Source organism: Eptatretus burgeri, chromosome 2 (genome assembly GCF_056783735.1).
Source record: "Eptatretus burgeri isolate ZD-2024b chromosome 2, Ebu_testis_v1, whole genome shotgun sequence".
Taxonomy (NCBI): Eukaryota; Metazoa; Chordata; class Myxini; order Myxiniformes; family Myxinidae; genus Eptatretus; species Eptatretus burgeri.
This window is the reverse complement of record NC_140962.1, coordinates 88,887,081-88,959,169: the sequence shown is the minus strand read 5'-3', so window position 1 is coordinate 88,959,169 and position 72,089 is coordinate 88,887,081. Positions and strand designations below refer to the sequence as shown.

Sequence of the window (72,089 nt, the reverse complement as noted above, 5' to 3'; positions counted from 1 at the left end):
TCCAAAACATGAGAACTCGAGAACGGAAGAAGCTACCAATGTCAAATTACACCACGTGATTCAGGAGGGTGGTGGCTCGCGCTGGTTCGATTTTGGTCAAAATCGGTCAAAGGTCAAGGTCACAGTGAGGTCAAATATCTAAAACATTCGATTTTTGATGGTTTGGTACAGAATCATCGTAGAAACTTCTGGTTTTCCTCGCTACCTTCTCTAGAGACAGCTTTTATAAGACAAGGTCAGAGGTCAAGTTGACGATTTTGTAAGTACCAGTCTATGACTGCTTGTTTGTTTGTTTGTTACTTCCAAAATCAAAGATTTTTTTCAAGTATATTGGTCAGTCGATTTTGTTATTCTGTGTGTTTCTTTGACTGTGTTTGTTTGTCAATCACTGACTGGTCACAATTTTAAACCGATCTTCACGAAACTTCACAAAGGCTCAACTGAGAAGCCAACTTATTTTAAGGTCAAACGTCAATGGTCACCTTGAGTTCAACTTTCTAAAACCGTCATTTTTCATCCGATTGACTTGAAAATTAAAAAGCAATCACAGCGTGAATTCCTAAATTTGGAAACCAACTATTTTTGAGATCAAAAGGTCAAAGGTCAAACTTCTGAAATCATCAATTTTCTACTGAAAAATCGTCAATTTTCATCATATTAACTTGAAAGTTGAACAGGATTTGCATTGTCCATCACCAAATTGAGAAAACAACTATTTTTGAGGTCAAAAGGTCAAAGTTCAACTCATGGTCAAACCTCTGAAAACATCAATTTCAATCTGAAAAATAATCAATTTTCATCCATTTGACCTGAGCTTTCATTAAGATTGTCAATTCTAATCTTAATGAAATTGACAATTTGATGTATCCATGGCAACCTTTCGCGAGAGGTGGGTGGACTTTGCAACTATCTTGCTCTGCACGATGTCTTTTTCTTGTGATTAGCGAAATCAAAGATTTTTCAAGTATATTGATCAGTCGATTTTGTTATTCTGTCTGTCTGTTTGTCTGTTTATCTGTCTGTTTGTCAGTCTGTCTGTCTTTTTATTTTCTACAGGTCACAATTTTAATCCGATCTTCATGAAGCTTCATCACATGCTAGAGTTTCTCATAAGCAAGAAGCCTATCGTTTTTGAGGTCAAAAGGTCAACATAATCCAAAGATCAACAAATTTGTCTAGTTACTAAAATCCACAATTTCATCTGATTGACTGGAAATTGGATGAGGATTTATATTTCAGATCACTGTATTCAACCAGCCAATTATATTTGAGGTAAACAGAGACCAAATTGTTAACATAGGCCAAAGGTCAACACCTTAGGTGAAGTTTCTAAAATCCTCAATTTTAATCTGATTGACTTGAAATTTGAAGAGGATTTATATTTCAGGTCATTGAATTCAACAAGCCAATTTTTTTCAGGTCAACATAGATGAAAAGGTCAACATAGGCCCAAGGTCAACAACTGAGGTGGTATTTCTAAAATCCTCAATTTTTATCCAATTGACTTGAAATTTGAAGAGGATTTATAGTTCAGATCACTGAATTCAACCAGTGAATTATTTTTGAGGTCAACATGGACCAAATGGTCAACATAGGCCCAAGGTCAACAACTAATGTGTTATTTCTAAAATCCTCAATGTTCATCTGATTGCCTTGAAATTTGAAGAGGATTAGAAAATCAGGTCACTGAATTCAACCACCAATTATTTTTGAGGTTAACATAAACCAAAAGGTCAACATAAGCCGAATTTCTAAAATTGTCAATTTTCATCTGATTGACTTGAAATTTGAAGAGGGGTTGGATATTTGGTCATTGAATTCAACCACCAATTATTTTGGAGGTCAAATTTGTGTTTTGGATTTTGCAAGTATTGTGATTTGCATGACGTATTCTTATTATTTGCTGTTTGTGTGCAGGATATCTCAAAAAGTTCACAAGCTGGTCAAATACTTGAAATGTCTTTCAATCCTGACAAATCCCACATTCTCACTATCTGTCACTGAATAGAACCATCTGGCAAACCCTCTGATCTTCTTCCTTTCCAATCCCCTTGAGGAAGTTGAGTCATTTAAGCTCTTGGGTCTCACTTGTTTGTTTGTTTGTTTGTAGGCACGATAACTCGAGAACGGAAGAAGCTACGAATGTCAAATGACACCACGTGATTCAGGAGGCTGATGGCTAGTGCTGATTAGATTTTGGTCAAAATCGGTCAAAGGTCAAGGTCACGGTGAGGTCAAATATTCGATTTTTGATGGTTTGGTACAGATAATTCGAGAACGGAAGAAGCTACCAATGTCAAATTACACCACGTGATTCAGGAGGGTGATGGCTCGTGCTGATTAGTTTTTGGTCCAAATCAGTCAACGGTCAAGGTCACAGTGAGGTCAAACATTCGATTTTTGATGGTTTGGAACAGAATCATCGTAGAAACTTCTGGTTTGCGTCGCTACCTTCTCGAGAGACAGCTTTTATTAGACAAGGTCAGAGGTCAAGTAGACGATGTCGTAAGTACCATTCTATGACTGCTCGTTTGTTTGTTTGTAGGCACGATAACTCGAGAAGAGAAGAAGCTACCAATGTAAAATTACACCACGTGATTCAGGAGGCTGATGGCTCGTGCTGATTAGATTTTGGTCAAAATCGGTCAAAGGTCAAGGTCACGGTGAGGTCAAATATTCGATTTTTGATGGTTTGGTACAGAAAACTCGAGAACCGAAGAAGCTACCAATGTCAAATTACACCAAGTGATTCAGGTGGCTGATGGCTAGTGCTGATTAGATTTTGGTCAAAATCGGTAAAAGGTCAAGGTCACAGTGAGGTCAAACATCCAAAAAATGATAACTCGAGAACGGAAGAAGCTTCCAATGTCAAATTACACCACCTGATTCAGCAGTGTGGTGGCTTGCGTTGATTAAATTTTGGTCAAAATCGGTCAAAGGTCAATGTCACAGTGAGGTCAAACATCCAAAACATTTGATTTTTGATGGTTTGGTACAGAATCATCGTAGAAATTTCTGGTTTGTGTCGCTACCTTCTCGAGAGACAGCTTTTATTAGACAAGGTCAGCGGTCAAGTTGACGATTTCTAAGTACCAGTCTATGACTGCTTGTTTGTTTGTTTGTTTCTTTGTAGGCACGATAACTCGAGAAGAGAAGAAGCTACCAATGTCAAATTACACCATGTGATTCAGGAGGGTGATGGCTAGTGCTGATTAGATTTTGGTCAAAACCGGTCAAAGGTCAAGGTCACAGTGCGGTCATATATTCGATTTTTGATAGTTTAGTACAGATAACTCGAGAACGGAAGAAGCTACCAATGTAAAATTACACCACGTGATTCAGGAGGGTGATGGCTAGTGCTGATTAGATTTTGGTCAAAATCGTTCAAAGGTCAAGGTCACAGTGAGGTCAAATATTCGATTTTTGATGTTTAGGTAGAGATAACTTGAGAACGGAAGAAGCTACCAATGTCAAATTACACCACGTGATTCAGGAGGCTGGTGGCTCATGCTGTTTAGATGTTGGTCAAAATCGGTCAAAGGTCAAGGTCACAGTGAGGTCAAACATCCAAAACATGAGAACTCGAGAACGGAAGAAGCTACCAATGTCAAATTACACCACGTGATTCAGGAGGGTGGTGGCTCGCGCTGGTTCGATTTTGGTCAAAATCGGTCAAAGGTCAAGGTCACAGTGAGGTCAAATATCTAAAACATTCGATTTTTGATGGTTTGGTACAGAATCATCGTAGAAACTTCTGGTTTTCCTCGCTACCTTCTCTAGAGACAGCTTTTATAAGACAAGGTCAGAGGTCAAGTTGACGATTTCGTAAGTACCAGTCTATGACTGCTTGTTTGTTTGTTTGTTACTTCCAAAATCAAAGATTTTTTTCAAGTATATTGGTCAGTCGATTTTGTTATTCTGTGTGTTTCTTTGACTGTGTTTGTTTGTCAATCACTGACTGGTCACAATTTTAAACCGATCTTCACGAAACTTCACAAAGTCTCAACTGAGAAGCCAACTTATTTTAAGGTCAAACGTCAATGGTCACCTTGAGTTCAACTTTCTAAAACCGTCATTTTTCATCCGATTGACTTGAAAATTAAAAAGCAATCACAGCGTGAATTCCTGAATTTGGAAACCAACTATTTTTGAGATCAAAAGGTCAAAGGTCAAACTTCTGAAATCATCAATTTTCTACTGAAAAATCGTCAATTTACATCATATTAACTTGTAAGTTGAACAGGATTTGCATTGTCCATCACCAAATTGAGAAAACAACTATTTTTGAGGTCAAAAGGTCAAAGGTCAACTCATGGTAAAACCTCTGAAAACATCAATTTCAATCTGAAAAATAATCAATTTTCATCCGTTTGACCTGAGCTTTCATTAAGATTGTCAATTCTAATCTTAATGAAATTGACAATTTGATGTATCCATGGCAACCTTTGGAGAGAGGTGGGTGGACTTTGCAACTATCTTGCTCTGCACGATGTCTTTTTCTTGTGATTAGCGAAATCAAAGATTTTTCAAGTATATTGATCAGTCGATTTTGTTATTCTGTCTGTCTGTTTGTCTGTTTATCTGTCTGTTTGTCAGTCTGTCTGTCTTTTTATTTTCTACAGGTCACAATTTTAATCCGATCTTCATGAAGCTTCATCACATGCTAGAGTTTCTCATAAGCAAGAAGCCTATCGTTTTTGAGGTCAAAAGGTCAACATAATCCAAAGATCAACAAATTTGTCTAGTTACTAAAATCCACAATTTCATCCGATTGACTGGAAATTGGACGAGGATTTATATTTCAGATCACTGTATTCAACCAGCCAATTATATTTGAGGTCAACAGAGACCAAATTGTTAACATAGGCCAAAGGTCAACACCTTAGGTGAAGTTTCTAAAATCCTCAATTTTAATCTGATTGACTTGAAATTTGAAGAGGATTTATATTTCAGGTCATTGAATTCAACAAGCCAATTTTTTCAGGTCAACGTAGATGAAAAGGTCAACATAGGCCCAAGGTCAACAACTGAGGTGGTATTTCTAAAATCCTCAATTTTTATCCAATTGACTTGAAATTTGAAGAGGATTTATAGTTCAGATCACTGAATTCAACCAGTGAATTATTTTTGAGGTCAACATGGATCAAATGGTCAACATAGGCCCAAGGTCAACAACTAATGTGGTATTTCTAAAATCCTCAATGTTCATCTGATTGCCTTGAAATTTGAAGAGGATTAGAAAATCAGGTCACTGAATTCAACCACCAATTATTTTTGAGGTTAACATAAACCAAAAGGTCAACATAAGCCGAATTTCTAAAATTGTCAATTTTCATCTGATTGACTTGAAATTTGAAGAGGAGTTGGATATTTGGTCATTGAATTCAACCACCAATTATTTTGGAGGTCAAATTTGTCTTTTGGATTTTGCAAGTATTGTGATTTGCATGACGTATTCTTATTATTTGCTGTTTGTGTGCAGGATATCTCAAAAAGTTCACAAGCTGGTCAAATACTTGAAATGTCTTTCAATCCTGACAAATCCCACATTCTCACTATCTGTCACTGAATAGAACCATCTGGCAAACCCTCTGATCTTCTTCCTTTCCAATCCCCTTGAGGAAGTTGAGTCATTTAAGCTCTTGGGTCTCACTTGCAGCCATAATATTTCTTGGGCAAACCACATTTCAAAGTTGCTGCCAAAGCCAGTTGCAGACTGAGCATCCTCCATTGTACAATGTCCTTCTCTGGCACACCTAAACACCTTCAAGGCTTTTGTCCGTAACTTGATGGAGTACTGCCCTCCTCTCTGGGCTGGCTCCCCTGCCTCACACCCTGCTCAGCTTGATGCTGTGGAAACCCCGACCCCACCGCAATCCCTCCTCCTTCCAAATTTCCATTTTTCCCTCTTGAGAGTTTCCTTCTGTTTCCATATTGTCCACTCATGCATCCTATTCTGCCCCCATTCCTCCACATACCCATTGTTTGTCTGCCTCCCTTTGTCTTGGCCTTCTGCTCTGCTCTTGGTGCTTTCACCCTCTCTCCCTGCTGTTCCTTTTGTTATGTTTCATCCTGTTCCATTCAGTGTACTCATACTAGCTCAACGCCCCTTGAAACCTATAGGACCTTTAATACTCCTGAGACCATAAAGACATTTGAGACTCTTAAGACCCTGTAGAACCCTAAGAACGTTAGATGCCAAAGACCTTTGGACCCCTTAGACCTTTAAGACTCTTTTGCTCCACTGAGACCCTTTAGAAATCCCGACACTCCTTTCTACCCTATAGACCCTCACACCTTTTAATACCATCTAGATCCCTTTCACATTTGGACCCTTTTCGATGTTTAAGACCCTTTAAACCCCTTCAGACAATTCCAACCCTTTGAATCTTAAATTACACCTTTTGGACTCCTTCGACCTTTTAAGATCCTTTTGACACTTTAGAACATTTTGAGCCTTTAGTTAGACCTTTTCAGACCTTTTACCTTTACACATTTACTACGAGACCATTTCGACTTTTCATTTACAATCAAGGGCTTCCGGTTCCGGTTTTAGAGCAGCGAGAGGTCTCCTTTGGGGCTCCCTGCTGACGTTCTCAAAGCTAAGTTTCCGGTCGTTATTTGTCCCGTTTTAACTGTTTAATTTTCTCACCTACATGTTACTGTGTGTTGCTAGTTCGGTTTTGTTTCAAAAATCGTGCTATTTTGTGAGTATTTTTGTCGACGTTCTTACCTGTGCTTGAGGCCTAGGCCTAGGCTTGAGGCCTACCAGTTCCACTCGGTGTTCGATCGTTTTTTTTGTTTGTTTGTTTGTTTTTTCTCCCCATTACCTTCAATTTCTATCCTCCCCATTACCTTCAATTTTGATCCTCCCCACTTTCCAAACATCCCCCATTCTCCCAACTAATCTCTTTCTTATCTCAAAAAATAAAAATAAAAAAATAAAAATAAAAAAATACCCTACAACAACAACAACACGCTCACCTTCTCCCGATTCTGCTTCTTCTTCTTCCTCTTAACTTCCTCCTCGTCTTCTTCCTCGATTTTTTTTTTTTTTTACACTTCCATGACCTAATCTGTTGAACTCTCTCATATATTAATAGTAACAACAACAACAACAAAATATATATATATATATATATATATATATATATATATATATATATATATATACACCCAACAACAACAACAACACGCTCACCTTCTCCCGATTCTGCTTCTTCTTCTTCCTCTTAACCTCCTCCTCGTCTTCTTCCTCGATTTTTTTTTTTTTTTACACTTCCATGACCTAATCTGTTGAACTCTCTCATACATTATTTTTAACTACAAAAACGATCTTATAATGCTTCATCTTCCTCTCTCACACATGTGGTACTCTTTACTGTTTCACAATGCACTACTCTTCTGCTATTTTAACAGACTGCTCTCATTTCGACCTCTCCTTCATTCCTTGCCTAAAAAATCCAACTATTACAGCGCTTCTTCTCTCCATGCTCTGAATTCGCCTTCATTGCATCCATCAAGAATTGTGTTAAATCGCATCTCTGACCTAAAACTTTTAAAAACCACAGTTTGCCATGGATGCTCGCTTTCCATCAACCATTCTTTTTTTCCAACTTCAGTGCCAACTCACCCCTCTCACCCCTCACTCTCACTCTCAAAGCAACCAACCCACTCTTCTCCCTCCAAGCCTCCCTCTCACCTCTCTCAAAAATTCCCCCTCACCTTTCTCCCACCTTTCATCCCCCTCACTATTCCTTCTCAAAGTTGCCCCCTCTCTCATCCACCAACCTGCCTCCCTCCACTGCCCTCTCACCTCCATCTCTTCACTTCACCTCCTCAAATCCTCAACTGCCTTCTTCCTTGTCTCTTGTCCCCCCTCTCCCCCAGCACCACAGAGCCTTTTCACCTGCTCATTCGGCCCCTCCCCTCGTTATTCTACAATACCCCACACTCCTTCAGCAACCCTCCTTACCTGCCCCCTCGTCCCTTGTCCTACCCTCCCCCTCCCCTCCACCTCCTGCACCCAAAGCCTCCTCCCCTTCCTCTTCATTAAAAGTGTGGACCTCAAATATCCGGGGCCTTCGCTCAAACCTTTCAGATCTTTCCATACAGGTTGCCACTGACAAACCAGACATTATCTGCCTAACAGAAACTTTCCTCTCCCAAGACGTGTCTGACTCCCAAGTATCTCTCCTTGGCTACTCCCTCTTACGGTATGACAGACCTGAGCCTCGTCCTGGTGGAGGTGTTGCTCTCTTCATCAAAGACTCTATTCCTCACTCTCCATGCACTGCTCTCACTCCCCCACACCCCCAGGAATACCTCTGGCTTCGGCTTCCCCTCCACTCCCACCTCATGTTTATATGTGTACTGTACAGTCCACCGAACAGTGATGACTCCATCTACACCTCACTATCCGAAAAGATGGACCAACTTCTATCTTCTCATCCAAACTCTCTCTTCCTCATATGTGGTGACTGCAATTATCATCATGCCAGTTGGCTAGGTGTGGGTACCTCTCTCACCTGCCATGGCACCTCAGCAAAAGCTTTCTGCGACTCATTGGGACTGACTCAATCGGTCAACTTCCCGACCCGGATCTCAACCAATGGTACTCCATCTCTTCTGGATCTGATTTTGACAAATTTCCCTGACAATATCTGCTGCTCTTCCTTCGCTCCAATTGGTTCTTCTGACCACATCCTTGTGAAAGTGGACATCTCTCTGGCCGTTATCAGAGAACCACCTCACCGCCGTCGAGTCTGGCATTTCACTCAAGCCGACTGGCAGGGTCTCCGAGCAGCCAGCAAACTGACAGACTGGTCTCCTATCACTACTTTCTCAAACATCAACTCATCCTGGGAATTCTTTCAAAGAAACTTGCTCTCCCTCATGCACAGATTTATCCCCTCTCGTGTTCAGTTGTCTTACCCTTCCTCCCGCCCTTGATTTATTGAAGCTTGTGGCGAGGCAGTTGTCCTGAAACAACTTGCCTTTGACTCATGGAAAGCAAACCCAACTGAGGGCAATCTCAGTTCTTTCCACAAAGCTCGGAACAAGTGTGTATCTACCCTCAGGAGAGCCAGAAAACAACATCTTTCTCATCTCAAGTCTGAACTCTCAAACCTCTCTCCCTCCTCAAAATCCTGGTGGCGTTTAATCAAATCTGTTTCTGGTGTATGTTCCCCCTCCATCCCCTACCTTACCTCAAATGGCCGCACTGCTGATTCCACACGTGATAAAGCTGAATGTCTAAACTCGGTGTTTGCAGCTAAATCTTGTGTCCTAAACCCATCACTATCTCTACCCACTTTACCCAGTCGCACCCAACTGTCCCTGGACTCTGTATCCTTTTCTCCTGACAAGGTGGAGAGCTTGCTTTCAATCCTCGAGTCAGATTCTGCAACCGGTCCAGACGGCATCAGCCCACATGTCCTCAAAGCCTGCTCTTCTGCTCTTGCTCACCCTCTCTCTGTTCTATTCACCCTCTCATTTGCCCAAGGTCATCTGCCATCTGCTTGGAAATCTGCTAACATCACTGCCCTGCATAAAAAAGGTGCAAAAACAGATCCCTATAACTACAGACCAATCAGCCTTCTCCCAATCATCAGCAAGGTGATGGAATCCATCATCGCCTCAGATATGAAATCCTTCCTCTTCTCCAATGGCTTGATTTCCAATCATCAATTTGGTTTCAGACCAGGTCACTCTACCCTGGATATGCTGCTTCTGCTCTCCCATCAATGGATGGAGGTCCTCAATGCCAGACAGGAAATCCGAGCCGTATCCCTGGACATATCACGTGCTTTTGACACAGTCTGGCACCCTGCCCTACTCACCAAACTCTCTTCCCATGGTATTCAAGGCCATCTCCACTCATGGCTCGCAGACTTCCTCTCCTGTCGCAGTCAACGTGTGGCCCTAAATGGAGTTCTTTCATCCCCTCTTCCTGTGCAGGCTGGAGTTCCTCAAGGTAGTGTTCTGGGCCCTGTTCTTTTTCTGGTTTTCATCAATGATCTCTCGGACTCTCTGGAAAATCCTCTATTTCTCTTTGCCGATGACTCCACCCTCTGCCGTACCATCTGTCATCCCTCAGACCGGCAAGCAGCAGCTTCTTCACTCACTGCAGATCTGGATAAAATCACAAACTGGTCCAACACGTGGAACATGTCTTTCAATCCAGACAAATCTCACACTCTCACTATGTCTCTTCGAAAGGACCATTTACAAAACCCCCCCCATCCACTTTCTCAACAATCCTCTGGAAGAAGTCTTTTCTTTCAAGCTTCTAGGTCTCACTATCTGCCATGACCTTTCCTGGGAAAGTCACATTTCCAACCTCGCCTCAAAAGCCAGTTGCCGACTGGGAATCCTCCGTCGTGCTAAGTCCTTCCTCGGCCCTCTTGAGCTCCTGACCACTTACAAAGCTTTTGTCCGTAGCCTGATGGAGTACTGCTCTCCCCTCTGGGCTGGTGCTCCTGCCTCCCACCTTTCTCGGCTTCACGCTGTCGAAACCAGGGCATTTAAGATCATCGGCATCTCCCGCAATGAAGCTGAGTCTTTGGGCCTCTCACTCAATCACCGCAGGTTGGTCGGTGGTCTTTCTGTCTTCTACCAACTCCTCTCCAGCCTTGCCCCCCCTGCTCTCTCTGCGATTTGTCGCCACCACATTTCCACAGGGCGCTCAAGGTCCGCCAACAACCCCCTTCTGGTAAAACTACCAAAATCACGAATCACTGCTCATCTTCACTCTTTCATTCCTCTTTTTTCCCGCCTTTGGAATAAACTTCCTCACTCTATTCTTTCCCATTCTTCCCTCCAGGCTTTCAAAACAGCTGTTCACCACCACCTCTTATCTTCCCCCATCCAAATCCTCGATCTTTTCTACCCCCGATAATCCACCCAAGCCCTCTTCCTTCATTTCTCCTGCTTTCCTTCCTGAAAGTCCCTGAAATGTCCATCTTCTCTTCGCCATGTTCCCCGTCCCATCCCCATCCCTCTCCCTTCCACAGTTCACCTAATGTGTCTGTTCCCCACTGTTTTGTCCCTTCCACTCCCGCCCCTCTTGTCTCATGCCTCCTTGCTGTGAGTTGTGTGTTAGCTCTCATACGAGCCTCGACCAAGGTATACAAAAAAAAAAAAAAATACCATCTAGATCCCTTTCACATTTGGACCCTTTTCGATGTTTAAGACCCTTTAAACCCCTTCAGACAATTCCAACCCTTTGAATCTTAAATTACACCTTTTGGACTCCTTCGACCTTTTAAGATCCTTTTGACACTTTAGAACATTTTGAGCCTTTAGTTAGACCTTTTCAGACCTTTTACCTTTACACATTTACTACGAGACCATTTCGACTTTTCATTTACAATCAAGGGCTTCCGGTTCCGGTTTTAGAGCAGCGAGAGGTCTCCTTTGGGGCTCCCTGCTGACGTTCTCAAAGCTAAGTTTCTGGTCGTTATTTGTCCCGTTTTAACTGTTTAATTTTCTCACCTACATGTTACTGTGTGTTGCTAGTTCGGTTTTGTTTCAAAAATCGTGCTATTTTGTGAGTATTTTTGTCGACGTTCTTACCTGTGCTTGAGGCCTAGGCCTAGGCTTGAGGCCTACCGGTTCCACTCGGTGTTCGATCGTTTTTTTTTGTTTGTTTGTTTGTTTTTTCTCCCCATTACCTTCAATTTCTATCCTCCCCATTACCTTCAATTTTGATCCTCCCCACTTTCCAAACATCCCCCATTCTCCCAACTAATCTCTTTCTTATCTCAAAAAATAAAAATAAAAAAATAAAAATAAAAAAAATACCCTACAACAACAACAACAACACGCTCACCTTCTCCCGATTCTGCTTCTTCTTCTTCCTCTTAACTTCCTCCTCGTCTTCTTCCTCGATTTTTTTTTTTTTTTACACTTCCATGACCTAATCTGTTGAACTCTCTCATATATTAATAGTAACAACAACAACAACAAAATATATATATATATATATATATATATATATATATACACCCAACAACAACAACAACACGCTCACCTTCTCCCGATTCTGCTTCTTCTTCTTCCTCTTAACCTCCTCCTCGTCTTCTTCCTCGATTTTTTTTTTTTTACACTTCCATGACCTAATCTGTTGAACTCTCTCATACATTATTTTTAACTACAAAAACGATCTTATAATGCTTCATCTTCCTCTCTCACACATGTGGTACTCTTTACTGTTTCACAATGCACTACTCTTCTGCTATTTTAACAGACTGCTCTCATTTCGACCTCTCCTTCATTCCTTGCCTAAAAAATCCAACTATTACAGCGCTTCTTCTCTCCATGCTCTGAATTCGCCTTCATTGCATCCATCAAGAATTGTGTTAAATCGCATCTCTGACCTAAAACTTTTAAAAACCACAGTTTGCCATGGATGCTCGCTTTCCATCAACCATTCTTTTTTTCCAACTTCAGTGCCAAATCACCCCCTCACCCCTCACTCTCACTCTCAAAGCAACCATCCCACTCTTCTCCCTCCAAGCCTCCCTCTCACCTCTCTCAAAAATTCCCCCTCACCTTTCTCCCACCTTTCATCCCCCTCACTATTCCTTCTCAAAGTTGCCCCCTCTCTCATCCACCAACCTGCCTCCCTCCACTGCCCTCTCACCTCCATCTCTTCACTTCACCTCCTCAAATCCTCAACTGCCTTCTTCCTTGTCTCTTGTCCCCCCTCTCCCCCAGCCCCACAGAACCTTTTCTCCTCCTCCTTCGGCCCCTCCCCTCGTTACTCTTCAATTCCCCACACCCCTTCAGCAACCCTCCTTACCTGCCCCCTCGTCCCTTGTCCTACCCCCCCTCCCCCTCCACCTCCTGCACCCAAAGCCTCCTCCCCTTCCTCTTCATTAAAAGTGTGGACCTCAAATATCCGGGGCCTTCGCTCAAACCTTTCAGATCTTTCCATACAGGTTGCCACTGACAAACCAGACATTATCTGCCTAACAGAAACTTTCCTCTCCCAAGACGTGTCTGACTCCCAAGTATCTCTCCTTGGCTACTCCCTCTTACGGTATGACAGACCTGAGCCTCGTCCTGGTGGAGGTGTTGCTCTCTTCATCAAAGACTCTATTCCTCACTCTCCCTGCACTGCTCTCACTCCCCCACACCCCCAGGAATACCTCTGGCTTCGGCTTCCCCTCCACTCCCACCTCATGTTTATATGTGTACTGTACAGTCCACCGAACAGTGATGACTCCATCTACACCTCACTATCCGAAAAGATGGACCAACTTCTATCTTCTCATCCAAACTCTCTCTTCCTCATATGTGGTGACTGCAATTATCATCATGCCAGTTGGCTAGGTGTGGGTACCTCTCTCACCTGCCATGGCACCTCAGCAAAAGCTTTCTGCGACTCATTGGGACTGACTCAATCGGTCAACTTCCCGACCCGGATCTCAACCAATGGTACTCCATCTCTTCTGGATCTGATTTTGACAAATTTCCCTGACAATATCTGCTGCTCTTCCTTCGCTCCAATTGGTTCTTCTGACCACATCCTTGTGAAAGTGGACATCTCTCTGGCCGTTATCAGAGAACCACCTCACCGCCGTCGAGTCTGGCATTTCACTCAAGCCGACTGGCAGGGTCTCCGAGCAGCCAGCAAACTGACAGACTGGTCTCCTATCACTACTTTCTCAAACATCAACTCATCCTGGGAATTCTTTCAAAGAAACTTGCTCTCCCTCATGCACAGATTTATCCCCTCTCGTGTTCAGTTGTCTTACCCTTCCTCCCGCCCTTGATTTACTGAAGCTTGTGGCGAGGCAGTTGTCCTGAAACAACTTGCCTTTGACTCATGGAAAGCAAACCCAACTGAGGGCAATCTCAGTTCTTTCCACAAAGCTCGGAACAAGTGTGTATCTACCCTCAGGAGAGCCAGAAAACAACATCTTTCTCATCTCAAGTCTGAACTCTCAAACCTCTCTCCCTCCTCAAAATCCTGGTGGCGTTTAATCAAATCTGTTTCTGGTGTATGTTCCCCCTCCATCCCCTACCTTACCTCAAATGGCCGCACTGCTGATTCCACACGTGATAAAGCTGAATGTCTAAACTCGGTGTTTGCAGCTAAATCTTGTGTCCTAAACCCATCACTATCTCTACCCACTTTACCCAGTCGCACCCAACTGTCCCTGGACTCTGTATCCTTTTCTCCTGACAAGGTGGAGAGCTTGCTTTCAATCCTCGAGTCAGATTCTGCAACCGGTCCAGACGGCATCAGCCCACATGTCCTCAAAGCCTGCTCTTCTGCTCTTGCTCACCCTCTCTCTGTTCTATTCACCCTCTCATTTGCCCAAGGTCATCTGCCATCTGCTTGGAAATCTGCTAACATCACTGCCCTGCATAAAAAAGGTGCAAAAACAGATCCCTATAACTACAGACCAATCAGCCTTCTCCCAATCATCAGCAAGGTGATGGAATCCATCATCGCCTCAGATATGAAATCCTTCCTCTTCTCCAATGGCTTGATTTCCAATCATCAATTTGGTTTCAGACCAGGTCACTCTACCCTGGATATGCTGCTTCTGCTCTCCCATCAATGGATGGAGGTCCTCAATGCCAGACAGGAAATCCGAGCCGTATCCCTGGACATATCACGTGCTTTTGACACAGTCTGGCACCCTGCCCTACTCACCAAACTCTCTTCCCATGGTATTCAAGGCCATCTCCACTCATGGCTCGCAGACTTCCTCTCCTGTCGCAGTCAACGTGTGGCCCTAAATGGAGTTCTTTCATCCCCTCTTCCTGTGCAGGCTGGAGTTCCTCAAGGTAGTGTTCTGGGCCCTGTTCTTTTTCTGGTTTTCATCAATGATCTCTCGGACTCTCTGGAAAATCCTCTATTTCTCTTTGCCGATGACTCCAACCTCTGCCGTACCATCTGTCATCCCTCAGACCGGCAAGCAGCAGCTTCTTCACTCACTGCAGATCTGGATAAAATCACAAACTGGTCCAACACGTGGAACATGTCTTTCAATCCAGACAAATCTCACACTCTCACTATGTCTCTTCGAAAGGACCATTTACAAACCCCCCCCCCCATCCACTTTCTCAACAATCCTCTGGAAGAAGTCTTTTCTTTCAAGCTTCTAGGTCTCACTATCTGCCATGACCTTTCCTGGGAAAGTCACATTTCCAACCTCGCCTCAAAAGCCAGTTGCCGACTGGGAATCCTCCGTCGTGCTAAGTCCTTCCTCGGCCCTCTTGAGCTCCTGACCACTTACAAAGCTTTTGTCCGTAGCCTGATGGAGTACTGCTCTCCCCTCTGGGCTGGTGCTCCTGCCTCCCACCTTTCTCGGCTTCACGCTGTCGAAACCAGGGCATTTAAGATCATCGGCATCTCCCGCAATGAAGCTGAGTCTTTGGGCCTCTCACTCAATCACCGCAGGTTGGTCGGTGGTCTTTCTGTCTTCTACCAACTCCTCTCCAGCCTTGCCCCCCCTGCTCTCTCTGCGATTTGTCGCCACCACATTTCCACAGGGCGCTCAAGGTCCGCCAACAACCCCCTTCTGGTAAAACTACCAAAATCACGAATCACTGCTCATGTTCAGTGTTTCATTCCTCTTTTTCCCGCCTTTGGAATAAACTTCCTCACTCTATTCTTTCCCATTCTTCCCTCCAGGCTTTCAAAACAGCTGTTCACCACCACCTCTTATCTTCCCCCATCCAAATCCTCGATCTTTTCTACCCCCGATAATCCACCCAAGCCCTCTTCCTTCATTTCTCCTGCTTTCCTTCCTGAAAGTCCCTGAAATGTCCATCTTCTCTTCGCCATGTTCCCCGTCCCATCCCCATCCCTCTCCCTTCCACAGTTCACCTAATGTGTCTGTTCCCCACTGTTTTGTCCCTTCCACTCCCGCCCCTCTTGTCTCATGCCTCCTTGCTGTGAGTTGTGTGTTAGCTCTCATACGAGCCTCGACCAAGGTATACAAAAAAAAAAAAAAAATACCATCTAGATCCCTTTCACATTTGGACCCTTTTCGATGTTTAAGACCCTTTAAACCCCTTCAGACAATTCCAACCCTTTGAATCTTAAATTACACCTTTTGGACTCCTTCGACCTTTTAAGATCCTTTTGACACTTTAGAACATTTTGAGCCTTTAGTTAGACCTTTTCAGACCTTTTACCTTTACACATTTACTACGAGACCATTTCGACTTTTCATTTACAATCAAGGGCTTCCGGTTCCGGTTTTAGAGCAGCGAGAGGTCTCCTTTGGGGCTCCCTGCTGACGTTCTCAAAGCTAAGTTTCTGGTCGTTATTTGTCCCGTTTTAACTGTTTAATTTTCTCACCTACATGTTACTGTGTGTTGCTAGTTCGGTTTTGTTTCAAAAATCGTGCTATTTTGTGAGTATTTTTGTCGACGTTCTTACCTGTGCTTGAGGCCTAGGCCTAGGCTTGAGGCCTACCGGTTCCACTCGGTGTTCGATCGTTTTTTTTTGTTTGTTTGTTTGTTTTTTCTCCCCATTACCTTCAATTTCTATCCTCCCCATTACCTTCAATTTTGATCCTCCCCACTTTCCAAACATCCCCCATTCTCCCAACTAATCTCTTTCTTATCTCAAAAAACAAAAATAAAAAAAAATAAAAAAAAAATACCTTACAACAACAACAACAACACGCTCACCTTCTCCCGATTCTTATTGTTCCTCTTAACTTCCTCCTCGTCTTCTTCCTCGATTTTTTTTTTTTACACTTCCATGACCTAATCTGTTGAACTCTCTCATACATTAATATTAACAACAACAACAACAAAATATATATATATATATATATATATATATATATATATACATATATATATACACCCAACAACAACAACAACACGCTCACCTTCTCCCGATTCTGCTTCTTCTTCTTCCTCTTAACCTCCTCCTCGTCTTCTTCCTCGATTTTTTTTTTTTTTACACTTCCATGACCTAATCTGTTGAACTCTCTCATACATTATTTTTAACTACAAAAACGATCTTATAATGCTTCATCTTCCTCTCTCACACATGTGGTACTCTTTACTGTTTCACAATGCACTACTCTTCTGCTATTTTAACAGACTGCTCTCATTTCGACCTCTCCTTCATTCCTTGCCTAAAAAAATCCAACTATTACAGCGCTTCTTCTCTCCATGCTCTGAATTCGCCTTCATTGCATCCATCAAGAATTGTGTTAAATCGCATCTCTGACCTAAAACTTTTAAAAACCACAGTTTGCCATGGATGCTCGCTTTCCATCAACCATTCTTTTTTTCCAACTTCAGTGCCAAATCACCCCCCTCACCCCTCACTCTCACTCTCAAAGCAACCATCCCACTCTTCTCCCTCCAAGCCTCCCTCTCACCTCTCTCAAAAATTCCCCCCTCACCTTTCTCCCACCTTTCATCCGCCTCACTATTCCTTCTCAAAGTTGCCCCCTCTCTCATCCACCAACCTGCCTCCCTCCACTGCCCTCTCACCTCCATCTCTTCACTTCACCTCCTCAAATCCTCAACTGCCTTCTTCCTTGTCTCTTGTCCCCCCTCTCCCCCAGCACCACAGAGCCTTTTCTCCTCCTCATTCGGCCCCTCCCCTCGTTATTCTACAATACCCCACACTCCTTCAGCAACCCTCCTTACCTGCCCCCCTCGTCCCTTGTCCTACCCTCCCCCTCCCCCTCCACCTCCTGCACCCAAAGCCTCCTCCCCTTCCTCTTCATTAAAAGTGTGGACCTCAAATATCCGGGGCCTTCGCTCAAACCTTTCAGATCTTTCCATACAGGTTGCCACTGACAAACCAGACATTATCTGCCTAACAGAAACTTTCCTCTCCCAAGACGTGTCTGACTCCCAAGTATCTCTCCTTGGCTACTCCCTCTTACGGTATGACAGACCTGAGCCTCGTCCTGGTGGAGGTGTTGCTCTCTTCATCAAAGACTCTATTCCTCACTCTCCCTGCACTGCTCTCACTCCCCCACACCCCCAGGAATACCTCTGGCTTCGGCTTCCCCTCCACTCCCACCTCATGTTTATATGTGTACTGTACAGTCCACCGAACAGTGATGACTCCATCTACACCTCACTATCCGAAAAGATGGACCAACTTCTATCTTCTCATCCAAACTCTCTCTTCCTCATATGTGGTGACTGCAATTATCATCATGCCAGTTGGCTAGGTGTGGGTACCTCTCTCACCTGCCATGGCACCTCAGCAAAAGCTTTCTGCGACTCATTGGGACTGACTCAATCGGTCAACTTCCCGACCCGGATCTCAACCAATGGTACTCCATCTCTTCTGGATCTGATTTTGACAAATTTCCCTGACAATATCTGCTGCTCTTCCTTCGCTCCAATTGGTTCTTCTGACCACATCCTTGTGAAAGTGGACATCTCTCTGGCCGTTATCAGAGAACCACCTCACCGCCGTCGAGTCTGGCATTTCACTCAAGCCGACTGGCAGGGTCTCCGAGCAGCCAGCAAACTGACAGACTGGTCTCCTATCACTACTTTCTCAAACATCAACTCATCCTGGGAATTCTTTCAAAGAAACTTGCTCTCCCTCATGCACAGATTTATCCCCTCTCGTGTTCAGTTGTCTTACCCTTCCTCCCGCCCTTGATTTACTGAAGCTTGTGGCGAGGCAGTTGTCCTGAAACAACTTGCCTTTGACTCATGGAAAGCAAACCCAACTGAGGGCAATCTCAGTTCTTTCCACAAAGCTCGGAACAAGTGTGTATCTACCCTCAGGAGAGCCAGAAAACAACATCTTTCTCATCTCAAGTCTGAACTCTCAAACCTCTCTCCCTCCTCAAAATCCTGGTGGCGTTTAATCAAATCTGTTTCTGGTGTATGTTCCCCCTCCATCCCCTACCTTACCTCAAATGGCCGCACTGCTGATTCCACACGTGATAAAGCTGAATGTCTAAACTCGGTGTTTGCAGCTAAATCTTGTGTCCTAAACCCATCACTATCTCTACCCACTTTACCCAGTCGCACCCAACTGTCCCTGGACTCTGTATCCTTTTCTCCTGACAAGGTGGAGAGCTTGCTTTCAATCCTCGAGTCAGATTCTGCAACCGGTCCAGACGGCATCAGCCCACATGTCCTCAAAGCCTGCTCTTCTGCTCTTGCTCACCCTCTCTCTGTTCTATTCACCCTCTCATTTGCCCAAGGTCATCTGCCATCTGCTTGGAAATCTGCTAACATCACTGCCCTGCATAAAAAAGGTGCAAAAACAGATCCCTATAACTACAGACCAATCAGCCTTCTCCCAATCATCAGCAAGGTGATGGAATCCATCATCGCCTCAGATATGAAATCCTTCCTCTTCTCCAATGGCTTGATTTCCAATCATCAATTTGGTTTCAGACCAGGTCACTCTACCCTGGATATGCTGCTTCTGCTCTCCCATCAATGGATGGAGGTCCTCAATGCCAGACAGGAAATCCGAGCCGTATCCCTGGACATATCACGTGCTTTTGACACAGTCTGGCACCCTGCCCTACTCACCAAACTCTCTTCCCATGGTATTCAAGGCCATCTCCACTCATGGCTCGCAGACTTCCTCTCCTGTCGCAGTCAACGTGTGGCCCTAAATGGAGTTCTTTCATCCCCTCTTTCTGTGCAGGCTGGAGTTCCTCAAGGTAGCGTTCTGGGCCCTGTTCTTTTTCTGGTTTTCATCAATGATCTCTCGGACTCTCTGGAAAATCCTCTATTTCTCTTTGCCGACGACTCCACCCTCTGCCGTACCATCTGTCATCCCTCAGACCGGCAAGCAGCAGCTTCTTCACTCACTGCAGATCTGGATAAAATCACAAACTGGTCCAACACGTGGAACATGTCTTTCAATCCAGACAAATCTCACACTCTCACTATGTCTCTTCGAAAGGACCATTTACAAAACCCCCCCATCCACTTTCTCAACAATCCTCTGGAAGAAGTCTTTTCTTTCAAGCTTCTAGGTCTCACTATCTGCCATGACCTTTCCTGGGAAAGTCACATTTCCAACCTCGCCTCAAAAGCCAGTTGCCGACTGGGAATCCTCCGTCGTGCTAAGTCCTTCCTCGGCCCTCTTGAGCTCCTGACCACTTACAAAGCTTTTGTCCGTAGCCTGATGGAGTACTGCTCTCCCCTCTGGGCTGGTGCTCCTGCCTCCCACCTTTCTCGGCTTCACGCTGTCGAAACCAGGGCATTTAAGATCATCGGCATCTCCCGCAATGAAGCTGAGTCTTTGGGCCTCTCACTCAATCACCGCAGGTTGGTCGGTGGTCTTTCTGTCTTCTACCGACTCCTCTCCAGCCTTGCCCCCCCTGCTCTCTCTGCGATTTGTCCCCACCACATTTCCACAGGGCGCTCAAGGTCCGCCAACAACCCCCTTCTGGTAAAACTACCAAAATCACGCATCACTGCTCATCTTCACTCTTTCATTCCTCTTTTTCCCGCCTTTGGAATAAACTTCCTCACTCTATTCTTTCCCATTCTTCCCTCCAGGCTTTCAAAACAGCTGTTCACCACCACCTCTTATCTTCCCCCATCCAAATCCTCGATCTTTTCTACCCCCGATAATCCACCCAAGCCCTCTTCCTTCATTTCTCCTGCTTTCCTTCCTGAAAGTCCCTGAAATGTCCATCTTCTCTTCGCCATGTTCCCCGTCCCATCCCCATCCCTCTCCCTTCCACAGTTCACCTAATGTGTCTGTTCCCCACTGTTTTGTCCCTTCCACTCCCGCCCCTCTTGTCTCATGCCTCCTTGCTGTGAGTTGTGTGTTAGCTCTCATACGAGCCTCGACCAAGGTATACAAAAAAAAATAAAAAAATACCATCTAGATCCCTTTCACATTTGGACCCTTTTCGATGTTTAAGACCCTTTAAACCCCTTCAGACAATTCCAACCCTTTGAATCTTAAATTACACCTTTTGGACCCCTTCGACCTTTTAAGATCCTTTTGACACTTTAGAACATTTTGAGCCTTTAGTTAGACCTTTTCAGACCTTTTACCTTTACACATTTACTACGAGACCATTTCGACTTTTCATTTACAATCAAGGACCTTTCATTCAGTTCAACCTTCCATATACTTGCCACATATAATACACCACACAAAACAAGTACTGACAAGGGTCTGTCATCTCTTGATTGCTCTTTCGAGCTATACTTGTATCAGCTGTAATCTAAAAATGATTTTCGGACCTGATTTTCCAATATTTAAGTTAAACATGTTTGACATTATCGTCCTCTTAAAATTTCCTTTGCATGGCTTTTTATTACTTTTTGTTCATTATCCAAACCCATCGTCACCATGAAAAATTATTAATATACCTCATGATTCAATAGTATTACCTTTGGACTGATGAGGTTCTTTTAGATATGTTGACATGTCTATCGTGTCCACTTTTGATCATTACCTTGACTTGTGGAGCTTTTGCACATCTATGGTTTCACATGGCATGTCAAATCATATCGATAATAATAAATGTGTGTGTGTGTGTGTGTGTGTGTGTGTGTGTGTGTGTGTGTGTGTGTGTGTGTGTGTGTGTGTGTGTGTGTGTGTGTGTGTGTGTGTGTATGTGTGAGTGAGAGTGTGAGGCACCATTTATCAGGCGCCATCCTCTCCCCTCACTCTCTGGGGTCAGAAGGAATATCCTGGGTTACCTCGCTGGGGTGGGGTCTAAAGCTGCCATGTCTTTTTAGCCTGTACAGCCATACCTTGAGTTGGAACAGGCCACAACAATTTCCGCATGATAAAGTCTTTTTTCCCCTTTCCTCACTCATATTATCGAATGCCTGTTCATCATATCTACGAATCACTGTATACATCACTTTTACCAGTGCTATAGTTTTCAAATTAGGAGGTTGGAGCGATTTCATGCATTATTTGATGCAATTTTCCATGATCTACTCTCATGGACTAATTAAAGTAGATCATTGAAATATGATTTCGACTTTGAGTTTCTGATATCGTCTGGACTAAATAAGTGTCGAAATCCAGAGTAAAATCTGATAATTTAAAGTAATAACTAGTCTTACAACTAAGCCTATATACCTATTTACTTTAAGCAAGCAAGTCTATGGTGCCTCCTCCATATTTCGACAAGAAAATGTAAAATGTAAAATTTCCAAAGCATTGAACTTATCTTTTTCTACTGTTTGTTGAATCATATCGAGTGAACAAGAGATTTAGGAATGTGCCAAAATTAACCAGCTTCATTAAGCTATTTGATTTAATGCATTCACTGCTTGACATCATGCCCTGTCCCCCAGACAGACTGATTATCCATGGCGTCTGCAGATCTGTGTCTATATTTTCGCAAGGTTTGCAAGGTTCTCCACAGGAATCAAAGCAAATCTGGTGCTAAACTGACATTTTAAAATAAAGTTATAACGTTTGCGCAGACTGTGAACGATGGACCACATGACACATGCATAGATGAGCAGGCAACGTGGTGGATTATCTGCAATGTTTATTTCATGGGCGGTTAAACTTTATGATGTCTCCAGGGTTGTTCTACTTTTAACAGCAACTCTTTTGTGGATAAAGTCATTATTTGAACGAATTCATTTAATTTATTTAACTGCTGCGGGAGTGGTGAAGACCAGCTTTAAAGTTAAAGGGATCCTATATGGTATGCAGTCACAGCCTGGCCATCTGTTCTTTATCAACCATTTAATTGGAGTGCTTGCTTGAGTGTTTAAGCCACTTGCCGAGCACCCTGCAGTCAATAGCAGTACAGTTTGTGTAACAAATCGGATGTATAGTCGGCAGGTGCTACTAGGTCCATGATTTACAAAGGTACATGATTTACAAAGGTTATATGGTGTCTCTGTGGGTTTCAAAGCAAAATATATTTGATAAAACCTGATTTCCAAGCCGTTTGCTGCAGCAATGTGTTTTCTAAGTTACAAAGCGAATTTTTTTTTTCCACCCATCACATGACAATTGGCAGCTGTTTCAAGATGAATTTTTCAGCAAATATCCTTGAAATGTCTATAATGCACTGTTATTTTTGTAATTTGTTTCTTGAAATTCCCCCAAAACAAGGGTGAAAAGTACTTAAGGTTTTGGGTTGTATGTAATACGTACTGTAGTCAGTAATTACACTGACTCCAATATGCCGATTCCTGAAGAAATGTCGATATCAGCCAAGCACTAGAACAGTGCGTGTGTGTGTGTGTGTGTTCATTGAGCATAACATTTTCTCTCTGCTAACTCCTCTCCCTCCACCCACCTCTCTCTCTGTCTCTCTCTCCCTCTGTTCCATCCTTGCTCTGCCCCTACCTAATACAGAGCATCACACTTCCACACAACTCTCTCTCTCTCTCTCTCTCTCCCTCTCCCTCTCCCTCTCCGAACATATCCTGACAGAGTTTGTCTCCGGATATGTCCAGATGGAGTTTATCTCTGGATATGTCCAGGCATTGTTTGTCTCTGGTCATGTCCAGATGGAGTTTGTCTCCAGACATGTCTGGGCATTGTTTATCTCTGGACAGTGTTTGTTTATCTGTAAACAGCGTTTGTTTGTCTTCGGACCTCTCTGGGTAATGTTTGTCTCCAGATGTGTCCAGGCGGTATTTGTCTCTGGACATCTTAGCTCTGGACATACCCGGGCAGTGTTTGTCTCTGGACAGCTTAGCTCCGGATGTGTCTGGGCAGTGTTTGTCTCGAGACGTGTCAGGACTGAGTTGATCTCTGGACGTGTCTGGACGGAGTTTGTCTCCAGATGTGTCCGGGCATTGTTTATCTCCAAATAGTGTTTGTTTGTCTTTGGCCCTCTCTGTGTGGTGTTTGTCTGTGGACAGCTTAGCTCTGGACGCATCAGGGCAGTGTTTGTCTCCAGACATGTGCAGATGGAGTTTGTCTCCAGACGTGTCCAGACAGAGTTTGTCTCCCAACGTTTCTGGATGAAGTTTGTCTCTGGACATGTCCAGCCGTTGTTTGACTGTGGCCATGTCTGGATGGAGTTTGTTTCCAGACGTGTCTGGGCATTGTTTATCTCTAGACAGTGTTTGTTTATCTCCGAACAGTGTTTGTTTGTCTTTCGACCTCTCCAGGTGGTGTTTGTCTCTGGACGTGTCTGGGCGGTGTTTGTTTCTGGACAGCTTAGCACCAGATGCGTCCAGGCGGTGTTTGTTTCTGAACGTTTCCCAGCGGTGTTTGTCTCTGGACAGTTAAGCGCCGGATGCATGCAGGTGGTGTTTGTTCCCAAATGTGTCTGGGCAGTGTTTTTCTCTAGACGTGTCAGGGCAGTGTTTGTCTCCGGCCAACATGGCTCCGGACACGTCCAGCCGGTGTTCATCTCCAGGCGGTGTTTCTTTCTGGGTGGTGTTGACTTCCAGTCATGTCCTGGCGGTATCTATAGTATGACTGGTAGAAAATGGATTTCAGACATTTTTTTGTTTCCATCCTCACTGTTATTCTATATACAGTGGAATCATTTTGATGAAACAGTATGAATCATAATTAACACTCTACCACACATATGTCTTCCCTTCCTCTCACCTCTCGCTCCCTTCCCTTTCCCCACCTCTCCTCACTCTCCCACCTGACTCACTCCCCCTCTTTGCTCCCCCTCCCTACTTTCTCTTCCCCCTTCAACCTCCTCACTCTCCCCCTCTGGATCTACCCCACCCCTCTCCCTCTTCCCCCTTCCCCTTTCATATTCCCTTCAACAAAGCGACGGTTGGTATTTTCTCAAGTGTTAATAACCACTATTTGTGGTGCTACGTTTGTTTTGAGCTCTGCTTGGTGACAGATGGCTTTCTTCAGGATTACTATTTGAGATGCACTTCAGAGACTGCCTTGAGAAACATCGTCAGCATAAAAACTTCCTTCCCTTTCTCCCACCTTGCACTTTGTTAAATCACTTCGATTCTTCTGATGTTACCCTTGGTGTTACATGAATGATGTCCAAAATTATGTTTTCTTTATGAACATATACATCGTAATGTGAACCATCTTACTTCTCAAACATCTGATTATGTTATTTTTTGTATTTTCACATTGCAGGATGCTGTATTTTGTAGTTGGTAGATGTGGCAAAAAAAAATTAACCCTAGAGTCAATGGACTGAATCAATCTTCAACTCAAGTATGTTTCACTTTGATGTATTGCCTCTGAAGATGAATCTTTCATTATAATGGAGCAAATGTGGAAGTCACTGAAACTCCAAAATTGACATTTAACTGTTCTTGTACCGACGTAGAGGATTCTCTTGTTCCAACCCCAATACAGTACTTGCATTAAGTGTCCACCCAAGGCCAGTAGACGAGCACGTACTTTAGCCTTCCTCACGTACTCCTGCTCGAGCTCCAATAAACGGATAAACCCTGGGGCCGGATACGGTCTGTGAGCTGCAGCACATTTCCCACCGTAGGTGGGCCGAGAAGGATAGTGTATACTGGGAAGTGCAATTTTAAAATATTTAAAATGACCATTTCATTGTGAGTAGAAACACCAAGACTCAACTTTTGTTACAGCCAATCTACCTTTCATTTGAGTTGGGCTGTAGCAGACACACCAAGCTGTGTTTAATTATATCGCAAAAGGAGGCAATCAGTAAGTCATTTTGGCTTTCACAACAGCCAACAATTACTTGCTCTCATATTAATGGCCAGCCAAAATGCTGAGCCTTCAGTGCTGAGGGCATTCAGACACCAAACATGACACTCAGACCCTGGGTGAGGGTTTTAAAGGAGGCTGTGCCCTATGTTTATGTCGCTCCTCTCCAGACCAAACAATATGGAATCAAAGTAAGCCTGAGGGAAGCCCTGACAAATGGCCTTTTTGTGTTTCACTAAATGGCATGAAAATTGTCTCGGCGGCTCAGCTGGGTGTGGAAATTTATTTGACGTCCTCTCAGGCAGCTCTTGAAAGAGCCGAGCAAGCAAGGCCACTGTTGGGCCTGTTACCTTGGCTCAGTGCCGCTGATCTCCGTGAGAAATTGGCTCGATCCTGCTGCACTTTGTTATGCTCCGCCTCTCTTACCCTGCTTCACACAAGTTTCTTGCTGCTCCACCCACCCCAAAGCTACAAATAAGGACTCACCAAAATGGCTTTCATTCATATCCCCTCACCCTCACTTCCTTTTCTTTTCTTCTTTGTAGTTGAACAAACTTCCTCACTCTCTCTCTCTAATATTGCTTGGTCGACCCATTGGTTCATGGCTCACTGGACTGGTGCACTTTACTACACAATCAGCAGAGGGTAAGGAACAATTCCCTAGAGCAGTGTTATAAAAGCAGTCACTCCATTTGTTTGTTTATTTCCAATCGGTTTTCTTTTCTTTCACACAAATATCTGGGGAGTAAAAATATTTTTCTCCAATTTGTTAGCCTGGTACACTCACAACTAATTTCTTTCTAGTTAAATGTTGATGCCCTCTGAACTGCCTTGAACATATCGATTTGTGATCAGAATATATTTTTTCCCATAAAACTGTCAGTTTGTTTATTTCCATTTTCGTACAGGGAACATTTTTAATATAAAAAGTGAAAGGTTAGACGATCCAGAGTAAATCACAGCCAGTCGATTTGAACCAGCAGTTTCTACAACGTACTGCTGATTAATAAAGGAGCTATGAAAAAGTTTTGTGAACACAAATTTAATGTGGCTTTCTTTCTGACTGAACCTTTTGGTCTTTTGTGATGAAATAAAATGACATCGATAATCAAAATTCTGCCATTTTTAAAATGGATAGGTGACAGAACAACTGTATTCTGGGTAATTGTTTCATTGACAAACAAGAATGACCACACTGTGGTCACAACTTTTGACAAAATCTGGTGACAGGCGATTGGGAAACACACATTTAAAGCACTCTTGAAAGATGAACACCATTATTGGGAAACACATTTTATGCACTATTAAAAGATGAACTCAACACCTCTCATCCATGTCAGCCTCAATAACAGTAAATCCATGTCATCCATGTCAGCCTCTACAACAGCCTCTACCTAACAACACTTATATCAGAACAGGCTGATTCATCACATGGGTCTATCCATCCATCTATCCACTGGGACCATACCACACTCTGTACAGAGTATCATTGCTGCCAAATCAGTCTCCTAGGCTCTTGGGCACAATCCTGGACAGGTCACCACTCCAACACAGGATATTCAAAATGTCTCAGCCATCCTAGCAAGCTGGTATCACCACTCCAACACAAATATTCAAATGTTTCAATAATCCCAGCAAGCTTGTGTCAGCACTCCAACACAGGATATTCAAATGTACTCGTTTTGCCAACTTCAGAAGGATGACAGGCTGAGTCAACCCCACCTGGTATTAATTCATCAGCCAAGCAGGATTTGAACTCAGAACTTGAGGATCCCAAGTCCAACACCCTAACGATTAAGCCAACACCAGATATGAACATCACATGGTCAAGGATTGTTTAACCCCAATATGGGGCTGTTCAAAAACTATGTAATGCTATTTTGTTTGGGAGGCACGTCGTACATGTGTGCTGACGGGCTTGATTAAACCTTTCCAATCATTTATATTTGACATATGATTAGACTTTTTGGGGTCCCTCATCGTGAGTCACAATCGATCTAAACAAAGCCAATGGAAATCTGATGCAACAAACCCGGGCAGTACATAATCAGCAGAGGCCGACAAGCCTGATATCTTAGACCCACCAGAAAACAAATATGGTGGCCATATTATTTCGTTTGAGTGTCATGGTGGGTTGAGTCAAGTGACAAATGTGGGTGGGGCCCAGCAGCTGTCTGACCAAGAGATACACTTTTCAAAAATCGACCCCCCAACATGAATGACAATAACAACAGCAACAATAACCATGTGGAGCTCTTGTTGACCAACGACATGTCGCAGGTAAAAATAACATTTATTACCAAATAATCAAATACCCTCACAAAATCAACTTATATATCAAACTTATTTCATGTCGGTGTGTCACAAGATGTCAATTAATTCCAAACTCTTTGAACATCAATTGCATGCTGATTACACGTACGTCTGTTAATGACATACTGTTGGATGTACCTTTTAAACCGATTGACCCTTCAGAATGCTGAGACCCCTTAGACCTGTGAGGACCCTGTAATACCCCCAAAACCCCAAAGACCCTTTAAAACCCCAAAAATCCCCCAAGACCATTAAGACCCCAAATACTGTTTAGATCCCAAAGACCCATGAGACCCTTAAGACCCTGAAGAGCTGGAAGACCATTTAAGACCCCCAAGACATTTTCGACACCAAATACCAATCAGCCCCTGAAGACCCTTGAAAAGTCTGGTGTTGACTTAACGGTTAAGATGCCTGGCTAAAAATCATAGGGTCTTGAGTTCAAGCCCCTGCTGAGCTAATTAATCTAAGTGATGAAATAATCTAAATATATATATATATATATATATATATATATATATATATATATATATATATATATATATATATATATATATATATGTGGTTGTGGGGGTAGATGGAGGAATTTCATAGCGAAGTTAGGATTGAATAGAGTTGTTTGGTCTGTGGACGCGTAGGAGACATCTCAATGTGAATTAAGTAGGGAGACTGTGAGCTTAAGTGGTACTTGTCACCACGAGCCTGGTGTTGGTTTAGTGTTTTGGGCTGCAGCTTGGGATTCTAGGGTCCTGATTTCAAGCCCCGTTGGCTACTGAATTAATACAACAGGGGGTTGACTCAGCCTGTCATCCTTCCAAGGTCGGCAAAATGAGTACCATTGTGTAATGGTAGAGGGGCACTGCATAAGCTACACAATCACGCTTCCAAGAAATGATAGCTACCCTGGCAGCTAAGCTGCCATACTTAAGAAGAAGAAGATTTGTCATCACACCGAGGGGGGGGGGGTGATGTTCTGTTAATTAGATCAGGATTAAGGATAATTGGTTCACTAGCGCCAGCCAGAGTGACCACTATATTCGTTATGTCTGTGTCTATTGGGTAGTCGATCTTGTCGAAAAAAAAAAAAAATTGGGGGGGGGGGGAAATTTGTTCGACCCTTATTATCAATTTTTCCGTCGATATGTTTGTCTTGCTGTTCGGTCCATTGCTCCGTTAATACAATGGCGATTTCGATGAAACTTGGTTGGTAGGTTCATACCATGACCTAGTTGTGTGCAAATGAGAACCGTTGCTATGGACCCATCCGTTGCCTAGCAACGGGACTTTGAAATATTTTGATTTCGATGAAACTTAGTTGGTAGGTTCATACCATGACCTCGTTGTGTGCAAATGAGAACCGTTGCTACGGACCCATCCGTTGCCTAGCAAAGGGACTTTGAAATTTTTTGAAATGTTTGAAAAATCATAAAAAATTTATTTTTTCGAAAATCAAAAATCGGGCCACGAGCGACTGTAGGCAGTACATTCAGCCATATTGTCAAAAATTTCCAGCCGGATCCTATGAAAACTGTCGGAGAAGATAGAATTTGAATGAACCTTGGTCAATAACAATAAAAAAACGAAGTTCGTTATATCTCAGAGACTGAGTCAGATATACATGAAACTGGTATGGTAGGTTCATGGTATGTCCTAGTTATGTGTGAGAAAGAACCGTTGCTATGGGCCCCTCCGTTGCCTAGCTACGGCAGAAAAACCTCTAAATGTGGGGGTAGTTTAATGGAAAAACAATCTGCAGCATTAACCCTTGAAGCGAGAATCATGAATTTTCTTGTGCTTAATCCTCAGGTCATTCCCCATTGAAGGTGCCCATCGCGACTACCCATGTCTGCCTACCGGCTTGTCTGTGTGTGTGTGTCTGTCTGTCCAGAGCATAACTCCGTGGACTTTGATCCACTCTTGATGAAACTTGGTTATGTGTTCGATATCAATGTCTAGTTGTGTTTTCCTGGATGAGGGTGTGCTACACCCATTATGGTCGGAGCCACACCCTAAAAAAATAGCCATTTTTAGAGGGTAGTCGGATTAAAAATCTATCTTCTCCTCGGGAATTGACTGAATGGAATGGGTTCTTCGGTATTTGAATAGCAAAATGAATAATCCAAAACTTGTCGTTGTCCGATTTTTCACTTTCGTGCCAAGGTCAAGGTCAGAAGGTCAAAAACTTAGAAAATTGCGAATTTTGACATAACAAGTCTGAAGACGACAATGGTTCACGAGCGGTATTTGATGATGTAGATTGTTTCAGAAGTCAAGGATGAGACAATGTAATAATTTTTGACCAAGTTATCATTAATTATCATGGCCTTCAATCAACAGCTGCAAAATGTCGAAAACCCGGTTTCGTTCAACAACTTTCAAAATTTGACCTTGGCATAACCTTTAAAGGTCACAGAACAATGTTTTGGACATTAAAATAAGGAAACAGGATACGTGCTATAGCTTATTGGAGTTAGTTCGTCGAAGAAGGTCGAAAACACGGTTCGATTTCCACAACTTTGAAAATTTGACCGTTGTGGCCTTTAAAGCTCAAAGGTTAAGGATTATGACCTTTGGTGCAAAACTTCCTCTGGAACATTCCAGGAGCAATATAACGTCATATAGGCTTTATGGCATTTCGCACTCCTCGGATTATCCATACTTTGATGAAATCAGCGTAAAAACAAACTTAAAGGGGGCGCCACGCGCAAGCTGTTCGAGATAGTGCAAAATGGTTTCAAGACTTTAGGTGGGGAATGACCTCAAGATTATGTATAAAAATATTGTCATCCTAGCTCTCAAAGTTTGAGCGGCCTCAAACCCTGAGTCTGCAACAATATGTACACAGTATATATTCATATAATACAATTATGGTTAACCACTTTTCCTTTATATGCTAAAAATTATATTTAAAAGACTTTCACTTCCCGATTTCCCCCGAGCAACAGAAGGTTAAAAGTGCTTGGACAAGCAGAAATGGGTCACTGAAAATGCACACACAGCATACATGAAAAGTCTCGTTCGCATTCATATGTCATTTTGAAAAGTCATGCATTCATTTGGATTTGTGTTGTGAAATAGAAGTGTCGCTTTACATAGCTAGAATAATTATATTAATTTTTCATTGATCTGCACTTGTGAATACATGCCACGAGCACGAGTGCAGTGATATTTTACTACATAACAAGTGCCAAGCACTTGGAACATGCTAAAAAAAAACATTGGGCATTTTATTTCACCTTTTACATTCTTATTATCAATTAACATCATCTTTTGTGTTCATCTTGCCTTCCTCACCAAAGATCTTATGGATTTTCGCCGCTGTAACTCCACGATACTGTGAATGCCAAATGCAAATGCAGGCACAAATGAATCACTCTGCCAAACACTCTTTCTATGTTCCATTATGTTATGACATTGCAAAAAGACATTCTTCTCTCATATCTTGCCAAGCTAATAGACAGGGCCTAGCCAAGGAAAATCTGCCATCAAATTGTTTGAGATATTCATTTTTAATTAGATATATATATATATATATATATATATATATATATATATATATATATATATATATATATATATATATATATATATATATATATATATATATATATATTGTGACGTCCACGGGACTTAAACAGTCCCGCCAACGTAGAATGAGCCGAAACGATGGAGGCGATTTATTTGTTTATAACCCAAACATGGCGGTCCTAATCACTCTACCGCAAATGGGACGAGGAAGGCATGAGTCGCTTTTCACTGAGTTGATGATGTTTATTCGTTTTTACGATTGACCAGAAATAACAAGACTCGGCAAGAAGAGGGATCCGGGGCGATTCGACGGGATGGTGTGGGATCGGGCGTGGGGAAAAACACAGACAATACCAATGAATATACAGTTCTCAATCCCTCTAAGGCGCCAAGCAGACACACACACACACACACACACACACACACACACACACACACACACACACACACACACACACACACACACACACAAAACGTAGCTATCTCTGGTGGTCAGGCTGGACCGTGGTGTGGACGCAACTGTCCCTGGATCGGCGCCGGACGAGCCGGCCTTGCTCTCGCCAGGGGGGGCAGGAGAAACCGCGGTGCTGTCGACCTCCTGGTCCTGGCCCAAGTCCGCCCACAGCCACCAGGGAACCAGCTCCCGCGCCAAGCCGCGAGCAGGAGAGGGAGGCAGGTCCGCCCGCCGCCCGACCCTGTACTCCGAGTCAGCAGAACCCCAGAGCCAACCAAGCGAGGCACGAGGCTCGGCAAGGCTCCCAGGCACGATCAAGAGCACGATCGACTCAGCCCTGCAACCAGGACGCTCTCTGCCGCCACAGGTTCCACACCAAAAAAACATGAGCGTTCTGGTTGTAATCTTCTTCTTCTTCTTCTTTTTTCGACCCCGAACAGAACCTTTTTATCCTTCGTCCTCGTCACTCCCAATCGAGCCATTTATTGGCCCACTGCCGTCGCCTTCTGCCAATCGTGATCACGGGGCGGAGCCATCTGCTGTACTGTCCTGTGACGTCACGGCCAGTCTTCAGAGAATACCAAAAGGGGTTTACGCAGACACACTTACCCTATCCCGTGTCCCTATCTAATTACGTGACATTTATCATTTCCCCCTTGAAGAAATGAACATTTACTAGACAACTTATCACCACTGAATTACTACTTATTACATCGAGATCCTGGTAAACTCGAACAGCATGGCATACCTAAGTAAACATCCTAATTACCCTTTGAATGCATACCCCCCCCTCAAACGTAACACTGCCCCCTCCTCTGGTACCGCAGCTCCTGCAAGGTATATCACAGGCGCTACCGTACCAGCCTTAACACTTACTGACTCACACCTAATTAACCTAACGAAATAAAGTAGGAGGGGCAATGGGCAACGAGTCGCAGCTAACTTACCTATCCTGCTTAATGTACTACCCCCTTATGGCCTTATCCTTGCCTAAACAATCATTCGTTTTTATTTTGTTTTTTTTATTTTATTTTATCACATGAGAGCACTGAGTGAAGTTGCACTCCATCCTCCGGATCATCGCTCTTTCCCAGCACTCTTCCAGTGATCTGGGGAGGGGAAACAAAAGGTTCCACAAAAACACAACACTTAGGCTTTACATTCCTACTCTAAGCCTTAACGACACTATTCACAGGGTATTTACACTTGACCGCCTCCCCCAGTGGATGCTAATAGACCCAGCGTTACCTGGGAAGCCAATTTTCAAATTTGCTTGCCCCAAAATTATGCGGACATCATGCCCTTGCTGCACCTGTCAAGTTGTGCGGGATCGGGTGGGACTCACACATCTTCACAACACTCACACCATGGTCATCATCACATTTCTAGGTCATGGTCCTCATTTTAATCATGCAGGCTGAATCCCGTCGTGGCCGTGGGGTGGGTTACCACAAGATGATGGGGGCATCTCAGGTGCAACCATGCCCACAGGTAAGCTTTAGTCCAACCCAGACGTTTCTCCGCCCCGCTCCCTTTGATTCCCTCCCCCCTGGTAGCCATCAGCTCTAATCCCGTACAACACTCTGGAAGGGGTCTCACTGGCTCCTCTGGCCTTCCTGGGTCGCCAAGGTCCTACCGGCCTTGGTCGCCTAACCAGACGCTCTCCCAGTTGCCTCCAGACACTGTCACCATTAGCTACCAGGTGGTGAATCTCCTTGAAGGGGGTCGCAATTCACGCTCACCGTGAGCTTCAGCAATCCCTGTGGACAAGCACATCATCCCCACCCACAAAACCCACATGACTCCCCCACCCCATCGGCCTTACATGTGACACCTGCATTTCACTTCTTAACTTAAAACAACTCACACAGCACTTCTCACCCGATCCACGCAACAGCCATTGGACAGCCACTTGTGCCCGCTTTGTTACCAATTACCCACTGTCCCGATTGTCACTCTAAAACCCAGCAGAACTTACAAACCCATGCCAATTTTCCCACAATTCTTTTTTTTTTCCACCAAAGGAGGGCACTTCGCCACAATCTCAGCAGCCGAGCATGGCCGTATATGCTCAGCCCAATCTAGTCTCCCGGACCCCCGACAGTGATCTCCGGACCCGACCTATGAAAGGGCATCTAGGATAGACCTGGTGGTTCAGCAGGAGGATTCACCCTCTCCGAGTCTAAAAGTCTATTGGAGGGTCCCTCCATCGCCGGGTACCGGCAATATCGTTGCATGTGTCCTCTTCGCCCGCACCGGAAACAACTCCCCATAAAAGGCCCCCGTGAGTATCGATGAAATGTCTCTTCCGGTTCCGGACCCCCTCGGCCATAATCGAATTGCTCTATTGGCTGGGCTGGACCCCGCCGCTTTGGCGCACCAACTATCGAATTACCCCTTATCAAACTTGACAGCTTCTGGCAAATTTCCTGAAACATTTGGGTAATGCCAATTTCTCCCAGCCCCCCTCCCTGATCCTGGATCTCCGCCTGTCAGATCGTCACCGATGGCCTCTCTGGAACCCGACCCGGCCGACTCCACGAGGCCAGCCTGGCCGCGCACTCGGCCGCTCGGTGCACGGTGGGTGGATCCTGTAGCTCCACTAGTGCTCGGACCTCAGGGTCAGGAAGAGCACCTAAAAATTTCTCTAGTGCCAGTCTGTCCCATGCCTCCACTGTAAGGTCCCGATACGCGATCCTGACTGATTGGTAAATGTCCTGTGCCAGCTCCTGCACTGTCTCACCCGGCTTTAATCTGCGGTGCTGGAGCTGAGCCCGCACCAGATCACAGTTTGCCGCGAACCCAAACCGACGGCTCAACGCCTCGCAAATGTGGGAGCTGGTCAACATCCCCTCCGCGATGACGTTTAACACATCTGCGGCTGGTCCCCGCAACGTTGCCACCAAATTCCCTGTACGTTCCCGCTCATTCCACCCGTTTAGTCGGGAAATGCACTCAAATTGCGTCAGAAAAGCTTCAACGCTCCCTGACTCGTCGAAATTTGCCAGGGGGATCACTTTTACGGTGGCCCGCTTCTCAGTTTCTCCCTTGTCCGAATCCAGCCCAGGGATCAAACACCCTTGTGGCTGCGTATCCAATTTCAGAGCCCACTGTGGCCAAAGATGTTTTGTGGTGAGGGTCTCATGGGTCAATTTTGCCTCTTGTTCCAAACGTTGAATGGACCGATTCACCTCTTCCCGCAGGATCTTCTGGGCCAGCACAACCTCCTCCAAGACTCCGTCGCGAGTTTGTAGCTGCTCCTCAACCAACCCGGACACTCTACTTACAAAAGACGGCTCTACCATGCCTTTATCCAAGACTTCATCTTGGCTCATAATTTTATCTTGTTCGTCCAAACGAGCCTCCAATCCTTTTACCTCCTCCGCCAAATTCATCCCTTGCTTCCTCAGCTCTCCCCACTCTTCAACTTGCAGCTGCATACGAGCATCCACACAGGCACGATGACGTTCCAGGCTTTCATCCACTTTATCAACCCGAATGTTCGTTGCATCAATTTTATCTACCAATTTTTTTTGTATATTTTCCCCCTCCAATGTAATTTCTACCTTTGTTTCCTCCAATCTATCCTCGAATTTACTTTGTATTTCTCCCAATTTAGCATCCACACACTCCTGCATCTCAGTTTTCATTTTCTCCATCTTTTCCCCCAATTCATCCCTCATTAAATCAATCCGTGCACCCAACTGTACCCCCATTACCCTCAATTGATCTGTCATTTCTGCCCTCTGTGCCGTCATTTCTGCCCTCTGTGTCACGAATTGATTTTCCATTTGTGCTGTCATTTCTGCCCTCTGTGTCGTCATTTCTGCCCTCTGTGTCACGAATTGATTTTCCATTTGTACCGTCATGTCCCCTATTAAACGTTCCAACAGTGTCTGGATCGTCATCGCACCGGTTTCCGGCACTGCCGGCCCCGTTACGGGCAATGAAGCACGGTCCACGCTCGGAATGGGGGAGGTTCCAACCCTACCCCCGTCTCTCCCCTCTTCCCCCGACTCGCTGCCAGACACGTGGCCTTCCTCCTCAAACATCTGCACATCCGCCATGGTGCAGAAGTCCCGTTTGCCGCCAATTAATTTAAATTTGAAAAATCCCGCCAAAATTTTCCCGCGCTCGCGCGCTTTTCTGTAATAATTTTATATTCCAATTCGTGGCGAGATTTTAATCCTGGTATATAATTTAGAGGGGTTCGAACATCCCACTCCTGACACCAATGTGACGTCCACGGGACTTGAACAGTCCCGCCAACGTAGAATGAGCCGAAACGATGGAGGCGATTTATTTGTTTATAACCCAAACATGGCGGTCCTAATCGCTCTACCGCAAACGGGACGAGGAAGGTGGCACGAGTCGCTTTTCACTGAGTTGATGATGTTTATTCGTTTTTACGATTGACCAGAAATAACAAGACTCGGCAAGAAGAGGGATCCGGGGCGATTCAACGGGATGGTATGGGATCGGGCGTGGGGAAAAACACAGACAATACCAATGAATATTCAGTTCTCAATCCCTCTAAGGCGCCAAGCAGACACACACACACACACACACAAAACGTAGCTATCTCTGGTGGTCAGGCTGGACCGTGGTGTGGACGCAACTGTCCCTGGATCGGCGCCGGACGAGCCGGCCTTGCTCTCGCCGGGGGGGGGGGCAGGAGAAACCGCGGTGCTGTCGACCTCCTGGTCCTGGCCCAAGTCCGCCCACAGCCGCCAGGGAACCAGCTCCCGCGCCAAGCCGCGAGCAGGAGAGGGAGGCAGGTCCGCCCGCCGCCCGACCCCGTACTCCGAGTCAGCAGAACCCCAGAGCCAACCAAGCGAGGCACGAGGCTCGGCAAGGCTCCCAGGCACGATCAAGAGCACGATCGACTCAGCCCAGCAACCAGGACGCTCTCTGCCGCCACAGGTTCCACACCAAAAAAACACGAGCGTTCTGGTTGTAATCTTCTTCTTCTTCTTTTTCGACCCCGAACAGAACCTTTTTATCCTTCGTCCTCGTCACTCCCAATCAAGCCATTTATTAGCCCACTGCCGTCGCCTTCTGCCAATCGTGATCACGGGGCGGAGCCATCTGCTGTACTGTCCTGTGACGTCACGGCCAGTCTTCAGAGAATACCAAAAGGGGTTTACGCAGACACACTTACCCTATCCCGTGTCCCTATCTAATTACGTGACATTTATCATTTCCCCCTTGAAGAAATGAACATTTACTAGACAAATTATCACCACTGAATTACTACTTATTACATCGAGATCCTGGTAAACTCGAACAGCATGGCATACATAATTACCCTTTGAATGCATACCCCCCCCTCAAACGTAACAATATATATATATATATATATATATATATATATATATATATATATATATATATATATATATATATATATATATATATATATATATATATATATTGTTACGAATTCCCGCCCGCCGGCGTGCGAGCGGCCACGTAACTCGAATCGCGGCACGTCGCCCACCGGACGGACAATTCCGTCGTGACCCTCTCGGACTAACGCCGGGAACTAGTCACGGGTGGGTCTTTCGGCCTCACCACGATCGTGCCAATCGGCCCCCCGCGTGGGATAGGGTTGTTCGCTAAATTCGACCTACCTAACTACCCACACGGAGGGTAGACCGGGTGATCGCACCTCGCCGCAGGTCGACTCCGGACTCGGGCCACTTTAAGCAACCCATTCCGTACTATCGGGATGACCAAGCGGTGTTATCGTCAACCTCGACGGTTCCGATTAATTGTCGGGCGTATTTAGCCCCTACCAACCCTTTACGTGAAGTAAGATGGAGATTCAATTAAAGAAAAGACGAAGCGAAACGGGAAAAACAGTTCAACATAATTCACATTTATTCCGCGGCAAACGGAGAGCACACATATACAATTACAACAATTATGCACAAAAAGCAAATGTAAAAGAAACACAACAATTATGCACCAAAAGCAATTGCAACAAAAGAAACACAATGCAGATCTACTACCGACTACGCGAGCACACGGCAACACTTACACAGTTTTACTTTACAGACGGCGCCGACAACACATATACTCAAAAGCAAAAGAAAAAGGGGGCCAACTCTACGACAAGGGGGCAGACGGGCCTGGGGCGAGACCGCGTGGAGCCTACCCGTCTTGTGATGAGCCGCAAAATGGCGGCGGTGCCCCGACTCCGCGCTCCCCCGCGGGTTTCGTTGGCACTGCTTGGAATGGGGTGGGAACGGGACCCCTTTTCGCACTATCTCAGCGCGGGGGGGGAGGGGACAAGGGGGGGGGTTGTTGATGCTCTGGGGAAAGAGGATAGCTGGCTTGCTTCGGTCCCGCGACGAGCGACTCCACTGCGCCCTCGACCGCGTTCCCGGCTTCCCCTCTCTGCAGCTCCCCGACAGACTCTGAACCCTGACACACCGACTCTCCTCCAGACCCATCTTGACTGCTGCTGCCACACTTCGCCGCCGCCACACCTCTCCAACTCGAGACCGAAACAGAAACTCTCAACTGCCTCAATTCGCCCCGCGCTCGGCGCTTTATAGTGCGACAGGAGAACCCATATGCAGATTTTCGGATCAGGATGGGCTCGGGGGCGGAGCCACTCTCGCCCATTGGACGGAGGAAAAGTGGGCGTGAATCATTCCTGATCCGTGAATTTGCATTTATCGATTCTCCTCCGACGCGCCTGGAGGCGGGCCCAAATCGCCCCGCGCCTAATGATTGGACGGATCAGAAGTGGGCGTGTATCATTCTTGATCCGACTTCTCGGAAAGGCCGCTTTTTGCACCCGCTGCTCGGCGCACGCCCTGTACGAGTCCAGGATCGGTGCCCATAAGCGGTGTGGGAATGGCCGCAGAAGGAGAGGTGAAGGTGGTGGAGGGTTTATTGTGGCGGTGATGGCCATGGCGACGCTTGGAATGGCGGTGATGCGATGGTTGCGAGAGCGAGTTGTGACGGTAAAGGTCGTGGCTGTTGGCGTTGTTGTTGTTGTGAAGCGGAGTTGCGGTTGGTGGTTGTTGTGTGATGGGGGTTGAGACGTGGTTGGCTCAAAATAAAGATAGAACAGAAAAACGGCTATCTTAAAGGGTCACAGCCCGAATGAATGACATTTATTCCCTCTAAACAACGGGTTTGGGCTAACTACACATGTACTTACAGAGATACCTCACCTACGGGACCTGAATGGTGGTTTGCGAATTTCCTCAACCACAACAATATATATTGTTACGAATCTGGCAGCCATTTGCACACAACAGCCAGAGTCCCTGCAGTTCAGTTATTTCGATAAGTATGTGTTTATAGTTAGAACGCTCCCTATGTCGAAAGGGAAATACATGTGTGTGCTGCGAAGTTTCTTTCGAGTTAGATTTTTTCAATACCCAACGCCAACAAATCAATCCTTCGTTCTTCGCACCATCGCCATCCATTGCCCACGTGCAACGTGTCACGTACAGGGGTGAGGTTCCCTCCACCCACTGTGAGCTCGTCCAATCGACAGCGGCTGGCCCGACAGCGACCCAAAATCCCCCCTCCCCGCTACAAGGGTAGATGGGGAATAGGGTGCTCCCCTGGTTGTTCCTTCTGGGTTCTCAGACACGCACGGGGGGATGGTGGTCATTGCCCCCTCCCACCAGACCTCCCCCAATCAGGGAAGGCCACCATTTCCCCCCAATGAACCAATCAGGAGGCTCATCACCTCAGGGCCGACTCCGCCCCAGCCTGATGGAGTGTTCCCCCGTCCAATAATGGGAGGCCACTGATCGCCTGACAACCCCTCATGCAATCTGGAGGCGAGTTACCTTAGAGCGGTTCCCTCGACCCGCGGGGGGAAGGATAAGAAAGGTGGTGAGCTGTTGTCAGTAGTTGTCGTCGTCTTCTGGGCTTTTTGCTCTTGGCCCTTTGGTCTTTTGGTCTGCAGTCGTCGTCGGGACTTTTTGCACTTTGCCCTTTGGTCTTTTGGTCTGCAGTCGTCATCATCTGCGGTCTTGGTCTGCGGTCTTTGTCGGGGTTCCTCGGTTGCCGTGCTGGTGCTCGTGGTGGTGGTGGTCGTGGTGGAGGTGGTCGTGGTGGAGGTGGTCGTGGTGGAGGTGTTGCGTGGTGCCCAACCATTGTTCATGGCAGCCAGGATCGCGGGCTTCTGGGTCGTGGGTTCGAGTCCCACCGTGATGGGTTGGAGTCGGTGTAACTGCACGAGGCGGCCAGGTACCCGGCCAGACTCTGTCCCCCCAGCTGAACTATCCTCCTCAGCTGTAGGACCGAATAAAGACACGGTGGGGTCCATTTTCTTTTGTTGTGTGTGTGTGTCTGTGGTGGCACCATCCTACAAGTAGAAATTGTTAAGTGCTTTTGCTCACTGTACATTGCCTGCATATTCGTGATTAAGTCTGCTCTGTGTCTCCCTTCCCAATTACTGTAAAATTAACCCCCTGTTAAATGTTCCAGTTCATTGCCTGTCGTTTCTTTCATTGGCCCAGTATGGTTCGGGCTTGAGAACTAGGAAGGCCATTTGTGCCGTAAATTGTCCTTTAAGCGACCCGTCGACTCCGGAGTTATCCGGTGTGACGACCTTTTCAATTCCAGTGCTCGGTGGGAGACGGCCCACCTGTTCCGTCTCGCGGTCGTCCTCGCCACCGAACCCGGCACCACAATAATTGGTGTCAGGCGCGGGTTCAAACCCCTCCGCCTCCAGAGAAACTTACGGGATTTGGGTCAGGGGTACGCGGAGCAACCCCCCCCCCCCCGTTCCCTCCAAATTAAGAGCGTCAAATTGATTCTCAGAACAAGCCATGGCGGGCCAAGATGAGCTGGCTCAGATGGGTGTAGAAATAATGGTAAGGGAATCCATGGTCCAGGATGACACCCCCATGCAGGAAGACATTTCCCCGCAGCCAAACCCAGAGTTTGTAATGGGCATGGGAGGGACGGCGTATGAGCGCCCCTTGCACCAAATTTCCCCCTCCCGGTCCCTGTCGGGTCCATGTCCGATCAAGGAGAATCAGCTTCATCAGGACCACTCGACATGGCCCGATGAGTGGAAATACTGACAAAGATACAAAATGAACAGAGGAGTGATATGCGGCGAATGGAAAAAAGAATGGAAAACAAAATGGATGCAAACATGAACGTTCCACACGAACCGGATCCAAGAACAACAAAATGGATGCAAACATGCAAGAACAGAACAACAAAATGGATGCAAACATGCAAGAACAGAACAACAAAATGGATGCGAATGTGCAAAGGATAGACCAGAATATGAAAGAAATGAAAAACGAAATGAGGGGTGAAATGCAGAGCATGGGGTTGAACCTGCAGGCGGTTCTGGAGGAGCTGAAAGGCAAAATGGCGGATTGGAAAATGGCACCTGAATGTGGGAAAACGGCCGAGTCAGGGGGGAGTGCAACGGTTGTTCGGACCGCGATGACTACGGGCGAGGTCGAGGCGACGAGTGACGTCACAAAAATTAAAAAAAGAACCACAGGAATTAGAAGAAGTGAACGAGGTGTACGAAACGAGTAAAAGAGGGGCACACACAAGTAGAGCTAGGAGGGGACATGGAGGTTGAGCTGGGGGAATGTGTTGAGACCCAATGCGGGGGTCAGTTTAACCTCCCTCAGGAACAGAGGGAGACGGTATGCTCCCTCAAAGCAGATCGCGACTAGGTGAGTTTGGTCGGGCCGTGCGAGGTCGAGTGGGTGCATGGTATGGAAGGGTACATGCCGAGTTTGGGAGGGGCAGAGGCCTCGGGAACCCTTGAACTAACACGAACCCCCAGCGTGATTGTCCCAGAGTGTGTGTTGGAGTGTGCGAGTGGTGTGAGTGTCGTGGCATGCGTGAGGGTATGTGGGGAAATGGTACATGGACTGATCCAGACGGGAGACAGGGATGGCGAGCCTGGTGGGCCGCACAAAGTTGTTTTGGAGACCGCGCCGGCTCCGCAGGATGCTGTGTGCGACGTCGATTCTGTGTTTTGCGAATGGTCCAAGCACGCACGTTTGCACGATCGGAACCCGGCGTTGAAACGGTTCGTGCATGGTACGAAACTGGCACATGCACGGTTAAAAGGAAGGTTGTGTGAATTCGGAAAGCACGGGTCCCTATGCGAGGGCGTATGTGGGGCATCACGTGCTGCACACTGCGTGTTCTGTTTGCGGAACGCGCAGAGCGAATCCCCGGGATGACACGCTTGGGCAGGTTCCGTGTGAGGGTGACGTCATGTCACGTCACACTTGGGCATGTGAGTAAGTTCCGCTCGGTTACGCCGGATCCAAGTCGGTAATAGCGACTCGGTTCGGACAAAGCCGGTTGAGGGTGTGGCTTCCCCGGTAGTTAAATGGCGTGGCTACTTAGGTAAATTGGAATTAGACAAATGGACCCTACCTCACGCCATCAAAATATTGGTGACCACAGTCCTTTAAGTGACCCGTTGACTCCGGAGTTATCCAGGGTGACGACTTTTCAATTCCGGTGTTCGGTGAGAGACGGCCCAACTGCTCCATCCAGCGGTCGTCCTCACCACCGACCCCCGGCCCAAAACAATATATCTGTGTTTGTGTGATTATATATGTATTTGGATGTGTGTGTGTGTGTGTGTGTGTGTGTGTGTGTGTGTGTGTGTGTGTGTGTGTGTGTGTGTGTGTGTGTGTGTGTGTGTGTGTGTGTGTGTGTGTGTGTGTGTGTGTGTGTGTGTTGTTATGACTGGCTTCCTTCTTGGAACTACAGTGCAGTAATTGGTCTTTATTTTGATTACCAAGAGAGATTGCATTTGTGGAGTTGTCATCACCAAGTAATACATGTGGCTTTGCTCTACATGTTTGCAATAGGTATGCAAATATTTTTGAGGAATGTGGCACATTATTATACCAGCAGGGTGTGCTTACACATTGTGTAAGCATATGAACCGTGTTTCCCAATTGTCTCGGGTCACTCACCCTCATTTTTTTCATTTATTTTTTTTTCATTTTTTTTTTCATTATTTTTTTATTTTCATTAATGGATGTCGTCCCATGATTCTGTGATTTTTTTTCCCGGTGTACTGGCTTTGATGTCCATCGGCACACAAAATTTCAGCTTTCTATGTCACCCGGAAGGAAGTGATCTTTAATACCAGTCACTGCTTAAGCCGCTATCACACCTTGACGTTTTAGCCAGCTTATGGCAACGTATCAAAATGTATATAAAACGCTGGCGTTCGCTGAACTATTGATTTTTTTTCCAGTTTTGGGCGTATTCATAACGAGTTGGACGTATGCATAACATATTAGTAATGCACACAGAACGTTTCGATAACATATAGATAACTTATACCAACAAATGCTTAGCGTGTTGTCGGCGTTCACAACCTATGCCCAACGATAGTCTAACTTATGCATAGGGCGCGCGGCAGCATATCGCCCACGATCACGTGGCGTAGCCTATTAAAAGGCTGCGGCTCGACGATTCAAATCATAACCGCACGAGACATCGAAGTGTCAAGCCGCTGTCACACCTTGACGTTTTAGCCAGCGTATGCTGACGTATGAAAAATTTGCCGAATACGCTGGCACACGTCGAATACGTTATGGGTAAGTTTTGTATACGTTAAGAGCACGCTGAAGCAAGCTGGCATACGTTGTAGTATGCCGGGTACGTCGACAAATTTTAAACATGCTGAAAATTTTTCGACGTATGCCAGCGTATGATGCACACGTTCCGCATACGCTGGCCATAAGTTGTAGGCACGTTATGCGATCATTGACACATGTTGACACACATTACTTGTAAGTTACTCATAAGTCGAAACATGTCAAGGTAATGTTTAGCGTACCCGAAACTTATTTCTAACCTATGAGTAACGTGCTTTGAACCTATGAATAACGTGCTTTGAACCTATGTGTAACGTATCCCCAACGCATATTGACGTATGTAGATGTATTTGACGTCTTCCAGACGACCACAGAACTTACTGAACGTGTTACTAACTTACAGCTACCGTATAATGGCGTATTGGCAGCGTTTAGGGGAATTGGTATTTAAAAATGAGGTTCACACAGGCGGAACCCGTCAGTGTTCAAGACTCCCTGGTTTTTTTTTTCTTGTTTTTTTTTTTTCTTCAGCATGACGGTGAAGTTGACACTTCGATTTCTAGTGCGGTGATGATTTAAATCGTTGAGCGGCAACCTTTTCATTATATTATATTATATTATATTATAACCGCACTAGAAATCGAAGTGTCAACATCACCGTCATGCCGAAGAAAAAAATAAATAAATCAAAAAAACCATGGAGTCTGGAACACTGACGCTAAACATTACCTCGACGTGTTTCGACTTATGAGTAACTTACAAGTAACGTGTGTCGACGTGTCAACGATCGCGTAACGTGCTTACAACTTATGGCCAGCATATGCGAAACGTGTGAGTCATACGCTGGCATACATCGAAAAATTTTGAGCATGCTAAAATTTGTCGACGAGCTCGGCGTACTACTACGTATGCCAGCGTGCTCTTAATGTATACAAAACTAACCCATAACGTATTCAACGTGTTCCAGCGTTTTAGACAAATTTTTCATACGTCAGCATACGCTGGCTAAAATGTCAAGGTGTGAGAGCGGCTTTAGAAAGAGCTTTACATATTACATAATATTCAGCAGCGTATTTTTTTCTTGTATTGTTTCCCATTCTCCATCGTAATCCACAATCCAAATGGCTTGTTTTGCATTATGGACTCATAATTGAGAGGAAACTCACGGAATCCTTCGGCTTGGTTTATCTGTTCCTTGGGGGTTCATTAGTGTGAATTCATCCTTCCTCATTAAATAACCCATCAAAATTCCCTTATGACTCATGCTCGCATATATATCAATGAAATTGAATGAGATTACTTACTGGTCAAGTAATAACAGGTAAGTGAGTGTGAATTCATGTTGTCCTTTTTGATTTTCCATCTGAAGTGATGTTTCACATTGCTGGAAACACAGCTTCAAGTCCCACAAAGTATATGTACTTTTCTTTTGTCTTGTAATTGATTTGAAACTAATGTGATGCCAAAGTCTTCGTCCTGTATGCTATTTATGTTCATATTCTACTTTGAAGTTGACATCAAGAGAAATAAAATTTATTGTCACAGATAGGAATCAGTAACCTATCCCTGTGTCGTAAGAGGCGACCAGGGTTGCGTCAGGAAGGGCATCTGGCGTAAAACATGTGCCAAATCACTATGCGGATCATACGGATGATCCGCTGTGGCGACCCCTAATGGGAGCAGCCGAAAGAAGAAGAAGATAGGAAGCAGTAACCTGATTATATTTTCATGATCTGAGATTGAGAGGACAATTTTTTTGTTTTTTTGCTTAAAGATTCGAGACATGGAAAAGCTAGTACAAGTACACTGAATGGATGAGACTGCAACAGGAGTCAATGAACAGTCGAGAGAGCGAGGCAAAAACACCAACAGCAGAGTTTAAGGCCAAGATAGAGGGAGGTGGACAAACAATGGGTGTGGGGAGGAATGAGAATCAGGAGAGGATGTATATACAGATGGACAATATGGATACAGAAGGAAACTCTCAGGAAAGAAAACTGGAAATTTGGAAGGAGGAGGGATTGGGGTGAGTGGGAGAGGGGGTTAACGAGGATATATAAGATACTGAGCACTAGCAGCACGCTGGATATTGTCCGATGTGTGCACCTCTTTTTCGTCTTGTGTGCATATTGTAAGGGGTTGTGACTCACAGTGCAGAACATGGCAAGGTTCCTGTGATGTGCTAGACATGATAGCCATATCTCAATGATGAAGTAACTACTTGGGGTTTTGGATTGGAGACAATCTGAGATGGTGGTGAAAGGCTGTGTTGAAGACCTGGAGGGAATAACAAGATTGAAGAGAGTGTAGAAGTTGGTTCTACAGTTGGGAAAAAATAAAATGAGCGAAGGTGAGCAGTGATCCTGGATTTAGGGAGTTTCACCAGAAGGGGGTTGATGGTGGACCATGTGTGCCATGCAGAAACCTTGGGGGTGGGGGATAAAGCAAGGAAAGAGCAGAGGGTATAAACCTGCATTGTTAACCTGCATTTCTCACGTGCAGGGGGGAAGGGTATTTGGAGACATCGGTGAACTTCCACGATTTTTACAAGAAAATTGTTCAACAGTTCATGCACAGTAAACTGGCAAGGCAACACAGCACATGGGTTTTGAACCTGGTATGCCAACTTTATGAAATAACATCGAAAATGAGAACATCATATTCACGTAAAGCTCTTGAGTGGCTTTTTGAATTAATTTCACTTTACTTTCCTGAAAATTTTTACAGATTAAACTGATATATTTTTCAGAATCTTCACAACTATTTTATTATTTTAACTCTCCAATCCCACTCATTTGGTTTTGATACTCATACATGTTTCGCAAATGTTTAATTCGCCATCTTGTATTTCTTATTAATATTGGAACATAAACCTTGCAGTTTGTTAAGCTGACATAACAATGAGAAATTTCACATATAAAGCCCTGCAGGTTTGGAGAGATTAAGGAGAACTCAGAAGGTGCAGGTTCGATTGTGAGTTAGTTCATCAGTGTGCGATTCCTGACACAGCTTTAAGTTATCGCCATCGATTTTTTTTTTTACATGCAGGGCATTCCATCCATCATTTGGGATTCCTTCGACTTGAGACAAGTGGGCAGCATTTTTGTCTTCGAGGTAAAATATTTCTTGGTGTCTTTTGCATAGTGTAAGTGGTTGTCACTTGCAGTGCAGGACGTGGCAAGGTTCACGTTCTCATATGCTGAGACATGATAGCCATACCTGAGTGATGAAGTAACGACCTGGGGAAATTGTAAATTGAATCTCAGTTCAATATGAATTCACAAATAATAAAAAAATAATTTTCCTGTTAATGTGCAGGATCACTTGTCTTAAGTGTGAAACAATTATTTTGTTAATTCGTTTAGAGCGTTCTCATTTTCATTAAAAGTCGATGAGATTGAACTGTATTTTACTCCGAGATAAATACATATCGTTGTGTATCGTTCGTCCATAACCAGATATCGAGAGTGACGTAGACAAATTACAACCCTCACTCCCAGAGGGATGTCATGATGTTTACACCACGAGTTAATGCTTATCAACAACTGACTTAAAAGCAGAGTAATAGATTATCTTCCTTTAACTAAAATCTTACTTTCATTCGACATTAAACAAGTAAGTAATAAATAAATTAATAACAATAATACCCCCTAACCTTTAACCATACCTCATGATACATTATAAACAACGACAAAAAGTGGGTTATCTTTCTGTTTAACTGTTTCAAAGCACCGTTCAGAATTTCAGGATGAGTGTGTCGATTTCATCAAATATAAATACAATCTGTTGGGTTTGCATTTAAAAAAATGTTTAACTAGAACAAATGTATTTTTGTTTACAGAAATCATGAATTCAATAGGTGTTTCCATTTTACCACTCACGGTCAAGTTGGACATCTCGAGTGTTGATCTGGACAATGGACGAAGATTTGTGATGTTGCTTTTCACCTCCATTATGTTCATTTCTGTTTTCTTAAACTTTGGGGTGATGGCAGCTTGTGTCTACCGTCGATTTAATTCCCCAATGCTCTTATATATTGCTTTAGCTTCAATTGCTGATACATCTTGGGGCATTGTGGGAATATCTTGTTTCTTAAATAGCACAATTGCATCCCGTCAGGAAATATCATTCAGTGAGTGTTTGCTCCAGTTGTTTTGTTTACACACATCGAACTTTCAGCAGTCACTCACCATGTGGTTGATGTACGTTGACCGACATTGGGCTGTTTTCTACCCGTACAGTTATGTGGCTTTGATCGCGAACAAAGGCGGTGCATTGAAACTCGCAACTCTCGTTTGGACAATTGGGTTGTTGTTGAGCATCAGTTTTGTTGTGGTTGCAACGCATTTAGTGTTTTGCAGCACAACCGTGGTGATTCCAGACTTTACTTGTTCATTTGGGACTGTTGAAAAATCTTCTTGTGGAAGTAATTTTCCAAACATTTATGTCGTGTCTGCCTTGTACTTGGTCATCAGTTTAACGGCATTCACTGGAATGTACTCAACTTGCTGTATCGTCCGAAAATGTCGTAAATCGACCACAGAGGCCAATGTCAAAGCTTTACACACGTGTTTTACACAGCTGTTTGTGTGTTTAGCACTGTTCCTATCTTTTGTTACCATGACTGTGTTCAAAAGATTTGTGAGACACCCAACAGCTGCTTTCATTATGGACCTCATTGGAATAACAACACCGGCCTTTTTGAATCCAATAATATTTGGTTTTCGGATTGGGGAAGTTCGTTTGACATTACTGCTCGCATATCATAAACTATGTATAAAATACACTAAAAGTTCAAGAATATCCTACCTCTCTCAAATTCTCGATGAGGCATAATTCAACAACAAAAAAAATGGACAAACATTTATCAAGACAGAAACCAATTGGAAAAGATGAGTTCAAAAACTTTCAACTTCCCCTGGTATGTTGTAAAGTCAAATGAGAAGTGAATTCGGGAAAGAATGTTTGAGAAGAGAAAGGTTTCATGTGGACTGGTCTATTTTCTTGAATTGGTTTTATCGTCCAGATGACTGGAGCTGAACTTTGCACTCATATAAATCCCACATTTTGGGGCGGTTTCCTTTTCTTTTAGATGCACGATAAAAACCTCTACGATGCCACTCCAGTACATTTGGGATTTTTTTTAATTTTACTCAAGTAAACCCAAAAGGTCCTTCACAATGTCATTGCATGATTTCCAGACCGACACATACATGCATACATAATTCCATTTTGGGGGGGAATTTTTGTTTTTGCCCTTGATCTGAGCTAGGGGTACACCCAGCATGTATGCAAATCTGTTGGAGATTGGGCCAGCCGTTTTGTAAATGATATTCAGACCTACACACGCACACGCGCACACACACACACACACACACACACACACACACACACACACACACACACACACACACACACACACACACACACACAATTTCTCTGCAAGATGGGAGGATATATTTTGGATGCCCATGACCTGACTGTGGTACCCCCAGCATGTATGCAAGATTTGGTGGAGATTGGCTCGGTGGTTTTATACTTTGGTTTTCAGACCTACATAAATACAGATCATTTCCTTGTGAGGTTATTTTTGGGGGAATTTTTTTTATGCCCATGACCTAAACCTGTGTACCACAAGCACGTGTGCGAAATTTAATGGAGGTTAGTCAAGCAGTTTTTTTTGTCTTTAATTTTCAAACCTACACACAAAGAGAGAATTTCCTTGTGGAGGGTAGAGTGGGGTTTGCTTCTGACCTGACCCTGAATACCCTCAGCACGTATGCAAAATGAGGTAGGGATTGGTCAAGGGGTGTGGAATTATATATAAATTAAAGAAAATTCACACTGCCACACACACCTCGCATATCTATACAAATAAGTGTGTGGGTGTGTGTGTGTGTGTGTGTGTGTGTGTGTGTGTGTTTCAGTGTGTCTCCTCCATAACTCCAAATCTATAAAACCAAGCAGCCTGAAACTTTGCATGCATACCAAGAAAACTCCAAAGAAGTGCATGATTGAAAATTGGGTGTTTGGGATAATTAAAACACCCCTTTTGAAGATAAACAAAGGCCATATTTAAGTATATCCTTTATCGGGCACATCCTCAGTCAACACTCTCAATGGCGATTCATGGCATATCCAAGGTAACCTCGCTGGGGTCTGAAGCCGACATGTTTTTGGCCTGCTCAACTATGCCTCGACTTGGAACAGGCTGCAACGATTTCTTAACGATAAAGTTTTTTTTTCACTTTCCTCACTCCTATTGTCAAATGCCCATTCATCATAGCTACAAATTACTGGTTACATGGCAATGCTTATAAACGCAAGGAGACATCAGCTTTCGTTGCATTATTTCATTTCCGCACATGCGAACACCACAAGTATATCTTAAAATAAGCAGGATTACAAAATTTAAGCTCCATAATCGAATTTACAAGCAATTCCAACTCCTAAGAAAGTGTTCATTCATCCAATTTGGACATATTTGACATTTTGGGCATCTCCGGGAGGTGTTTGTACATTAAATATGATGATTCAGTGATTGCTATTTCTTTGCTATGATGGAATGCCAAGCGAGATATTTCTTAACAACCATTTCGTTGGAGTGCTTAAGCCACTTGGTGAGCATGTTACAATATTCGCAGTCACCGAGTACTGTAAATCAATTGACTTGAACAAAGTTCACGGTTCACTCGCCTGCGTTGTTCATGTGTTGTTCTGCGGTAAAACAGGCGGTGGCTGGCTTGCTGAAAATGTGAAATTAAATTTTCTGCAATGTTTCCCCTTTTTTTTCTTCCATTATCTGACCTGTCACTTCAATATGTGCCTCACCAGCTGAAATTGTTGTGCAATTTCATTTTTAGACGAAATCGTTAAATTTAACTTTTTGTGCAATTTGTTTTCTTTATCTAACCCCCGCTTAGACATTCAGACATAAAAAAAACATTAAAAACCTCCATCGACCTCGTGTTTGGAGTTCCTTCATGTTGGTTTGAGCTGTGAAAAGCGTTGGCATTTTGTGAAAAATTGCATTTTGTTAATTTATCACTTGAATTCCAGGTTTGTAAAAAATATATTTTAAAGGTAAGCCTGTCATCCTTCCGAGGTCGGCGAAATGAGTACCAGTATACTGGACCGGTGTATATACCCCGGTTAAAATAGGTGTACCATATCCCTGTGTCGTAAGAGGCGACCAGGGTTGCGTCAGGAAGGGCATCCGGCGTAAAACATGTGCCAAATCACTATGGGGATCATACGGATGATCCGCTGTGGCGACCCCTAACGGGAGCAGCCGAAGGAAGAAGAAGAAGATATTTTAAAGGTAAGCCTTTGTGGTTCCCCTTTTTGTGTTATTTATCCATGCGGAACTTCGTACGGAACTCGGAACCGTCTGTGTTTGCCCTCACCCGGTGATGTAAATAGTTTAGCGGGAAACCAACCAATACCTTTTAAAAGTGTAAAAACACGTTATCCTTTGTCCTCGTGGCTGTTTTTAAAGTTGTTGGTTCTCTTCATAAGAACTGGATTTGCTTTGGAATCATTAGGAGTTTCTCTTTGTGACTTTCAAAGATGAAAACACGATTTTCGAGCCATTTCCCACATTATCATGTTTTCAAAATTGCAGAGCTAATTTTTCTTTTTACCCATCACATGACGATTGGCAGCTGTTTATAAATATTAATGTTTCTGCACATCTTTAATGTCTATAATGCAATGTAGTTTTTTAAATTATTTATTGAAATTCCCCCAAAACAAGGATGAAAGCTTCTCAAGGTTTTTGGGTTGTATGAAGCACGTGCTGTCGTCAGGAATCACACTGACTCCAAACAGCCGATTAAAATAAAATTGATGATATTGGCAGAGCGTGTGTGTGTGTGTGTGTGTGTGTGTGTGTGTGTGTGTGTGTGTGTGTGTGTGTGTGTGTGTGTGTGTGTGTGTGTGTGTGTGTGTGTGTGTGTGTGTGTGTGTGTGTGTGTGTGTGTGTGTGTGTGTGTGTGTGTGCTGTTCATAAAGCATAACATTTACTCTCTGCTAACTCCCTGACCCCCCTGTTTGGAACGTTTTGGAACACATTTTGGAACACAGTAACATTGGTCTTCTTTCAACAATGAGGATAAATAAGGAGTAAGTCACGATGCCAGGGCTTTTGAAAATATCTTATCGTCCGTACATAACAGGGAGATAGGACGCCAATTTTCAATACTCAGCATGTCTCCCTTTTTTGGGATGAGGGTAAGAAGAGCTCGTCGGCAACTCTGAGGTAGCTCTCCAAGCTGGCAGCTTGCGTTCAAGGTCTTAATCAGTTCTGCACCCAATAAGTGCCAAAACTTCTTGTAAAATTCAGTTGTAAGTCCATCCAAACCAGGTGCTTTCCCAATGGCAAGGCCGTGCAGTGCAGCATCAAGTTCATCCAAAATAATGGGTCTTTCCAGTTGAGAATGTCCATCTTCACACAACACTGGCAAGCCTAAGGAGATCGAGGCGACACTGACAGGATTTTTTTTTTTTTCGAAAAGTATTCCTTCACGAAAAGTATGATTTCTGATTGTGTAAAGGTAATGGATGAATCTGCTAATCGCAGCTGAGAAAGCTGCTTACTGGGAAGACATTTCTCGAAGGAAAAGAAGTACTTGGTTGGTACGTCTGCCTCATTCAGGTGTCGCACCCTCATCCGAACTAAGGCACCACGTGCATTCCTCTTGGTTATCTATCTATAATTCCAGCAATGTGTGTGTGTGTGTGTCTGCCTCTCTGTGACCGCCGTTTCTCGACGACCGCCAGTCCGATCTGATTGAAACTTGCCAGGAATATTGCCAGGGCCGCGCAGATGTGCCTTTTCGAGGTTTGATATTAATCGGACGAGCGGTTTCCAAGTTACGGCCATTTATCTGTCGACCAATATCTGCGGGAGAGGGGGGATGAGAGTGGGGGCGAGAGAGAGGGGCGAGAGAGGAGGGGGAGAGAGGAAGGGCGAGACTAGGGGGAGAGAGAGGGGTGGGAGTGGGGACGAGAGAAAGAGCGAGAGAGGGGGATGGGAGGGGGTGGAAGTGGGGGCGAGAGAGAAGGGTGAGAGAGAGAGGGGCGAGAGAGGAGGGGGAGAGAGGAGGGGTGAGACGAGGGATGAGAGAGAGGGGGAGAAAGAGGGGGAGAGAGAGGAGGAATAGAGGAGGGGTGAGACTAGGGGTTAGAGAGGGGGAGAGAGGGGGAGAGAGGGGGGTAAGAGAGGGGAGAGAGGAGGGGGCGATAGAGTGGGGGCGAGAGAGAGGGGCAAGAGAGGAGGGGGAGAGAGGAGGGGGGAGAGAGGAGGGAGGAGAGAGGAGGGGGGAGAGAGGAGGGGCGAGACTAGGGGGGAGCGAGGGGGCGAGAGAGAGGGGGCGTCACGATTCTTCTTCATTTCATATGACGTCACAATTGACGCTGGAGACCTGAATATGTTTCCCAGGTGTTTCCCAAGTTATGGCCATTTATGATACGGTTGGTCCGATCTAATTGAAATAATGCCCCAATCCAGTTTACGCACCTACGGGCCCGCCCCTATGGGCCCGTACTAGTTTCCTTTAATAAGGACTGTTTCTCAGTTAAGGGTTTTTGTTTGTTCCTATTATTTTCTCCGATGACCCGTTGGAGATGTAATATCTCTAACTGTAATATTTTCTTTACTTCATGGTTAGACCTTGTTTATAAAAACTGATACTGTTGACAGAAACCTTCAATTTGGGTTTTTACTAAATCCCACCATATTAGTGTGTTAACAGAACAGCTTAACTTCTGTTCTAGGAGAGCCGTCCAGAAGGATTCAAAGGCCTGAATGAAGTTGAGGTTCTCAAGTAAACTGTTATTAAATTTCCAGTGAGAGCTCCCTGGACATGGTTTAGAGAGTTGAATAAAGACTCGAGCATGGGAATGGTTGGAGAAACCAGAAGGCACGATATCGGATTTATAAACTCCATGCAATAACTGAGAATTTACATAGATGCAATCAGCCTCGCAAGTGAGATGTGGTTGTTTAAACAACGACACCATGTATAAGACCGATCAGAAGGGTGCTGCACATGCCAAATATCATGGAGATTATATTTCGCAATGATGTTTGCAAAAAGTTTTGCGGTACATGGTTGGAGTTCCGGCCCATTCCGGTCAAATGAAGCATTAACAGTACAGTTAAAATCGCCACCAATAATTAGACAAGTCTGCAAATCCAGTGTTTGCAGGAATTTTCTCAGTTCGGCAAAAAAGGAGATCCGTTTCTCATTTTTGCTTGGAACGTCCACATTGAGAATTGTGAACTTGACCTGATTGATAGAGAAGGTCACGGAGGCAAGGTGTCCATCAATAATACTCATAAATTTATGGCAGGATGGATGGAAATGTTTCCCAAAGACAAACATGATGCCTGCCTTGGACGTGGAGTTGTTACAAAAGAAACATTCCTTGTCCATAAATAGTCGTCAGTGAGCCTGAACAGATCGGACAGCATGGGTCTCTTGTAACAAAGCTATGTCGAGACCGTTGACCTCTCCCAGCTGATTAATTTGAATCTTGCGGAGTGGACTCCCACCACCATTAACATTTATTGTTCCAATCTTGAAACTGGCCATGAGGAAAATAATAGCTTCTAAGAATAAGATCAGAAGTGGGATAATTGATTATAATCCCTTTTCGCCTTGGCAATCAATTTTTTTAAGCGGTGACAGTGTGTCTGGTGGAAACCGAATATGTCAGGCTTACGTGTGATAGCCTGAGCACACTCAAGGAAGGACGGTAGATCTGGAAAGTATTCCGTCAGGTTTATATTGCATTTCCTGTATGTATTTTGTAAGAAGAGTCTTATTTGTTCAAGGGGGGGGGGGGGGGTAGGACCTTGACTGGTGAGGTTCTCCACCGTTTCCACCTGACTGTTCCTGTTTGCTTCCTCCAGGTCAGATTCGTCAGAGTCGGTTCTAGTTTCCGAGTCACACAAGCTTGTGCTGTCCTGCATATCGATACTGTCGTCAGTATTGATACACGGATCTGTACTGGTTACCACGTCTATGTGCTCTTCCATTGTGGGAACATCTGGTGAAGTAACGGAAACACCATCAGTGGATGCAGCGATCTCGCTTCCCTCAACCGTAATGGTGTTATCGACCTCCAACGGCGTGGAGGTGTACAGTACTTTGGGGGTCTCTCGTAAAACATCCATTTTAGCATTTCCTGTGTTTCCAGCTTTACCACGTGTTGAAATGGGTTAACATTTGTTTCACAATTTCCTGCTGACAAGGATTCAGGGTTAACATTTACCAAAGTGACGGCAGGTTCATCACTAGTGGTCTGTGTATCACCGTCGATGGACTTTCCAATAGGAGAGTTTTTAACGAGTGGAACAGTTTTATTTACTGCAATAACAGGTAAAGTGGTCTCTGTGAAGGAGACATCGATGTCCTCATCCGAAAGTAGGTTAAACTTGTTGGCCGTAGGTATCGGGATCCATTCTGGCCGTAGGTACCGGGGTCCGGGTCCATTCTGGCCGTAGGTATCGGGTCCATTCCGGGTCCATTCCCGGTAAACATTGTAGAGTGAAGTCAGCCACGACTGCAGGAACATTACCGACAGATTCCTCGTTTGTAAATGCTCCCTTCTTCTGGGTTAAACGACCATCAGGTAAAGTCATTCGCTTCCTTGATGAAACGATGGTGAAACCATCCCAAACATTCGTTTTGCTGTTTCGACTATCGGGCTGGGAGGACTGGGGGATGTTACCAGACACGGGATTCGCTTCCTTCACGGTCGAGGAGGAGAAGGAGGAGGAGGAGGAGCAGGAAGAAGAAGAAGAAGAAGAAGAAAAAGAAGACGTATTCTTGTTGACGAGGTTTGTTTCTTCGTTTGACGAAGTCGCCTTTGGGCAAGATCGTTTCAAGTGTCCGAAATTACCACATTCGAAACATTTCAGGGTGTCAGTGGTTACGTAGACTCGGTAGTCATGATTATCAATTTTGAGTTATAAAACGATGTTCAAGGTTCTTTCAGCGTTAGAGGGAGGAAGTACCACATAAGCTTGTCTCCGAAAATACATCACATGCTTCGTCCGATCGTCCGGGCTCCGCAAAGGTAACATAGTGATTTGAGAAACCACAGAACCATAACGAGATAGTTCGGAGATCAGCGTCTGATTCTTCAGGAAAGGAGGAGCGTTCGAGATCATGACCTTCACAGCCGGTGTGTCCAGAGGGGAGACGAGCAAGAAATGTCCGTCATCTGTTGATAGTCCGGTCGATACGATTTCGTGAACCAGTTCAGTCTCAGACACGAAGATAACCACACGTTTGTTCATTCGTGAGGCTGCACGAACTTTGTCAGTACCGACTATGTTTCCCGCAGTGATAACGAGATCCTCAATGATGACGTCGACGTGCGGGACACAGACGACGCCATGTTTTCTTGTTAATGTTTCAAATGCTGAATAACGGGAATACGAAGTCATGTTTAGAAGGGGGAGGAGGGTGATTACTCTCGTGCAGTAATTAAATACGAGCCAAGACAGGTTTTCAAAGGAAATAAACACAGCTACAGTGAAGAAAAAAAACGATCAGTTGAAGGCCCGGGATGGGCCGCCAACTAAAAGCTATCCACAAGAAGCTGTGGGCTCTTTCTCTCTCTATCTCGAGAAAAAGGTATGCGAGGAGAAAACAGAGGGATGGGGAGGGGATAAACCGAAGGGCAAACCGTGAAATAACAAGGACAGAGGGGTGGGGTGGGGTGGCGAGGGAAGGCCAAAGCACGAGGTCTAACGAAGAGGGGAGGGTGGGAGCACAAATAACGATGCGTAGAAGGAAAACAAAGGAAGGGAGGTGAAAAACGATGCGAAAGAGGATAGAAAGGTGAAAAAACAGAGCAGATCACAGCTCACCAAGACCACACAGCTGCCATGACACTCCACTCGACTCACCAGAGACAGAGAGACAGCCACAGACAGACGCGGCCAGCTGCGGTGGAGTGCAGCGCGTTCGTGGCAGTCCGGGCGAGGGGAGCCATTGGAGCAAGCAGCGGTGGAGCTTGGCGGTACGGGCAAACAGTCCTATAGGCGGTCGAGCGGCGTCACTGAGGGTGGACGGGTAACAGAGAGCATCGACTCTAAAAGAGAAAGGACCCGTTCACTCCTCCAAAGGTGTCGCTAGCCAGGCCTGACGAAAGGCCGTGACGAAGCCAGGACCACCGAGGAGAACCAAGCAGTCGCTCAAGCCACTTGCACAGCTGCCTAACCCGCTCGACCGATCAAGCGACTGGCGCGTTGCGACACGAGGGCCAAGCAGAGACACCAGGGGTCACTGACCCGAAGACCTTCGAGCCGTCACAAGGGGCGGCCAGGTAACCTGCCCAGCCTCTTGTGAGCCCTCTGTCATCAGGCTCCGAGTTCGAATAAAGGCTCACGAGCCCTGTTCTTTTCTGGGTTTTGTGTGAAAGTCTGTGGCGCCTTGTCTTTATAAGTAGAATTGTTGGTTAAGTGCATGCCTGCACATATTGAATATAATAGACATCGGCTGTAGGCTTTGCTCGTGTAATGTCACCTTCCCCCATTGATTGATTGCTTGTTTAATAAATGCCCCATTGTTGAATGTAAACCTGCTCATTGCCTCCATTCCTCCCATTGACGTCCACGGTGCATTCGGAAAATTAGCAGGCTGTTGAAGCCAATAAAAGTGGTCATTTGGTCCGATGGACCTTGGTGATAACCAATCTGGTCACGCACTGTGCGAGTACGGTAACGGCTCGCCCCGCTCAAGGTCCGTCGAGGTATAAATTCCCCGTACTTCTGTCTGCGTGGATAATTAGGTATATCGAGATTCGGCGATTAACCCTGTACTGCGTGGACAGCACATTGGTAATTTATCGTGTGTTAAGGCACCCGTAGCAGGTTTCCGTAGTTGTCCGGAGGCTACGACTGAATTCCGGTTTTCGGCGGACGTGCGACTGCGGTTGGCCCATATGCGGTCGTGCGTGGCAGTCGAACCGGCAGAATCGTAACACATGCATCTCCACTGTGGACGCACAAACTAAAAGAGCATTACTGAATCGCACCTCTTCACACTTCCTCCTGCAGCACACTGCACCCCATTTTTGCACCTCCCACTCACACACCATACACACCCCGAGTTTTCTTCCTTCCTCCCTCTCATAAGCGATTGGGTTGCGTATGTCTGTCGACCACGCTTGCAACAATGAGGTTACTTGCACCTCAACTGCCACTCTTCTTTCAGGGCTATCTCTAATTTCCTCGTGTGTGTGTGTGTGTGTGTGTATGTGTGTGTGTGTGTGTGTATGTGTGTGTGTGTGTGTGTGTGTGTGTGTGTGTGTGTGTGTGTGTGTGTGTGTGTGTGTGTGTGTGTGTGTGTGCTGGCCCCTGTTGTGTGAGTATAATGGAAGATTGTAGAAGTTTGATATTAGGTTAATTGTGTTCTGTGTTCTGCTTTGCCAAAAATAATTGCATTTCTTTTGCTGCACCCACATAACCCTTTGCTTTCCCTGCTGTACATATTTGTGAATAAACCCTACTATTGTGCCACGTAACTTTCCTCGTCCTTGCTGATAATAAATTGCTTGTTATAAATGTACCCAGCTTGTTTCGTCTTTTCCTTCACTGGTCCAGCATGGTGCGGACATTAACTTATCTGGGAAGTTCGAACCCAATAATTTGTTCTTATTAGCCAGTGCACACTCATTGTATCGATCAGCAGTAATCTGAGGGCACGAGAAAACAATTGACTCAGCCATCCACAGGTAAGGTATCACTTGAGGGAGTGTAACCCTGCCCGGATTGGCAGTGTCAATCAGCATTCATGGTTGCCTCACAACTTGCCAGTGCACGGAGTTATTTGTGCCTCGCGGCTTCAGGACCAGTCATTTGTGAGGGACCTGAGTGCTTCCCCTCGTAGCGATCCTCAAACCCCGAGTTGCAACAATATGTACACAGTGTATATTCAAATAACACAATAATTATGGTTAACTACTTTTCCCTTTTTCGGTCATCTCTACCGAGATGACCTAATAAAGCCGAACCAAATGTCCGTCCATACGTTCGTCCGTACGTCAACAATTTTTATTTCCGATCTTGCTGAAACTAAGTATGTGGGTAGAGGTCGATGAGTGTTGCACAACGATATAATTTTTGTCGGGGTTCAATGTCAGGGTCAAGGTCACGAGGTCACTTTAGTTATAAAAATCGCCATTTTCAAAACCTATCTCGTCTGCCATTCTACAAGATATTCGGCAACTGTTTATTGATTATGATAGTAAAAAAATATTATCTAACTGGACAGATTTTTGAATTTCCTTCCAGTTTGATCGTCACGTGATCTGGAAGATGGCCAAAAACGCCGATGCGATTCGCAAAGAAGGAAGGAAGGAGAAATGAAATATAAATATAAAACACATTTTTAGCCTTTTATATTTATAAATTTTCCGCCGAAGGTGCAAAAGTTTCAAAACCCGAAATGTAAACGTCGTCATTTATTTTCAAAATATAATTTTGTGCGCGCACGCCAAAATGCTGTCATCTTTAACCAAACTGCGCAGCTCGACTGCGCAGTAGAACTACGCAGTAGTCTTCGGTCATTACTGAACATTGAGAACTTGTGGTATTTTTGAGATGACCGTCACCCGCACACGGGGGTAATTTTTTATGCCAAAAATTATGTTAAAAAGACTATTTCACTTCCAGATTTCACCTTAGCAACAGGAGGTTAAAAGTGCTTGGAAAAGCAGAAATGGGTCACTGAAAATGCACACACGCCAGCATGCATTAAAACGTCTCGTTCACATTCATGTCATTTTGAAATGTCATGCATTAATTGGGATTTGTGTTGTCAAATAGAAGTGTCACTTTGCATAGTTATAATAAAAATAATATTATTATATTGTAGTGGGGCTGGGATCGGTGGCAAGAACGACCGTAAGGTGGGGAAAATTACGTCGTCTCCACCAGACTCCCCGGTATTGTAGGCCGTCACTCCGGATAATTCCGTGAGCCACTGGTCGCAGAACTGACCGTGGTCGACAATATCTCGATCGCATGGCATAGGGTTATTTGTCCAGAGCCAAAGTACCTAAGTATCCATACAATCTCGTCTACTGGGGATCCACACCCTCGGAACGCCTGGTTGAACCGGATTTACTCGACCGGCAGTGGTAAATTCACACTACCGACTTCCGCTTTGCCACCTACCTTTCCGGCTCGTTGCAGTCGAGTGGGGCCTGCCCAGGCTGTCCCGGCTATGATAGACCAATTACCGGGGATGAAACCCCCCTTATACTCAGACCCGGACCATGCTGGACCAATGTAAGAAGGGACAGAAACGGACTGGGAACATTTCTAATCAATGCTTATTAACAGTAAAAAGACACAGGCAAGACTTAACGTGAATATGCAAGGAATATTTACAAGGATTCAAGCACTTACACAGTTCTACTTGGAGACGGGCCCACACCCAGACACACACACAAAAAGAAAAGAAACCCAGAGTTCTTCATTGGAACCTCCAGCTGATGAGAAAGAGACGAGCTGGGGGTCAAAATCTGGATGGGTACCTGGCCGTCGAAGGAAGGGAGTCTCTGTAATGCGGCACCTGCTAAAGGTCGTCGGGGCACGGTCCGGAAGTTTGTGCAAGACGTGGCTCGTGGCGGCGCTCCTGTGGCGAATAGTCGGGGTCAACAGAACTCTCAACAGCCACCGCGAACAAACTCGGCTGCTCCTCTCAGCCCCCGTGAAGGCTCTCTCACTCCTCTCTGCAGAACTCCCTGCTGAGGATGGTGTCGTAACTTTTATGGACCTCCCTCAGCAGGGAGGGGCCTTTCTGAAACTGAAGTCACTGTTCGCCCTGATTGGGCAGGGCTTCCATGGGGCCACCCTTTCTGGGGGGATTTCGGCCATGCCGGAAAAACCCGTTCACTCCACTGCAGACTTGCTAAAAAGGACCCACCGCCAGATTGAATTTGGGCACTGTAGGAAGCGGCAAAGAACGGCTGCAAGACACTGCCTTGGCAAGTCAGAGTGTTTGTTGTGGGTCATGATGGGGAATGGAATGGTTGATGGTTGTTCATTGGATGTAAAGATTTAATAACCTAACTAAATAGAAATCGCAACGCACGCCTTTGATTCTCCCACAAGACAAAAGGAAAGCGATCTGACTACACACATACTTGACGACATAACTGACTTTGGGACCTGCATGTTGAATGCAAATGGTTTCCAGATGTGTAACACTACCCTCCCCCCTTTTTATATTAACTCGACCCGAGTCGTTAATTGTCGTGTGGCATGCAGGTGTAGGTCTTCCCCTCGTACATTTTATCTACGGATCCCTGAGTGTGACATTTGAAATACATGTCCCAAAAATAAATAACCTAGTGCGTTCCGTAACTAAACTAACAGACTCACTCGGACAACTTAACTGCATTGCCGGCACTAAACAAACAGGTGGGCTAAAATTGTGCACATTCCCAATATTAACACTACCATGGCACAGAACCTGTGACTTGAGGAGAGAAAACACAGCAAAGTTAACATTTTGGGCAAGTGCACATCAGGTGTTGATGGTCAGACGTCTTTAGGGCCATCAAAGGTCCCTTGTTTGTCATTGAATTCCTTTTTTTTTTTGACTGCTTGAGGCAGCTCACCCTAACACGGCAGGCCATATGCCGTCTCACAGGCCATTTGAACTGGCCTTTATGCAACAAGATCTGCGGGCTGCTCAGTGCAGTCGCTGGTCCATTTGAACTGACCTTCATGCAACAACAAGGTATCTGGGCTGCTCAAATGCAGTCCCCGGTAATGCGGCTGCCTGCAGGGCAGTCCTTGCAAAACACTTTCAGAGTAGAGGTGGTCCTGGAGCACATGGTGAAGGTTGTGACCATGGGAATGCAAACAAAGGCATGGCAGGTATGGAGACAAGGCAAACGCAAGCAAAGTATTGTATGGCAAACGCAGACCAGGCAAGATGCAGTACAAGAGGAGGTCGGCACACGATGCTGGCCGGCCTCGGTCTGGTCTCGTGAGGTTGCGGAGGGAGTGTGGTGGTGCCAGCCAGTCAGAAAACGGGCTCGGACCTACCCTAAGGTCTCCCCCCATCCTATCGCCTTTGCCTGTCCTTGTTCATACCCACCCCAGTTAGTTTGCAACAACAAAAACAACAAAATTGGACAATTTTTTTTTATAATTACGTGTGTCCCCAGCCCCCTTATCATATTTATTCGGCTAATCTTTCCTGACCATCTATCCCCAATCTCTAAGATCCCTTTTTGAGGGGATTGAGGAAGAGACGAGTGAATCCGTCTCGACGCCCAATGCAGCCTCAGAATAACTCCCTCAGATTTCAGCAATTTCCCAAGGTGATTCCAACAGTCTACGAACAGTGAAGGGATGGATGCTGTGAAGGGGTACATGTTTCCTATCTATCCCAGCATTTATTAAACGTTAATCTATCCCCGGGGCTTTTCAACACGCCTGTCTCTTTGAACTATCGGTTCTAGAAACCATGATTCCAGTCGCCTTTGTTGGTGTTCATTATTAGTTTGGGCCTGGCCCACAAATTTTCTCTCGTGCTCTTGCACAATTTTGTGCCTGGGCAGCGTGGCTCCATTGGCAGGGGTACCCATCTGCCGAACTCAAACTACGACACCCCCGGGTCGCTGAGGCTGTCTCCGAGCCTACCTACTCCATATGAACGTGGGGAATGCCCCTGGCAGTGTCCCCTTTGATGCCCACGTGGAATTTTGGTGCTCCGGGTCCCATTTCCGTGGGCCGCCCGTGCCCATTACACTAACTCCGTCCCTTGGATCTATGGCCTACTCTGGCCGACTACTCCGGTGCCCAGGGGGCCCTCTACTCAGTGCGCACATTTCCACAGCCATGCTCAAAGGCGGTCAATAGACTCCTGCACCCTTCAAAAGGTTTCGTGCCTTCATCCAACACCAACAACAAACCGACATCCGTTTTGGTTAATTGAACGAACCCACGAACCAACATTACACTGAAGGCTCTCTCACTCCTCTCTGCAGAACTCCCTGCTGAGGATGGCGCCTAACTTTTATGGACCTCCCTCAGCGGGGAGGGGCCTTGGTGAAACTGACGTCACTGTTTGTCCAGATTGGATGGGGCTTCCATGGGTCTGCCCTTTCTGGGCGGGCTTTCGGCCAGGCCGGAAAAACCCGTTCACTCCACTGCAGACTCCCTAAAAAGGACCCACCGCAAGATTGAATTGGGACGCTGGAGAAAGCGGCAAGGAATGGCTGCAAGACCCTGCCTTGGCAAGTCAGAGTGTTTATAGTGGGTCGTGATGGGGAATGGAAGGGTTGTTGGTTTTTCATTGGAGGGTTCGTTGGATGTAAAGATTTAGTAACTTAACTAAAAAGAAATCGCAATGCACGCCTTTGATTTTCCCACAAGACAAAAGGAAAGGGATCTGACTGCACACATACTTGACGACATTACTGACTTTTGGGACCTGTATGTTGAATGCAAATGGTTTCCATATCCGTAACAATATTATTATATAATTCACCGTCTGTCTGTATGTCTGTTCCCAGGTACCGCAAAAATGGCTGAACCGATCGCAACCATTTTTGGTTGTGTAATCCTGGGCCCCCTTTGAGTAAAATAGGCATAAATATAATAACATGACCCTCTTGCTGGCTCCCAGAGGGAGCGGGTGCTTCTCATAATATAAATTGTTCATTGATCTGCCCTTGTTAATACAAAGCAAGTCACAAGCACGAGTGCAGTTCTATGTTACTGCATAGCAAGTGCCAAGCACTAGGGGCATGCTGCAAAAAAACATTGGGCATTTTATTTCACTTTTTACATTCTTATCCATTAACATCATGTTTTGTGTTCATCTTGCCATCCTCACCACTGATCTTATGAACTTCCACCACTGTAACTCCAAGATGTTGTGAATGTAAAATGCAAATGCAGCAATAAATCAATCACTCTGCCAAACACTCTTTCCATGTTCCATTATATTATGACATTGCAAAAACCAATTCTTCTCTCATATCTTGCCAAGCTATTAGATAGGGCCCAGCCAAGGAAAAAACTGCCATCAAATTGTTTGAGATATTCATTTTTACTTTCCAATATATTGTTACGAATCAAAGCCATTTGCACAGAGACAGACAGCAGTCCCCGCAGTTTAGTTATTTCGGTAAGTATGTGTTTATAGTTAGAATCCTTCCTTCTATCTAATGGGAATTTCATGTGTGCGCTACGAGTTACTTTTATAGTCAGGTTTTTTTTACATCTTCAATCTTCCTTCGTTTTCACACCATCGCCATCCAACACCATGCGTGCAGCGTGTCACGTACAGGGGTGAGGTTCCCTCTGCCCAACTCATCCAATCAACAGCGGCCACGAGTCGCCCGACAACCCCTCGTCCAATCCGGAGCAGAGTACCTCAGAGCGTTTTCCCTCGACCCATGGGGGAGGAGAAGCATAAGACGAAGTGGCAAGCCATCGTGGAAGGAAGGTTCGCCCCATCACAAAGAAAGAGAAGGAGAATAAGCCTCGACTTGCCTGCTGGCGTCTCGCCGGGTCCGTTCCCGTGCTGGCTGGCGTCTGTGGCGTCATCCCTGGTCCCTGGCGCTTGGTGCTGCGTTGTTGGCGGCGAGTCCCACCACCGGACAAGCTCAACCAGACCACACGAGGCAGGAGGTACCCAGACCAGGCTCTACCGAATAAAGACTCGACGGGGTCCAGTTCTTTTGGGTGTGTGTGTGTGTGTGTGTGTGTGTGTGTGTGTGTGTGTGTGTGTGTGTGTGTGTGTGTGTGTGTGTGTGTTGTTATGACTGGCTTCCTTATCGGGACCACAGTACAGTAATTGGTCTTTATTTTGATTACCAAGAGAGATTGCGTTTGTGGAGTTGTCATCACCAAGTAACACATGTGCCTTTGCTCTGCATGTTTGCAATACGTCTGCAAATATTTTTTGAGGAATGTGCCACATTATTACACCAGCAGGGTGTGCTTACTCATTGTGTGTAACGTGTTTCCCCATTGTCTCGGTTAGCTCACCTGCATTTGATTTTTCATTTATTAATTTTAATTTACAAATATTTTCATTTACGGATGCGAACTGATGGTTCTGTGATTTTTCCTGGTGTATCGGCTTCGATGTCCGTCAGCCCACAAAATTACCGTGCAAACATTAATGAAAAAAGCACACATTGTCTTGGGTCACTCAACTGCATTTATTATATTTATTATTATTTTTCAATATTTTTTTTTCATTATTTTATATTTTTATTTATGGATGTTGTCCGATGATTCTGTGATTTTTTTTTTCTGGTGTACTGGATTTGATGTACATCGACACGCAAAATTTCAGCTGTCAATGTCACCCGGAATGAACTGATCAAAAATATCAGGAGGTGCTTAGAAAGAGCTTTCTTTATTTGATTTTATTCTGCAGCATATTTTTTTCTTGTATCGTTTCCCATTCTCCACAGTAATCCACAATCCAAACGGCTTGTTTTGCATTACGGACTCCTGTTTGAGAGGAAACTCATGGAATCCTTTGGCTTGGTTTTTCTGTTCCTTGGGGGTTCGTTAGTGTGAATTCATCCTTCCTCATGAAATAACCCATCAAAATTCCCTTATGACTCATGTTCGCATATATATCAATGAAATAGAATGAGATTACTTACTGGTCAAGTAATAGCAGGTAAGTGAGTGTGAATTCATGTTGTCCTTTTTGATTTTCCATCTGAAGTGATGTTTCTCATTGCTGGAAACACAGCTTCAAGTCCCGCAAAGTAAATGTACTTGTCTTTTGTATTGTTATGGATTTGATGCCAAAGTCTTCGTCCTAAATGTTATTTATGTTCACCTTCTACTTTTAAGTTGACATCAAGAGAAATAAAATTGATTGTCACAGATAGGAATCAGTAACCTGATTATATTTTCATGATCTGAGATTGAGGGAATTTTTTTGTTTTTTTGCATAAAGAGTCGAGACATGGAAAAGCTAGTACAAGTACACTGAATTGATGAGACTGCAACAGGAGTAAATGAACAGTCGAGAGAGCGAGGGAAAACACCAACAGCAGAGTTTAAGGCCAAGATAGAGGGAAGTGGACAAACAATGTGTGTGGGAGGAATGAAGGCCAGGAGAGGATTATATACAGATGGACAATATGGATACAGAAGGAAACTCTCAGGAAAGAAAACTTGAAACTTGTAAGGAGGAGGAATTGGGGTGAGTGGGAGAGCGGGTGAACGAGTATATAAAAGATCATGGTTTTGGATTTGAGACAATCTGAGATGGTGGTGAACAGCTGTTTTGAAGACCTGGAGGGAATAACAAGATTGAAGAGAGTGTGGAAGTTGATTCTACAGGCAGTGGAAAAAAAATGAGCGAAGTTGAGCAGTGATGCAGGATTTAGGGAGTTTCACCAGAAGGGGGTTGATGGTGGACCATGTGTGCTGTGCAGAAACCTTGAGGGTGGGGGATGAAGCAAGGAAGAGCAGAGGGTACAAGCTTGTATTGTTAATCTGCATTTCTCACTTGCAGGGGAATGGTATTAGGAGACATTGACGAACTTCCACTCGTTTTACAAGAAAATTGTTCAACAGTTTATGCACAGTAAACTGGCAAAGCAACACAGCACAGCACGTGGGTTTTGAACCTGGTATGTCAACTTCATGAAATAACATCGAAAATGGGAACATCATATTCATGTAAAGCTCTTGAGTGGCTGTTGTGAATTAATTTCACTTTACTTTCCTGAATAACTTTATAGATTAAACTGGTATATTTTTCAGAATCTTCACAACTATTTTATTATTATAACACTACAATCCCACTCATTTTGTTTTGATACTGAAACATGTTTTGCAAAGGTTTAATTCACCATCTTGTATTTCTTATTAATATAAGAACATAAAACCTTGCAGTTTGTCAGGCTGACATAACAATGAGAAACTTTACACATAAAGCCATGTAGGTTTGGAAAGATTAAGGATAGCTCAGAAGGTGCAGGTTTGATTGTGAGCTAGTTCATCAGTGTGTGATTCCTGACACAGCTATAAGTTATCGCCAAAGTTTTTTGTTACATGCAGGGCATTGCATCCATCAGACGGGATTCCTTCGACTTGAGGCAAGTGGGCGAGCATTTTTGTCTTCGAGGTAAAATATCCCTTGGTGTCTTTTACATAGTGTAAGTGGTTATCACTTGCAGTGCAGGATGTGGCAAGGTTCAAGTTGTCATATGCTGAGACATGATAGCTGTACATCAGTGATGAAGTAACTTCCTGCGGAAATTGTAAATGGAATCTCAGTTCAATGTGAATTCACAAATAATAAAAATAATTTTCCTGTAATGTGCAGCATCATTTGTCTGAAGTGTGAAACAAATATTTTGTTTATTCGTTGAGAGCTTTCTCATTTCCATTAAAAGTCGATGAGATTGAACTGTATTTTACTCCGAGATAAATACATATTGTGTATCGTTCGTCCATAACCAAAGATCGAGAGTGATGCAGACAAATTACAACCCTCATTCACGGAGGGGTGTAATATAATGATGTTTACACCACGAGTAAATGCTTATCAACAACTGAGTTAAAAGCAGAGTAATAGGTCACCTTCCTTTAACTAAAATCTCACTTTTGTGCAACATTAAAACAAGTAAGTAAAACATTAATCAAAAACAATAATAGCTCTTAACCTTTAACCATACCTCATGATATATTATAAACAACCACAAAAAGCGGGTTATCTTTCTTTAACTGTTTCAAAGCAGCGTTCAGAATTTAAGGATTAGTGTGTCGATTTTAATCGAATGTAAATGCAATCTGTTGGGGATACATTTTAAAAATGTTTAACAGGAACAAATGTATTTTTGATTACAGAAATCATGAATTCAAAACGTGTTTCCATTTTACCACTCACGGTCAAGCTGGACATCTCGGGTGTTGATGTGGACAATGGACGAAGATTTGTGATGTTGCTTTTCACATCCATTATGTTCATTTCTGTTTTCTTAAACTTTGGGGTGATGGCAGCTTGTGTCTACCGTCGATTTAATTCCCCAATGCTCTTATATATTGCTTTAGCTTCAATTGCTGATTCATCTTGGGGCATTGTGGGAATATCTTGTTTCTTAAATAGCACAATTGCATCCCGTCAGGAAATATCGTTTAGTGAGTGTTTGCTCCAGTTGTTTTGTATTCACATATCGAACTTTCAGCAGTCACTCACCATGTGGATGATGTACGTTGACCGACATTGGGCTGTTTTCTACCCGTACAGTTATGTGGCTTTGATCGCGAACAAAGGCGGTGCATTGAAACTCGCAACTCTCGTTTGGACAATTGGGTTGTTGTTGAGCATCAGTTTTGTTGTGTTTGCAACGCATTTAGTGTTTTGCAACACAACCGTGGTGATTCCAGACTTTATTTGTTCATTTGGTACTGTTGAAAAATCCTCTTGTGGAAGTAATTTTCCAAACATTTATATTGTTTCTGCCTTGTACTTTGTCATCAGTTTAACGGGATTTACTGGAATGTACTCAACTTGCTGTATCGTCCGAAAATGTCGTAAATCGACCACAGAGGCCAATGTCAAAGCTTTACACACGTGTTTTACACAGCTGTTTGTGTGTTTAGCACTGTTCCTATCTTTTGTTACCATGACTGTGTTCAAAAGATTTGTGAGACACCCAACAGCTGCTTTCATTATGGACCTCATTGGAGTAACAACACCAGCCTTTTTGAATCCAATAATATTTGGTTTTCGGATTGGGGAAGTTCGTTTGACATTACTGCTCGCATATCATAAACTATGTAGAAAATACACTAAGAGTTCAAGAAAATCCAATCTCTCTCAAATTGTCGATGAGGCACAATTCAACAACAAAAAAATGGACAAACATTTATCAAGACAGAAAACAATTCGAAAAGATGAGTTCAAAAACTTTCAGCTTCCCCTGGTGTGTTGTAAAGTCAAATGAGAATTGAATTCGGGAAAGAATACATTTCAGAAGAGAAAGGTTTCATGTGGACTGGTCTATTTTCTTGAATTCGTTTTATCGTCCAGATGACTGGAGCTGAACTTTGCACTCAGATAAATCCCACATATTGGGGCAGTTTCTTTTTCTTTTAGATGGACGATAAAAACCTCTGTGACGCCACTCCAGCACATTTGGGATTTTTTACTTTATTTAAGGAAACACAAAAGGTCCTTCACAATGTCATTGCATGATTTCCAGACCGACACATACATGCTTACATAATTTAATTGTGGGGGGGGGGCGGGGGGGATTTTTTTTTCCCCTTGATCTGAGCTCGGGGTAAACCCAGCACGTATGCAAGCAAATCTGTTGGAGATTGGGCCAGCCGTTTTGAAAATGATATTCACACATACACACACACACACACACACACACACACACACACACACACACACACACACACACACACACACACACACACACACACACACACACACACACACACACACACACACACACACACACACACAATTTCCCTGCAAGATTCGAGGATGTTTTTTTGGATGCCCATGACCTGACTGTGGTACCTCCAGCATGTATTCAACATTTGGTGAAGATTGGCTCGGTGGGTTTATGCTTTGGTTTTCAGACCTACATAAATACAGATCATTTCCTTGTGAGGTGGTTTTTTGGGGGAATTTTTTTTATGCCCATGACCTAAACCTGTGTACCACAAGCACATGTGCGAAATTTAATGGAGGTTAGTCAAGCAGTTTTTCTCGAATTTTCAAACCTACACACAAACAGAGAATTTCCTTGTGGAGGTTACAATAGGGTTTGCTTCTGATCTGACCCTGAATACCTTCAGCACGTATGCAAAATGAGGTAGGGATTGGTTGAGGGGTTTGGAATTATATAGAAATTAAAGAAAATTCACACTGCCACACACACCTCACATATCTATACAAATTTGTGTGTGTGTGTGTGTGTGTGTGTGTGTGTGTGTGTGTTTTAGTGTGTCTCCTCCATAACTCCAAATCTATAAAACCAAGCAGCCTGAAACTTTGCATGCATACCAAAAAACTCCAAAGAAGTGCATGATTGAAAATTGGGTGTTTGGGATAATTAAAACACCGCTTTTGAAGATAAACAAAGGCCATATTTAAGTATATCTTTTGTCGGGCGCATCCTCAGTCAACACTCTCAATGGGGTTTCATGGCATATCCAAGGTAACCTCACTGGGGTCTGAAGCCGACATATTTTTGGCATGCTCAACTATGCCTTGACTTGGAACAGGCTGCAACAACTTCTTAACGACATTTTTTTTCGACTTTCCTCACTCCTCTTGTCAAATGCCTGCTCATCATAGCTACGAATCGCTGGGTACATTGCAATTTGTATAAACGCCTGGAGACGTCAGCGTTCGTTGCTTTATTTCATTTCCGCAGATGCGAACACCACATGCATCTCTTAAACTAACCAGAATTACAAAATTTAAGCTCCATAATTGAATTGACAAGCAATTCTGACTCCTAGAAAAGTGTTCATTTGTCCAATTGGGACATATTTGACATGTTGGGCATCTCCGGGAGGTGTTTGTACATTAAATATGATGGTTCAGTGATTGCTATTTCTTTGCTATGATGGAATGCCAAGCGAGACATTTCTTGACAACCATTTCGTTGGAGTGCTTAAGCCACTTGGTGAGCATGTTACAATATTCGCAGTCATCGAGTGCTGTAAATCAATTGACTTGAACAAAGTTCACGGTTCACTCACCTGCGTTGTTCATGTGTTGTTTCCGCAGTAAAACAGGTGGTGGCTGGCTTGCTGAAAATGTGAAATTAAATTTTCTGCAATGTTTCCCCCTTTTTTTCTTCCATTATCTGACCTGTCACTTCAACATCGTCTCTCACACACACACACACACACACACACACACACACACACACACACACACACACACACACACACACACACACACACACACGTATATGTATAAATATAACGTACACATCACACATCGACCGAGCAGCACGATGGCGGGCGATCTCTCGGCTGGTGCCTCACCGGCTGAAAATGTTGTGCAATTTCATTTTTAGATGACATCGTTAAATTTAACTTTTTTGTGCAATTTGTTTTCTTTATCTCACCCTCATTTACACATTCAGACATAAAAAAAAAACCATTAAAAACCTCCATCGACTTTGTGTTTGGAGTTCCTTCATGTTGGTTTGAGCTGTGAAAAGCGTTGGCCGACATTTTGTGAAAAATTGCATTTTGTTAATTTTTCACTTGAATTATATTATATATTTGTAAAAATATATTTAAAAGGTAAGCCTTTGTGGTTCCCCTTTTTGTGTTATTTATCCATGCGGAACTTCGTGTGGAACTTCGCCCTTCCATTGTGGGAACATCTCCTGGTGAAGTAACGGAAATAATCGGGGGAGTTGATGAAACGGAAACACCATCAGCGGGTGCAGAGATCTCGCTTCCCTCAACCGTAACAGTGTTATCGACCTCCAACGGCGTGGAGGTTACAGGACTTTTGGGGTCTTTTGTGTTTCCAGCTTCACCACGTGTTGAAATGGGAGCAGTAACAGGGTTAACATTTGCTTCGCTATTTCCTGCTGACAAGGATTCAGGGTTAACATTTACCAAAGTGATGGCAGGTTCATCACTAGTGGTCTGTGTATCACCGTCGATGGACTTTCCAATAGGAGAGTTTTTAATGAGTGAAACAGTTTCATTTACTGCGAGAACAGGTAAAGTGGTCTCTGCAAGGGAGACATCGATGTCCTCACCCAAAAGTAGGTTAAACTTGTTGGCCGTAGGTACCAGGTCCATTCTGGCCATAGGTACCGGGGTCCGGGTCCATTCCGGGTCCATTCCAGATAAACATTGTAGAGTGACGTCAGTCACAACTGCATGAACATTACCGACAGATTCCTCGTTTGTAAATGCTCCTTTCTTCTGGGTTAAACGACCATCAGGTAAAGTCTTTCTCTTCCTTGATGGAACGACGGTAAAACCATCCCAAACATTCGTTTTGCTGTTTAGACTATCGGACTGAGAGGCCTGGGCGTTATTACCCGACACGGTTTCGCTTACTTCACAGACGAGGAAGAAGAAGAAGAAAACGTATCATTGTTGACGAGGTTTGTTTCATCGTTTGACGAAGTCGCCTTTGAGCAAGATCGTTTCAAGTGTCCGAAATTACCACATTCGAAACATTTCAAGGTATCACTGGTTACGTATACCTGGTAATCATGATTATCAATTTTGAGTTTTAAAACGATGTTGAAGGTTCTTTCAGCATTAGAGGGAGGAAGAACCACACGAGCTTGTCTCCGGAAAGACATCACATGCTTCGTCCGATCGTCCTGGCTCCGCAAAGGTAACATAGTGATTTGAGAAACCACAGGACCATAACGACATAGTTCGGAGATCAGCGTCTGATTCTTCAGGAAAGGAAGAGCGTTTGAGATCATGACCTTCACGGCCAGAGTGTCGAGAGGGGAGACGAGCACGAAATGTCCGTCGTCTGTTGATAGTCCTGTCGAAACAATTTCATGAACCAGTTCTGTCTCACACACGAAGATTACCACACGTTTGTTCATTCGCGAGGCTGCACGAACTTTGTCAGTACCGACTATGTTTCCCGTAGCGATA

General features: G+C 44.6%; 1 protein-coding gene across 1 annotated transcript; it reads left to right on the top strand.

Annotated features, from left to right (window-relative positions):
- The first annotated feature begins 26,108 nt into the window (after positions 1-26,108).
- Positions 26,109-50,376, top strand: LOC147032527 (olfactory receptor 51I1-like). Its single transcript, XM_085858606.1, has 3 exons — positions 26,109-26,203; positions 46,487-46,552; positions 47,280-50,376. The coding sequence occupies exon 3, from the start codon at positions 47,285-47,287 to the stop codon at positions 48,272-48,274; it is 990 nt and encodes a 329-aa protein (XP_085714732.1). The 5' UTR covers positions 26,109-26,203; positions 46,487-46,552; positions 47,280-47,284; the 3' UTR covers positions 48,275-50,376.
- Positions 50,377-72,089: the final 21,713 nt, after the last annotated feature.

Bases quoted from the DNA above. Each gene is read 5' to 3' on its own strand.
- LOC147032527 (XM_085858606.1), top strand. From the start codon at position 47,285: ATGAATTCAATAGGTGTTTCCATTTTACCACTCACGGTCAAGTTGGAC.